At 33.4% G+C, this 62,149-nt stretch overlaps 11 protein-coding genes and 1 long non-coding RNA gene across 18 annotated transcripts in view; 3 read left to right on the plus strand and 9 right to left on the minus strand.

Moving 5' to 3' along the window:
- LOC111413337 (patatin like phospholipase domain containing sws) overlaps positions 1-8,238 on the plus strand; it is a 13,002-nt gene extending 4,764 nt beyond the window's left edge. For 3 of the 6 annotated variants that reach the window (XM_023044265.2, XM_071199273.1, XM_023044263.2), the window contains exons 14-21: positions 1-16; positions 72-191; positions 249-435; positions 3,761-3,877; positions 7,213-7,424; positions 7,486-7,748; positions 7,800-7,899; positions 7,953-8,238. The exon at positions 1-16 is cut by the window's left edge and continues 140 nt beyond it. In XM_023044265.2, the coding sequence (XP_022900033.2) occupies positions 1-16; positions 72-191; positions 249-435; positions 3,761-3,877; positions 7,213-7,424; positions 7,486-7,748; positions 7,800-7,899; positions 7,953-8,063 (1,126 nt within the window). In that variant the 3' untranslated portion in view covers positions 8,064-8,238. Of the gene's footprint in view, positions 17-71; positions 192-248; positions 436-3,760; positions 3,878-4,427; positions 4,545-7,212; positions 7,425-7,485; positions 7,749-7,799; positions 7,900-7,952 lie in introns of all 6 variants that reach the window. The other 3 variants (XM_071199275.1, XM_023044264.2, XM_071199274.1) reach the window with 3 other exon arrangements.
- An 882-nt stretch (positions 8,239-9,120) lies between these two features.
- LOC111413319 (venom protease-like) lies at positions 9,121-10,444 on the minus strand. The gene is made up of 5 exons (XM_071199349.1): positions 10,384-10,444; positions 10,125-10,319; positions 9,950-10,074; positions 9,365-9,808; positions 9,121-9,311 (listed from the first exon to the last, which is right to left on the minus strand). Exons 1-5 carry the CDS (start codon positions 10,442-10,444, stop codon positions 9,150-9,152), a joined length of 987 nt encoding a protein of 328 aa, XP_071055450.1. The 3' UTR covers positions 9,121-9,149.
- A 14,524-nt stretch (positions 10,445-24,968) lies between these two features.
- Positions 24,969-26,458, minus strand: LOC139431446 (serine protease snake-like). The gene is made up of 3 exons (XM_071199183.1): positions 26,326-26,458; positions 25,861-26,052; positions 24,969-25,800 (listed from the first exon to the last, which is right to left on the minus strand). Exons 1-3 carry the CDS (start codon positions 26,387-26,389, stop codon positions 24,986-24,988), a joined length of 1,071 nt encoding a protein of 356 aa, XP_071055284.1. The 5' UTR covers positions 26,390-26,458; the 3' UTR covers positions 24,969-24,985.
- A 3,714-nt stretch (positions 26,459-30,172) lies between these two features.
- On the minus strand, positions 30,173-30,608 carry LOC111413321 (uncharacterized). Its single transcript, XR_011641595.1, has 2 exons — positions 30,492-30,608; positions 30,173-30,440 (listed from the first exon to the last, which is right to left on the minus strand). It is a non-coding gene; the product is annotated as an uncharacterized lncRNA (long non-coding RNA).
- An 81-nt stretch (positions 30,609-30,689) lies between these two features.
- LOC111413320 (phenoloxidase-activating enzyme 1-like) lies at positions 30,690-31,677 on the minus strand. The gene is made up of 3 exons (XM_023044242.2): positions 31,385-31,677; positions 30,945-31,335; positions 30,690-30,894 (listed from the first exon to the last, which is right to left on the minus strand). Exons 1-3 carry the CDS (start codon positions 31,615-31,617, stop codon positions 30,727-30,729), a joined length of 792 nt encoding a protein of 263 aa, XP_022900010.2. The 5' UTR covers positions 31,618-31,677; the 3' UTR covers positions 30,690-30,726.
- A 95-nt stretch (positions 31,678-31,772) lies between these two features.
- On the minus strand, positions 31,773-37,756 carry LOC139431488 (serine protease snake-like). The gene is made up of 5 exons (XM_071199350.1): positions 37,611-37,756; positions 37,375-37,554; positions 37,188-37,319; positions 36,671-37,107; positions 31,773-31,978 (listed from the first exon to the last, which is right to left on the minus strand). Exons 1-5 carry the CDS (start codon positions 37,672-37,674, stop codon positions 31,820-31,822), a joined length of 972 nt encoding a protein of 323 aa, XP_071055451.1. The 5' UTR covers positions 37,675-37,756; the 3' UTR covers positions 31,773-31,819.
- A 39-nt stretch (positions 37,757-37,795) lies between these two features.
- LOC111413331 (serine protease snake-like) lies at positions 37,796-39,497 on the minus strand. 2 transcript variants are annotated; one of them, XM_071199277.1, is made up of 6 exons: positions 39,369-39,497; positions 38,967-39,236; positions 38,752-38,912; positions 38,589-38,698; positions 38,097-38,529; positions 37,796-38,045 (listed from the first exon to the last, which is right to left on the minus strand). In XM_071199277.1, exons 1-6 carry the CDS (start codon positions 39,442-39,444, stop codon positions 37,878-37,880), a joined length of 1,218 nt encoding a protein of 405 aa, XP_071055378.1. In that variant the 5' UTR covers positions 39,445-39,497; the 3' UTR covers positions 37,796-37,877. The 2 variants fall into 2 exon arrangements, with proteins under 2 accessions (XP_071055378.1, XP_071055379.1); XM_071199278.1 differs by having other exon boundaries at positions 39,319-39,395.
- Positions 39,498-40,264: 767 nt separating this feature from the next.
- Positions 40,265-43,937, minus strand: LOC111413365 (beta-1,4-glucuronyltransferase 1-like). The gene is made up of 4 exons (XM_023044302.2): positions 43,686-43,937; positions 43,272-43,607; positions 42,651-43,226; positions 40,265-42,587 (listed from the first exon to the last, which is right to left on the minus strand). Exons 1-4 carry the CDS (start codon positions 43,842-43,844, stop codon positions 42,390-42,392), a joined length of 1,269 nt encoding a protein of 422 aa, XP_022900070.1. The 5' UTR covers positions 43,845-43,937; the 3' UTR covers positions 40,265-42,389.
- A 390-nt stretch (positions 43,938-44,327) lies between these two features.
- Positions 44,328-45,392, plus strand: LOC111413362 (peroxiredoxin-6-like). Its single transcript, XM_023044298.2, has 4 exons — positions 44,328-44,595; positions 44,649-45,023; positions 45,078-45,153; positions 45,207-45,392. Exons 1-4 carry the CDS (start codon positions 44,504-44,506, stop codon positions 45,339-45,341), a joined length of 678 nt encoding a protein of 225 aa, XP_022900066.1. The 5' UTR covers positions 44,328-44,503; the 3' UTR covers positions 45,342-45,392.
- A 296-nt stretch (positions 45,393-45,688) lies between these two features.
- LOC111413350 (ras suppressor protein 1) lies at positions 45,689-47,253 on the plus strand. The gene is made up of 5 exons (XM_023044278.2): positions 45,689-45,893; positions 46,044-46,094; positions 46,152-46,474; positions 46,530-46,777; positions 46,974-47,253. The coding sequence occupies exons 1-5, from the start codon at positions 45,740-45,742 to the stop codon at positions 47,056-47,058; spliced, it is 861 nt and encodes a 286-aa protein (XP_022900046.1). The 5' UTR covers positions 45,689-45,739; the 3' UTR covers positions 47,059-47,253.
- On the minus strand, positions 47,250-48,214 carry LOC111413351 (ribosomal protein S16). Its single transcript, XM_023044279.2, has 5 exons — positions 48,115-48,214; positions 48,007-48,051; positions 47,800-47,931; positions 47,514-47,628; positions 47,250-47,461 (listed from the first exon to the last, which is right to left on the minus strand). The coding sequence occupies exons 1-5, from the start codon at positions 48,121-48,123 to the stop codon at positions 47,316-47,318; spliced, it is 447 nt and encodes a 148-aa protein (XP_022900047.1). The 5' UTR covers positions 48,124-48,214; the 3' UTR covers positions 47,250-47,315.
- A 230-nt stretch (positions 48,215-48,444) lies between these two features.
- On the minus strand, positions 48,445-56,082 carry LOC111413325 (Choline acetyltransferase). Its single transcript, XM_023044250.2, has 3 exons — positions 55,988-56,082; positions 55,320-55,520; positions 48,445-51,635 (listed from the first exon to the last, which is right to left on the minus strand). The coding sequence occupies exons 1-3, from the start codon at positions 56,045-56,047 to the stop codon at positions 49,926-49,928; spliced, it is 1,971 nt and encodes a 656-aa protein (XP_022900018.2). The 5' UTR covers positions 56,048-56,082; the 3' UTR covers positions 48,445-49,925.
- Between the last annotated feature and the right edge of the window lie 6,067 nt (positions 56,083-62,149).

Below are 62,149 nucleotides of genomic sequence, written 5' to 3' on the forward strand. Positions count from 1 at the left end.
GATTAAAGCAATACAGGTTAATTTCCAATTGATGTTTAAGTTAATTTAATTTAAAGAAATGTTGAATTCAGGAAGCTGGTATTCCTATTGATATGGTAGGTGGTGTTAGTATAGGAGCTTTCATGGGAGCTTTATGGTGCCAGGAAAGAAATATTACAACAGTTACACAAAAAGCTAGAGAATGGTCCAAGGTAATATCCATCTCAAAACAAAATATTAAATGTTACTATTATTTTTAAATTATTTAGAAAATGACTCAATGGTGGAGACAGATCTTAGATTTAACTTATCCAATGACCTCCATGTTCAGTGGAAGAGATTTCAATCAAACAATAAAGGGTACATTTAATGAAACTTACATAGAAGATTTATGGTTGCCCTATTTTACGATAACTACTGATATAACGGCTTCTTGTATGCGAATACATCAACATGGTACGTTTTTATTTTTCATTATCTTCGTTCTTTTTGGTTTGTGATTTCCTTCTAAAAATTAACTACTGGCTATACGCTTTTGTACCCATGCTTTTTCTAACATCCAAATCCCATATTGTAAAACACAAAAAGTTCGTTCTTCCTGGATTGCATATGCCCATGATTTTTTTTTTTTCATTAATATTGTGATTGGTTGACCTCTCTTTTTCTCTATCTAAATGTTTTGCACAATTCTAACCAATTTCATGGGGTTAATAATACAATAATTATTAATTTATTTATTTTGGTGAGCACTGTCCCGCATTTTTTACATGCATTGTGTTCATTTAAAAAAATTTTCGTGGGCCGTTCTTTTAATTAAATTAAAATACGTTTCATTGTCATTCAAATGGTGCTGTATCGGATTAAGATTTTCGCTAAAATAAATAGCAAAAGGTAATTATTCTCAAAAATTTAATTAGAATTTTAGAACTTTTTTTGGTTAGCAATGCTATAGCGTTTTATAAATGGGGCATGCCGATTAATAAATTAAGGTATAGTATTTTGTGCTTCATTACAAAGGAGTGTTTTTTATTGTTTTTAGATACACATTAAGTAACTTTGCTATACAGGGTGATTCAGCTAGATGACTAAATGAAGGGAGTTAAATAATTCGACTTAACCTAATTGAATCATCCTGCAATTTTTTAAATTGGTGCTTGGGATAAAATAATGTTTAATTTTAGTATAACTAACAATCTCTTGGTCATTTAACAACTAATAGTTTTCAATCTGAGATAACTTGATAATTAAAATATATACAGGCTGGTTCAAAAAACCTTGATATAAGTGTTGAAAATCTGGCCATTTTTTTCTGCTGGCCATTTCCCTTCCTATTACATTACCAACTTCAACAACCGATTTAAGATCTTTGTATGAACGAATTTTCTGATATTATATTCCATATCATGGATATTGTTGGTTTCTTTCCTGCACAGGTTTGGGATAGCAGATTTCAGTTTATTGTAAATTTCTGCTGAACGAAGATTTCTGATATCTTATCTACTCTGTGTATGATGGGACAGTTGCAGATAGTGGCTGATACTTAGGTTATGGCTAACGTTAGGTTATGGTGTGTCAAAATAAACCTTACTGGCAGAATGTACACTGACCGGCAAAAAAAACCGGCCACCAAAATGTAGCCACAATTTCAAAGCTGGCTTACTCGCGAACCACTCATTCGATTTTGATGATTCTTTTTTTGATCGAAACGTTGATTCTTCTGTAATAATCCTGCGATAGAAATTTTTATTCGGATATTAATTTGAGCATATACGGGGTGCAAGAATGAGAAAACCTTTTTTTCTCGAAATTTGTAATACCCTATGGGGTGCAGCTGCTACAGCAGAGGGTGTTAACCGGAATCAAATGGTAGCCCAATCTTTTCTGAGCATTTTGTTTTTTTATTCACTCTATTATCTCTGTTACTAACGAAGATGCAGTATTTTAAAGCGATCGCCTGTGAAAACAAGACTAGTGACAATAGTAGCTGATGACCGTTTTATTGTTCTAAGCAATCGTAGAACGACAGCTGTAGAAGCTCGGTGTCGTCTTCAAATGGTGCGTGTCGTTGATGTCAGTGAGCAATTGCGGCAAACTCTTCTTCAAAAGCAATTTGTAACTCTTGAAGGTTCTCTCAAGTTGGTCCCAAAGATATTCGATAGGGTTAAGGTCCGGGCTACACGCGAGCCACTCTATCCGTTCAATACCCTACTTCATCAAGATATTCGTTAACCACACGTGCTACGTGCGGTCGCGCATTGTCATGAATTAGCATGAATCCGTCACCAATAAAATGGGAATAGAACCTCCATGGAAAGGTGCTCTTTCCGAAATGGTGCAGGTCGCAAACCTTTCATTACGACGTCTCCACACTCACTCTCGACCATCAGGTGACCGGAGACAAAATCGGGACTCGTCAGTGAAGAGCACCTTACCCCATTGTTCCATTCCCTAATTCATACGTACGCGCCCAAATTGAAGACGTGCTCGCCGATGTCTCTGGAGCAGCCGAGGTCTTTTGGCAGGTCTTCTTGCAGTCAGATCACTTTTATCAAGTCTTCGATGAATAGTTCTTTCACTTACGTCAACCCCACGCACCATCTGAAGACGATGCCGAGTTTCTATAGCTGTCGTTCTAAAATTCCTCAGAGTGTTTAGAACAATAAATCGGTCATCAACTGCTGTTGTCAGTCGTCTTCTACCGAAACCTTGCCGCCTAGTGAAATTTCCTGTTTCCACATATTGGTTCCAGGCATCCTGAACTGTTGTTCAGGGTACACCCAACGTATGGGCAACGTATTGCTGACTTTTGCCATCCTCAATTAAAGTAACAATAGCCGCAACATCAGTTACTGACAACGGGATTGTTATTATGTTAAAAGACTGTAAAAATCTTTAACAACTGTCAATTTACTATTCGAAACAAATGACATACGCTACCTTGCGCGCCACCTTAGCTTTGTTGATGCTTGTTTGTCTTGTTTTTACAGGCGTTCGCTTTAAAACACTGCATCTTCGTTAGTAATAGAGATAATAGAGTGAATAAAAAAACAAGATGTTCAGAAAAGATTGGGCTACCGTGTGATTCCAGTTAACACTATCTGCTGTAGCAGTTGCACCCCACAGGGTATTACAAATTTCGAGAAACAAAAGTTTTTCTCGTTCTTGCAACCCGTATATGCTCAAATTAAAATCTAAATGAAAATTTCTATCGCAGGATTATTACCGAAGAATCAACCTTTCGATCAAAAAAACAATCATCAAAATCGAATGCGCGGTTCGCGAGAAAGCCAGCTTTGAAGTTTTGGCTAATTTATAGTGGCCGGTTTTTTTTGCCGGTCAGTTTATATATGTTGATTTAACGTAACAATTAATTTTTTTTAAACGGCGTTTGATAAAAATTGTACTAAAAACATAATTTTGTCTCATTTAACATGAAATCACACATAAAACAAAAAAAAATCGGTAATTAACGTTTGCACCGATTATATGTATGTTTGGTTGCATAGCTTAACAAAAAATTTTATCAAAAAAAGAAAAACAGCACTTTTGAATACAATGATAATTCTAAAACAATCTTAATCAATTTTTCATTCAAAATAAATCTATAATTTATTTTCGGTGTTAAATGTAACCCACCACAAACTCCTAATTGTTCCCAATGTAAACCGGTTGTATTTTTGTGTTTGAAATAAAACCAATAGCGGTAAATTAATTTAAAAGAATTTGTACATACATAATTCGATTTGACGGCATGTTAGCTTAGTGCGGATGTGTCTCGCAGGATCTTTATGGCGTTACGTGAGGTCTTCGATGTCCCTCTCGGGTTATATGCCACCACTCTGCGATCCATGCGACGGACATCTCTTACTCGACGGTGGATACACCAATAACTTACCAGGTAAAAATATGAGAAAAGAGTTTATTAAGGTAACAATATAATTAAGTTTAGTCAAATTCGTTCCATAAAAACTGCTTGTTTTAAGGTAAGATTTATATATTTTTTAAATTATGCAGAGTGTTTCAATTTATGGTTTATATCAATTGATGGTTTTTAAGTTTTTGAAACACGTTGTGTAATAAAATGCTACATTTTCATCGAGTAAATAATAAGGGTTCAGAAGGTAACCAATCACAATTAAAAATAATGGTTGTTGATTAATTTTCTAAGCATAATTTTTTTATTTCGTTGATGCAGTTTATTAAGTTCATTCATTTCTCCCCTTTTCTTCTTTTTTACCAATCTTTGTTTGGCTTAAAACAAATTTAGATAAAAATTAGTTTTGTTCCTTAATTCTTAGTTTCAAAAGGATAAGAATACATCTATTTCTATTAGATTAGTCGTTCGATTTGGACGATTAGATTAAATTGTAGATAATGTAGGTTTTCTTGATTTAAAAAACTGATTGAATAAAAATTTTTCGAAAAAGAGAATATTATGTGCCACACAGGTAATTTGTGGCGGTACGTCCGGGGAAGCATGTCCATTGTTGGGATTTTCCCCCCTATGTGTGACCCATTGGACGGACATATGCTGGTCGACGGATGTTACACGAATAACGTACCAGGTAAAAAAATAAAAAATCATTTCAAAACTTTCTTTTTATCTTCTCAAAGTCACAATATCCGTTATATATAAAAAAAGAGGTAGGTAAGCAATTTATTTATTTACGTAATTATACAGAATCAAAATACTATTTGTTGTTTCTTTGGTTATTGTTTGAAATTACAGGGTGAGTCAATATTATATTATAAAATTGTTAAATTATATTACAAGCAAATGAGGAGTCAAATTGATCCTCGCCCGCAAGTAACTGCTTAAGCGTTATGTTATTACAATCTATTATGCATTTATTTTGAGAGTATTTGTGAAGATTAAGTTCATAACAAAAAAAAAACAAATTAATTTTCTATTTTAGTATTTTGGAATTATTTTTTATACAGGTGTCTCAGCGAGACCGGTCATTAGACGTTTCTGGGGTTCTGGCGAAAATAAAAATTTGAGAATTCAGACTTAAGTATTATCAATTACGATCTCTTCGACTAAAATATTTTCAGATTTCTTGCACTTCCGGTTATACCGGAAGTCGCCACCTACTTTATTTTTTTAAATGGAACACCCTGTATATTTTTACATATTTGGATTTGTCTGTTTTCAAGGTTTATAAATAACTTTACTTTTTGCAATTTGATACTGCCGTTCTCGAGTTATTCGAATTTTTCTAGAAAAATCTGCTCCAGCAGACATTTGTTCAAAAAATCAGAGAACACTCGATTTTTAGGATATCAATTTAGGATTCAGAATATGCTTAAACAACATGATGGAGTATGTTTTGGTGCTGAGAACGGTTATCTAGAACGTTTGGTCACTTTACTATGGCACGTTAACTTTTCAAAATTTGGAAGTACCATAACTTCATTTTTTTAAATGGCACCCCCCATATTTTATTTTTTAGTCGTCTTCAGTGTCTCATTCTACATCTTTTATATCCCATATGGCCCATACCTAATATTAATAGTTTGGGAGATAATTAGGGTTTTTTGAAAAATGCACACATATCATATGGATATTTAGCCTAGTGTGCCATGAAAAACAAGCCTTTTCAATGAGTTCTTGTCAAAGACTCACTTGTTTACGTCACTTGATGCATGTGAGCAAATAATTATCTGTTATGTCCCTTAATATGAGTACTAAAAAGAGTTAAAATCGATAACAATAACGAAAGTAATATTTACACAAATCAAGAAATTCTTAATTTATTTTTTATTCATAAAAAGCGTGATAAAGTTCGTAGTATGATTCCCAGATCTTCTTTGGCAGCTCGAATTGAGGTGTTGGGACTGGGCTCGAAATAAGCCAAGGCATTCACCTCTTCCGTTGCATTATCTACTACATTTTTTGGTCAGTTTAACACGTGATTAACTCGTCCAACATGCAAAAAATTTGCTTCTATTCTTTTAAATTTATCTTTGTCATCGGAGGTAAATGCGGATAATTTTCATTAAACATTCTGCAAGTTCTACAAAGAACTTTGTCGCACTTTTCGTGCACAAAAAATAAATTATGTATTTCTTTATTTGTATAAACATTATTTACGTTATTAATATACATTTTATCTGGTTTTAGACTCACAAGCATCAAAAAACGTAAATCAGACTTTGACGTTTGTCAATAAGTCATTAAACATTTGTTTTCCATGGCACACTAGGTTAATATCGATATATCGATATGATATGTGATCATTTTTCAAAAAACCCTAATTATTTCTCAAACTATTAATGTTAGGCATAGGACATATGGAGTATAAAAGATGTAAAATGAGACGCCGAAGACGACTAAGTAATAAAATATGGGGGGTGCCATTTAAAAAAATGAAGTTATAGTGCTTCCAAATTTCGAAAAGTTAACGTGTCATAGTAAAGTGACCAAACGATCTAGACAGCCGTTCTTGTCACCAAAACATACTCCATCATGTTGTTTAAGCATGTTCTGAATCCTAAATTGATATCTCAAAAATCGAGTGTTCTATGATTTTTTGAACAAATGTCCGCTGGAGCAGATTTTTCTAGAAAAATTCGATTAACTCGAGAACGGCCGAATCAAATTGCAAAAAGTAAAGTTATTTATAAACCTTCAAAACAGACAAATCCAAATATGTAAAAATATACAGGGTGTTCCATTTAAATAAATAAAGTAGGTGGCGACTTCCGGTATAACCGGAATTGCTAGAAAACTGAAAATATTTTAGACGAAGAGAACGTAATTGATAATACTTAAGTTTGAATTCTCAATTTTTTATTTTGGCCAGAACCACAGAAACGTCTAATGACCGGTCTCGCTGAGACACCCTGTATTATTAGGCGCTTATTACTGCAGCTTATTATTAGCGAAATTTTAAAATCATCCAAAGTTGATGATTTCGTGTTCATAAAGCAAATCTTCAAACCCAGCGCCTCGCCCGCAAGCCGATTTGAGGCGAAATCGTTCTTTATTTATCTTCGGAAATATACAAAGTCTCGGATAAGAAGACATCAAAGACCCTCAAACCGCCAAGGTCACTTTCGCGCGAGGCTCTAGAATCATCACAGAGTTAAAAGCATTCCACACCTCAACCGTTTTATAATATGTAGAAGAATATTATGCTTATCATACTTATAATTTTGACTCACCTTCTACATTACAATTTTATATTTTATATTAAAGAAAAGAATAATAAATTAACGTTTTTTCCCCAGCGGATGTGATGCGTAGTTTAGGTGCTAACCACATCTTAGCGATTGATGTTGGTTCCGTTGACGATCAAGATCTTACAAATTATGGAGATGATCTTTCGGGATGGTGGTTACTATGGAAACGATGGTATCCCTTTACTTCATCTGTTAAAGTGCCAAATTTACCCGATATCCAATCGCGTTTAGCTTACGTTAGTTGTGTTCGTCAATTAGAGGTTAATTCAATAATTTCCGATTTTATTTCAATGAATTCGATTAATTAATTAATATCAATAGGAAGTGAAAACTAGTGGTTATTGCGAATACATCCGACCTCCAATCGATAAATACCGTACTTTACAATTTGGTAGTTTTGATGAAATCAAAGAGGTAGGTTATCAACATGGAAAATTATTCTTTGAGGAACAATTAAAATCCGGGAAATTGCCTTACGTGAAACTTCACGCTGAATATGACAATATTAATATTCAACAACATTATGCTGATCAACATCAACATAACTTCACAGATTTAGCTCAAATGGTTTGCCAAATAACAAGGTAAAAAAATCCAATAAGAAATAAAGACAAAAAAATACATTTTCTTTGTAGACCTTATGATGATGATGAAGGTTCAACAACTGATACATCTTGCGATTCTGATATGGAGGGGCATGGGTATGCTTCGGAACCTTCAGTAGGAATTTTAGATGTAAGTTGTTAATTTTAAATAGTTATTGAAATATTAAAAATTATGTTTTATAGCACGATACATCGATGATGGCACATCGTAGAACAGGTGGATCTTTATCATTGTCGGAAAATGAGTTGGAAACTGAATTAGATATAACTTTGAAAAGGAAGATGAACCCTTGAAAAGGGAAAAAATTCAATAAAATTTTGTAAATTACTATTTATTTTTCAGTTTTGATTTTTTTTCCATTAAATTATTACTTTAAGTCCTAAATTTAATTATTATTTATATTTACAGTTACCGATTTTGTGATCTCTGTATTTTTCTATAAATTAATACAAAAAAAATTTGTTATCATTTTTTTTATCATTTTGAAAAACATGAAAAAATTGATATACATAATTCTTATATTAAAAGTCGTCCTTGGTGCTACTTTATAAATAATGAAAAGAATATTTTTGAAAATACATGTTTTATGACAAATAAACATTTTACCCCATCATGTAGGCAACCAATAATACACGCATTGACAGCAGTTTAAATAACTTTCTTATAACTCGTTTCATATGAAAAATTTTGATTCTTTTATGAACACGCGATTTCTGTGGAGGCAAAATAATGACTGAAAAACAAACAAACACTTAATTCGCGTAATAAGTGATAGATACATCTTATATTTGTGCTAAATGTTGGGTGGTGGTAGTGATGTTAGTGACATTAGTGACATTAGTGATGTTGAGATCATCGGATTGCTACTTTGTGGATGCTAAAAGGTATTGTATTAATTCATTTTTTGGCACAATAGATTAATTTAACTTTTCTTTCTAGCGGAGCTAAGAAACCAAAGAAAACAACATCCACTTGGTGAGTCGTTTCAAAATTTATTAATTTCTCATTTTTACCAAAACAAATGTTGCTAATTCGGGATTTGAGCGGTGTAATATTTTCAGATAAAAAACCAGTTCGAATCCTATTCATTGTATTTGTGCTCGAAAGAAAGTTATGATAGTTTCAAATCGTAAAAATTAATTTCCATAACATTAATGTTCAAGATTATGCAAAGTTGCGTTCAAAAATTCATAAATCTAAAATTTTAAGATTTGGAGAAATGATCTTTAACGTGTTAAATACTATATAAATTTGCTATAAAATGTTGTTTATTTCATGATCATACTTCGATTTTGAGACACGATTTTTTTAAATTTTTATTTCATATCTATAACAATCAAAAATGCCAAATTATTCTTTTTTCATGGTGTTTATTATATTTAATTAGGCCATACAATACTTTCTATCCAAGGTACATAATACGACACTCTTGTATAAACTCCCGGTGCTACTCCACAAAGTTTTCCAAAAGACACCACACCAACAATTAAAAACAAAGAATCTTTGGGTGATTTATATTGAAGTGGACTCCCTGAATCACCCTAAAGTTAAAGGAATTTTAATATACATTATTTATAATTTAATTAAGATTTACCTGACAAGTATCTCCTCGATTTCCACCTCCAGCACAAATTTGCCATTCATCAACGATCCCATTTTCAAGTTCTTTTTCCGGTCGATACGTATCTTTACATTCTTGAAATGGCGAGTGTCTCAACTCAACTTTTTGCAAAAAACTAACAGGAGAACCGGCGTAAACTTGGGAACCCCATCCGGTGGCTATTAACCTCGAGGATGGGATTTCTTGGGATGTGTACAAACAAGCCGGTTTTATATAATTAGAAAATCGCACGGTTTCTATTTCAATCAAACCAACATCGTGATATCTCGAATCTAACTTGTAATCGGGATGCTCGTAAGTTCTTTTTACTTGAAATTGTTGTGGTTCGGAGTCGTCGTTGTTTGAAGCAAGATCTAAATCGCCTAATCGTACAAATTCAACATCTCCGCTAAAAAAAATAATGTTGCTGTTAAAATGCTGTTAAAATAAAAGATTCGCTTATTAAGGTCCCACCACAATTCCATTTTATTTCTTTTTCATTCCCGAAACCTAAAGCAGCCTAAAAAATACAAATATTTTTTTTTGTTAATACAAATTAATAGAAATTTTGTAGAATACCATGTGAGGAAATTCTCTTGGAAATGAGTTTTGTCCTGAAACGATTGCGTTAAAACTTCCGAAAGATCCCCATGGATTATAATCATAATAAGTTCTTGAAATTTTTGATGAATATTCTTGGCATTCTTTAGATAAATGATTTAAATTTTAATTTTTAAAATTATTAAAACCTTACTCTGTTGACTTTTTGAAGATGAGCTTCTTGAATTAACATTACCACGATTTTTTCGATTATCATTAGAGCAACAAAATAATTCCTCATAATCACCATAACCACAAAATCTAGGCCTAATTCTTTTCATGTCACATTTATTAATTGAAACACATCTTCCTAATCGCCCTTCTCTAGTTCTACAAGGAACTCCATTTTCTTTAATTAACGAAAAAAGATTTTTATAAAAAAATAAACTTTTTACTAATAAAATGATTTTTACCTTGACAATTAATCGAGTTAACCACTAATGAGACGCTGAGAAGAAATAGAAGGGCACACATTATGATGTGGACTAAGTAAAGTGTTGTTGGAGACTAAAAATATCTTGCAAGGCAAAGTTGAAAATGAATGATAAATAAATTCCTACCGGTAAATAGGTCGGGTATGAATCATTCGGACCGGAAACGTTTCGTATGTGGAATTAAGGAATCACCGCAGGATTTACGCAAATTCACAAAACAAAGGTCTTAAAACAATAATTAAGAAAGACCTAACAAAAAGATATGAATAAAATTATCTCCATAATCACCAGTTTACTTTTAATTTCCTGTTTATGTCATTGAGATTATTCAATAATGATGATTTCATTCAAGAAATAATTTATGTTTTACGTTTTTATTTTAACAATCATAAATATTAAATTTTACATTAAATTTACATTTCATTTAACATTCGGGTTTAGCCGTGCGTCTTATAAGACGACTAAAGCCGAATGATTCTAGTTCTTCACTTCAGAAATGTACCAGAAATTATAACCATAATGGCCGGATTGATTGCGAGCTGTCAGATCATGCGTTGGTGTATGTTGAATTAGACCTCACAACTCAGGTGAACCCCGTTCTTTTCAAAACATATAGAGACTTTTCAGTCTTAAATGAGCAGGTATTTTATGATCATCTAAAATCTCTGCCCTGGCGTAACATATATGACTTACATACAATTGACGAGAAAGTGACCTTTCTAATCTCTAATATATCAATACTTCTAGATTTGCACGCACCCTTAAAAACGTCACGAATAACAAAACCAAGCGCACCCTGGTTGACACCTGATTTAAAAATAGTCATGCGGGATCGGGATAGGAAGCTCAGTGTCACTCATCTCATCAACTTCTGTATTGCGGATAGTGTATTTCCGGCTGCGTGGAGGTTGGCAGCTGTCCACCCAATCCCCAAGGTTGGTAACCCTATTCTTTTTTCTGATTTACGGCCTATCAGTATTTTGACAGTGATGTCAAAGGTATTAGAAAAAGTAATTAACATGCAATTAAAGAAACACTTGGAGATAAATAAAATATTACCGGTTGTTCAGTCGGGATTTAAGGAGGGACACAGCTGCACTACTGCCTTGGTTAGTGTACTGGACGACATTCTCTGTGCTACGGATAGAGGTTTGGTGACTGTGCTGGTTCTTTTAGACTACACAAAGGCTTTCGACACCGTAAATCACAGTCTTTTGCTTTCAAGTTTGTGCCATCTGGGTCTGGAGGAGACAGCGGTGAATTTTTTTCGTTCTTACTTGTCGGATCGCATGCAGTATGTCAGGCTATCTTACACGAAATTTTAAACACTGCAAGGTTCATTTGTATGCGGATGATACTCAGGTATATATTTCCTTGTATATAGTTGGGCCGTGCCATTGCAATTTTAAATGAAGAGTTGAATAACCTGGTCTTGATGGCTAACCAGCACAGTTTGATCATCAATCCAAACAAATCAAAAGTAATGTTTTTTGGGCGACAAAAAGATACAATTGAGTTAGAATCGCATGTTAAGGTTATGGTTGATGGATTAAGGCTTCCTTTAGTAAAAGAAGCTCGGAATTTGGGTCTGATAATTGACCAGGAAATGCGATTCCGGGGACATATATCATCTATTTTACAGGCGGCATATGCAAAATTAAAAATGTTATATCCGACGAGACATCTTCTTAATATAGAGGTTAAAACCTTGCTGTGTGATTCTTTAATATTATCGAAATTTAATTACGGGGATGTGATATATGGGCCCTGTTTATTGAAAATTGATGAGCAGCGTATACAGAGGGTGCAGAACGCATGTTTACGATACATCTATGGTGTAAGAAAATTTGAAAGAATTTCTCACAGGTTAGGTGATGCTGGATGGTTAAATATGTACAGAAGGAGAATCGCGCATACATGCTTTTTTTATTATAAAATTATCAAAATGCAGAAACCTGAGTACCTCCTAAATAAGATACGATACCGTTCGGATGTTCATAATCTGAATCTAAGATTAGGATGACACATAGAACGGAGATATTTAAACGGTCGTTCAGTTATCAAATAGTCAATTTATTTAATGTCATACCGGAAAATATCAAAATATTAACAGCATACTCCTTTAGAAGACGCATGCATACGCTGTGCCCTGTACGGGGAGCAACTTCACCAAATCGATCAAAATTTGATTACTAGCAGAATAAATAGCGTGCATGATTGGGTGGCCTACCTCTAGTTCCTCTAGTTTCTCTAGTTTTAAGTTACTCCAACGTAATGAGCCTGTATTAATTTCATTAATGTTGTTAACTTTGTAATCGTTTATTTAGTTGGACGGATACGTTACATACAAACCGAGAGTTATAGACACTTTCTTTGTTTTCTTTTCTTTTTTTTTGTAAGTTTGTTATAATTATTACTATTGGTGTTTATTCATTGATTTCATGTATTATTTTTTTTTATTTTTGGGTAAAGTTTAAGCAGTGTTTGTCACTGAACTTCGCCCTTTTGTACCCTTCTCAACCCTTTTTTCCTTCTATTTTCGGGATATAACAATTAAGTTAAGGGGTGCCGAATATTCGGCTTTTTGCAAAATCATTATCCGTTCTATCACTAGTTCTATTATCACTATTCTGCGTTTGATAACACCTCATATGAATCCATAGAGAAGGCTTTAAACGCAAAAGACATACATCCGTCGACAATCAAGTGGTGTATAGCCATGTTGAAAAGTCGGCAGATCACAGCCAGTCTGGGAGGCGAGTCGCTGACTATAAAGGCGCTAAGAGGATGTCCCCAAGGGGGAGTGCTATCACCTCTATTATGGTGCCTGGTAGTTGATGACTTGATGAACATCCTAACTAAAAACGGATTTAAGATACAAGGGTATGCTGATGACCTGGTAATCACAATCCGAGGTAAATATGATTCAATCATAACTCAGCTAATGCAGAAAGCCCTACTACTCACCAGTATTTGGTGCAGAAACAATGGGCTCAGCATCAATCCCAATAAAATCGAAATAGTCCCTTTCACTCGGAGAAGGAAGCTACAAATAAAAGCATCCTCCATTGAAAGCAGAACTATTAACCTCAAAACAGAAACTAAATACCTAGGGGTAATACTTGATAGTAAACTAAACTGGAACTCACACTTAGATAATGTGAGGAAAAAGGCCATCATGGCAAACCAGATCTGCCGCAGGCTCCTAGGAAGGAACTGGGGTCTCAAACCACGAATGGCTCATTGGGCCTACGTAGCAATAATCAGACCCATGGTCGCCTACGCCTCATTGGTTTGGTGGCCAAAAACAAAACATAAGACAGCTCAACAACAGCTGGCACAAATCCAGCGGTTAGCATGTCTTAACATAACGGGTGCAATGAGATCCTGTCCGACAGCTGCTTTGGAAGCCCTACTTGGTCTCACACCGCTCCACATATATATACAAAAGGAGGCAGCCTTAAGTGCCTTATCACTGAAAACAGTTTCTTCACTCAAGTTGATGCAGGGTAATCTCAGAGGACACCTCGAGATCCTCAAAGACCCATGTCTAAATCACCTGATTGAAATTAAAACGGACCTTATACCGACGGAATACAATTTCAACCAACCGTATAAGGTCATATTTAGTAGCAGGGATGATTGGGCCTCAACTAAAAAGAGGAGCCCTAGCCTGGTACACCGATGCTGGGCAGTAAGATCTGGAGTAGGCATGGGCATCAGTGGACCAAATAGCCACATCAAATTGCCCCTCAGCTCGGACTTAACAATTTTCCAAGCAGAAGTTCTTGCTATAAACTTCTGCACCGCTTTGAACCTACAGAAGGGACAAAAAGGTGCATCCATAAACATTTTCACAGACAGTCGGGCCGCCTTAAAGGCAATTCAGGCCTACACGTGTGGCTCCGCACTGATCAGAGAGTGCACCAACAACCTGAGAGAACTCGCTAGGGGCAATGATGTTACCCTATGGTGGGTTCCAGGTCACAGCAACATTGAGGGCAATGAGAAGGCCGACAAGCTGGCCAAAGAGGCAGCAAACACGCCCTTCATTGGACCCCAACCTGGATGTGGACTACAAAAAAGTCACCTAAAACAAATAATCAATAACTGGGAGGTTTCAAAGATACGCTGGAAAAATCCAGGTCGCAGAGTATGATAACTCCGTCGCAAAACAAAACCAAAGAGGTTTTATGCCTCAGCAAAGGGGATCTAAGAACGCTCTCAGGCTACCTAACCGGCCATGTGCCCCTAAAATACCACCTCTTCCACATTGGACAAGCTGAGGATCAAACTTGTCGAGTATGCAACGACGAGTCAGAAACTGCTGAACATATACTGTTGTCACAAACTAGCTTTCGAGAACTTCTCGTTTCCCGTAGTGGGTTTCCTAGCTAGGTCCACGGAGCGGCTCGCGTACCCAACTGTCCACGCACTACCGTTTCCTTGATAGCTAGCAATGACTGAGTTAGGGTTTGGCACACTGCATTCGTTCACTTGAAAGCGAACGGCAGTAATTTGAAATTAAGAATAAAAATAGATTGAAAGAAAACGAAATTTCACTGCTAAAGAATAAGTTTGCTTTATTTTTGAAAAAGAACGTATTATATTATATAAAAAAAAAACAACTGACAAAGATTTTAAAAAGTAAAAATTACATGACATAAGCTATTCAACAACATCATTACGAAATTTGCCGAGGTGGTTAGCAGGTTCAATGAGAAATCGGAAGTTTAACATTTTAATAACGCTTACCCGTTTGTTAAAGTAAAATATTCATCGAAGAAAGAGAATCCAATTCAACGAATTTTATAACTAAATTGCTATACGTTCAAATCGCACGTTTCGACTTTAAAAACACAACAAAAACTTTAATTTCCCGGTTTCGCCCGATGCTTTTCTATTCCAATCCCGTAACCGACTCCCCGATTTTTTCTTCATTTCTCCCCTGCTCCATCTACTCTAACTGCCACCTCGGCACATTCCTGCCAGAACCGCCTACGTAGTATTTAGTCTGGACCCTCGGTTCTCAAGACGCAACTTCGTAATTAAATTACAAAGTTCTGCCTGTATTGCGTTTTATTATTTTTTTTTAATCGCTTTCGAATCCCAAAATGCGGTTTGTTACATCCCTCCCACCTTTTTAAAAGAAGGCTCCCCTAAGAGCCTTATTTATGATACCAAAATGAACAATACAAACCGCATTCTAGTATTTCCGATATCTACTTGAAATCTTAAGAATCAACAATCTCAATCGTTACAAAAAGTCTACATCTAAACACTTCTCAGTAACATAGAGTCCAATTTTCACATAATTTTAATTACGAAAACACATTTTTATTGATATTCTTTTGAAACAAAAAGTCAATTTTTTTTTTTTTTACATATGCATTTTAGTCACTTTCTTAAGAGTCTTTCACCGATTTTAACACTTAATTTATTAAAAATTATTTTAAAAGTTGTAACATAGTCCTTCACACCAAAACGTTTAAGAACTACCACGCACGCACAGTCAAGTAGTCGAAGTAGAGAAGCTGTCATCACATCTCGGGGCGACCTGACGGGTGCTACTACATTTCTTCGGTGGAAAATAAACATGTTCTCAGCTGGCTCCATTTATGTGTCGACGATAAGACATTGTTGATTTATTTAGAATGTTTTTTTTTTATTTAATGATTATTTACAAATGATAGGAATCGTATATTTCAGGATTTTTTTTGAATAAGGACAATTTCGGAGTAAGTATTCTTGGTTTAATAGGATCTGTAACAGACGAAGTTGTCTGAATCTTGGTTACCATTTATTTCCGCATCCAACTTGGAGAGGTCGGTACCTCAGAATATATATTTGAAACCATCACTTCAGGGCTTGTGGAATTGGTTGCCTCAGGAACTATGTTAGTCGGAGTTTCTGGCGAAGCAAGATCCTCACCCCTCCTCTGATTAAGAAGCCACATCGTAAAATTTTTCCACAACTGGCCAAGATGACGATACCGCATCCCAAGGTTTTATATATTGCGTAGCCATTCAATATCACGCTAGCGAGTCCCTTTACGAAACACAATAAAACAATCACTCGTGCGATAACGTGCTCTTAGCAAATTTACGCAACTCTTCCGCATGAAATAGTTGAATCCAGTTCTTATTTTTCTGTCTTCTTTCCCTGGATTTTTCTAATAATGACATTGTTTATAGCTGATCGTTCCAAGCCGACTTGTACTAGTTCTTGTGCTTGTCTGACGTCTTCGTTGTTATAAATTTCGGCCACTCCCAAATTCATAATGGTACTAAATTTTGATTTCTGAATCTTCGTAAGGTAGAAGTCCATCAGGAGGTGTCTGGGATACCTGCAGTGGAGTTAAGGCTACCCAGGGCTTTTCAATCTGATACATTGGTGAATTAATGAGGTTGCGGTCAACCTGGTCTGCATAGTCCAGGAGTACATGTGTCATTGGCGACTCAAAATAGGACCGGTTATCCGTATCAGAGACAGGAAGTTCATGGTAGCAAGTATACGTTTTTCTTACTTGCACTCTCTTTGGTACACATTTCAATATGTACAGGACTTCTCCGATTGCACGGCCGACATAACTCGTTTCATTCTTAGCGAGCAAACTAACGGTGGTTGGTGATAACGGGGCCAACAATAAGCGATTTTTATGTGTTTCTATATACGATTTGTCGGTGAATCCGGGCTCTTTGGACTATTTGCACTTGTAACATGTTTTCTACATAATTGGACCTTATTTGTGAACAATTTCCAACGTTTTTTTTTTTTAGCGATATGAGACTAATATTAACACTACGGGTGCTACAATCGTATGCGATAATAAATTGTTAATCCTATATTTATGTAGGCTCCAATCGCCAATAAAGTAGTTAAGAGCGCTGAAACAAACAAAAACAAAAATCCGATTTTCCGGTGTTTAGTAATCAACAACAGAATAGACAATAAAAGCTATTAATTATATATTTTTTTTTTATTATTTAAAAAAAAATAAATAAATTTATTTTCTTTTTAATTTTAGTATTTAACTTATTAATTTACTTATTTTAATATTAATATTTTTATTTATTTATTAGTTATTTATTTTTTTTTTCTTTTTTTTTTTACCTGTATACCTTATACTTTACCTATACCTAGCTGGAAGTTTTATGGCTCTCCTCTCCCGTCGTATTGCCAACGGTTCTTCAAGGGGTTCATCTATTAATTCTGGTGCCTTAATAATAATGCTATCGTCCTCACGTTCTCTTTCTATTTCTGAAGGGTTTTCAGAAGGTTCAGCTATTGACTCCAACAACTCCTTACTCATACATTCATTTTTCCCTTCCAGATTTTCTGCTGTACTAGTATCATCACTCTCTTCTAGAATTAATCGTCTCGGACATATATTAATTTTTGGGCAGGGGGTCTCATTTAGTAAATCTGTTACTCCTGTATTTTTTCGAAAAGTCAGATCCGGTGTATGTAAACTGATTATCGGCATATGTGGATCAACATACCGGTCTTCGTTTATTTCTTCGAGGTGTACATTCGAATCTAGGCTTTTACACTCTTTCGGGGTTGAGTCTTTATTAGTTCGAAATGATTTCAATCTATTACTATGTACAATAGATTTTAGCTTTCCGTTTACTGATGTAATTTCGTCGTTCTCTGGTCCTTTAATTTTTGTAATCATGTACGGTCCTATCCAAGGTTGGGCTAATTTTCTATTTAGACCTGGTTTTATAGATGTGTCTTTTAAGAGTACCAACTCTCCTACGTAAAAATCTCTGTGCTTACTTCTTTTATTATAATACTCAGCCTGTCTTCGAGCGGCAAGCTGCAAACTTTCAAAAACCGTCTCATACACGTGGTTCATTCGCGCTGCCAATTCCGTCACATAGTTCTCATCACAGTCGTACTTACACCTGGAGGGTCGGAGAAAAACATCCACTGGTAATTCCATTTCCCTGCCGTATAACAAAAAGTGGGGGGTATAGCCCGTACTACTATGCACCGTTGATCTGTACGCCAGAAGAACATAGGGTAGCCATTCATCCCAGGTTCTTTGGTCCTTTTTAACATAGTGAGATAGTACGTCCTTGATCACCCGATGACTTCTCTCGATAAGACCATTGCACTCGGGATGATACGGTGTGGTTTGTATTTTGTCGATATTTAATAGCTTACAAATTTCCTTCATGAGTGACGACACAAAATTTGTACCCTGATCGGTGAGCAACTGCAGAGGAGTACCGTGGCGACTTACTATTTGCGTTACAAAAGCTCGAGCCACAGTATCAGCCTTCTGATCAGGTAAGGCTACTGCCTCTAAATATTTGGTGAAATAGTCCTGGAACGTAAGTATATACTTGTTTCCTTTGTATGTTGTTGGTAACGGACCCACTATGTCCATTGAACTTCTTTCGAATGGCTTTCGAACAGTTGTAAATTTTTGCAAGGGTGCTCTAGACATATGGGGGGAAGTTTTACGTCTATTGCATGACTCACAATTCGAACAATACTTTTTAACATCACGTGTCATAGACGGCCAAAATACCCTATCCTTAAGTAAAGCTAATGTTTTCGCTTGACCGCCATGACCTGCAAATGGTAAATCGTGGTAATCATGCAAAGCCTTCTGCACAAATGATTTCGGCAACACTAGTACTTCTTTTCCTAACTCATCAGTTTTAAATAAGAGCTTATCATTATCTATGAAATAACTATCCCTAAGATCTTTGTTTGATGAAAGCGAATCCCGTATTTCAATGCAAAACTCGTCCTTATCTTGTTCTTTCAAAATAACATTTTTATCCCAAACTGGCGTTGCTATATTTTCCTGTATTTTACATAGTGTTTTATTTTTAACGAAAGGTAATTTATATACCATTATCATGGTATTCGTTCCCTCAAAACATTCTCTTAATTCTTCTTTAACTAGGCTCCACTTTAGTTTATCGAGACCACATCCTATTCTGGGTATTGCCAAATATCTCTCCCCAGATTTATTCATTTCCTCCCGTAACGTTTCTAGACACTGTCTCAACATGTGGTACGTTGGTTTATGGTAGTATTCGTCCTTTGAAATTAAATGGTATATTTTTCGTTTCTCCGCTATTTGCGGTACTATGTCACCAACTCCTTTCTCCTCGGATCTTAATTTTTCAACGGAGCCAAATCGCTTTTTAAATTCCTTTGCAATACCAGCTCCCATCGCAAAATCCGCCGAAACGCAATGAGCTAATACCCAACCTTGGGGAGCATCAAACAAATTTCCCTCTACTTCATTAATGCATAACTTATCTTTCTCATCCTTTCGGATTAGGGAAACTATACTGTTTCGGCTGAGAGCATCCACGTTTCCATGCTTTCGGCCCGGTCTGTGGATAATCTCGAAGTCATACTCCATTAGCATTAAAGCCCATCGTGCTAGTCTCGAGCTCGGGTCTTTGATATTCATCAACCATTTCAATGGTCTGTGGTCTGTTATGATAGTGAAACGGCGTCCATATAAGTAGCACCGAAATTGCTTTATCCCAAATATGACAGCAAGACACTCTTTTTCGGTAGTCGAATAGTTTAGCTCAGCCTTCTTTAGTCCTCTACTAGCGAAAGCCACAGGGCGTTCATTTCCCTCTCTCACCTGGCTAAGTATAGCACCTAATCCTGTGTTACTCGCGTCTGTAGCCAAGATGAAAGGCTCATTGAAATCTGGGAAAATTAATACCGATTCTGATGTTATCGCGGCCTTTAAGCTTTCCACCGCTTCCAATTGCTCTTTTTCGAATTTAAACGCGACATCTTTGCGCGTTAACTTCGTAATTGGGGCCGCTAATCGGGTAAAGTCCGGTATAAATTTCCTATACCATCCCACCAGCCCTAAAAATTCTCTACAATTCCTAACGTTTTTTGGAACGGGGAAATTCTGTATCGAGTTGATTTTTCCCGGATCCGGTTGAACGCCTTGGGCAGATATTATGTGACCAAGATAAGACACCTTTGGGACCGCGATCTGGCTTTTCTCCATCTTAAGTTTTAGTCCTGCATCTCGGATTCTATCAAAAATAGTTTGTAGTTTGTTCAAATGATCGTCGACACCCGTTCCATTGAAAATTATTATATCATCTAAATAGACGAGGCAATGAGTACCTAACAATCCCGAAAATGTAAAATTCATGAAGCGCTGAAACGTCGCGGGGGCATTTACTAGCCCAAACATCATTCGGTTGCTCTCATAGTGCCCGAACGGCGTGGAGAAAGCTGTTTTTTCTCGGTCATTCTTCTCCACTTCTATTTGATGGTACGCCGACGCTACATCAAACACGCTAAACAGATTAGTCTTCCCTAACACATCTACTGTCTCTTGCAGATTCGGCAACGGGTACACATCTTTCTTAGTTACCGCGTTGAGTCCTCGGTAATCTATACATACTCGGGGTTTTATCGATCCGTCTGACATCTGCCGGTTAACGATTACAACCGGCGCCGACCAGGGTGAATGAGATGGTTTAATAATATTTTTCTTTAACAGCTTATCTATTTCTTCCTGTAAGAACTCTCGTTGATGAACTGGTACTCTATATGGACGTTTACTAATTGGTGGTACATTCTTAGTAATAATTTGATGTTTGACCTTGTGAGTTTTCGTAAACCTTTCGTCACCATTGTCGAAAATATCTCGATAATCCAATAACAATTTTTCAACTTTCTCTTTGTCTGTTTCTGATAGATGAGCCAATGAGATCGATTCCAAAAATGTTGATGTCTCTCCGTTTTCTCTTATCATTGCAACCATCTCGCTTTTTACTTCTGGATTAACCTTCTTATTCGGTATTATACAACTATACGCTCTAGCTATCTCTGTATGCTTTGGGATCGTTATTGATTCTTCTCCTATGTTTGCAACCAATACTCGTGGTTTTTCCCCTCTTGGAACAGCACATCTTCCTATTAATATATTTGGATGAAAGGGCGTTTTACTTGATTCAATTACAATGTCGTTCTTTTTATTATTATTACGCACGTCAACCGCTAACACCTTCTCTGTAAACGGTTCAACGATATCTTCTTCAACGGTGATAACAGGATTACATTGACAGTTTTTATCATTGTTTATTTCGTTTTCTTTCGTATCTTTCATATTAGTTTCATCCTTAATTTCTTCTTCATTTTCGCATTCCCTTAACTCATTATTTTCTGCAACAATTCGTGACTTCTGCGTCACTAATCCACTACTTCCGCTGGGGTCTTCTTGAATTTCGCCTTCTCGGCTCTCCCTATGACTTTCTTTAGTCTTTAATTTCTCTATTTTTTTTTCTGCTTCTTCTATTCTTTTATCGTGACAATCCCTGTCCACATTTACATCGATCATTCGGCGATACCCGGTTTCATAGTCATCGTTGCTATCTGAACTTAACTCCCCAAACTCTTCTACCAAAACATTTACCTCGAGTGGCATAAACCTCGTTCGTTGATTCGTCTCCTCGGTTACGTACTTTTCTTCGACTTCACGTTTCTTTATTAGATACTCCGTCCTCGTTACTTGCGGTTCGATTAAATTTATTTCCGTTGATAATTCTGATACATAATCATTCGCGAGTTCCAAATTATCTACCTGACCTACACCCAAACCTGATGTGGTGGATTCTCTACATTCAAGGGAATCTGTAGACACAATACGCTGCGACCCCAAATTGACGTTCATGATACTTGAAAATCTAACATCAATACCTCCTACATTTAGGCTACCTTTACTAAAATCAATAATTACATTGTGAAATTCCATAAAATCGCGTCCCAATACTCCATCTGTGGTTAAAGGCAAATTGTCCAAACATACATAGCACGAGAAATCTCCTAAATTCGATTCATTCCCCAATGAAAAATTTAACTCAGTCGTACCTAGCATGTCAATTCCGTGTCCCGTTATTCCCGAAATACTAAAATCTCCTGACATAGGTTTAATTGCTTCCGAAATTACACAAGAATGTTTAATTATCGTAACAGGAGAACCGGTGTCTACTAACATCGTTATTGGTTTGTTTTTATTGAACAATTTAATAGAAAAAGGTGTTTCAAAAATGAGTCTCATATGCGGTATAATCTTATTTACAGTTGGGTCATAATTTTCGACAGACTTTATTGACCTATCGTAACCCTTTAATTCGAGTCTCCTGCGGTTCGGGTATTCACCGCAGGACGATATGCGTTTAAAGAGTTCGTCTCATTGTACCTGTTATTTGCGGGAATTTGCGGTGATCTAGTAACCTGCGGGGGCGATTGTCGGCCCGTATAATTGTTATCGTTTACATTACGTCGCGGTTCGTTTTGATAATCTCGCTGTTGGTAATAAAAATTTCTTCGGTCGCGGTTGTTTACCTTATCGGATGAATGACCCTCTTGAAAACTAACACGGCGTGGGAGGTCACGCCTTTGGTCGTAGTTCGGTTGCATTTTATTTGAAGGTAACCTACATTGTTTACTAATATGACCGGGTTTTCCGCAATTATAACAATTAAACACGGTTGTCTGTGCATTACAAAATTTCGCAAAATGACCTGACTTTCCGCATCTGTAACATAATCTAGTAGTCGTATCCACCGCTCCTATATTAATTCGATTTGGACGATTTCGGTTTGTAGCCTGATTTAATTCTTCAAATGATGCGATCTCTTCCGCTTTATCTAGAGTTAAATCCGTTTCACGCATAAGTAACGTTCCTACCATTTGGCTTAATTCACGTTTCATTCCCACTTTAAATTGACTTAGTGCTAATTCATTAATTTTTATAATAACTCCCGGTAATTCTGCTGCTGTTACTTTCGCTTTGTCCTCCTCGATAATCTCATTCGCGATAGACTTTATACTGGTTACGTAAGACGACACGGATTCATCGTGTTTTTGGAACGCGCGCATTAATTTCCCTAGTGCTTCTCCCGGTAATTTTCGCGGGGTAAACTTTTTAATTAATTTTTCCCGTAATTCTACATATGTGACCTGATTACTCTGTAAGTTTGTTTCCGCCTTATAAAATTTATAAGCCTCTCCACTCAATCGATACCTAACAATATGAAGCATTTGTGTTTCATTCCAATTATCTAAGATCGCACGTTGCTCTAACCTTTCAAAATACAGTTTAACATTTTCTCGACCTGAAAAAGATTCTACCGTTCCTGCTAACATTCCTAAAGAAATCGGTGTAACCATCATTGGTGTTGTTAGAATAGAACCTTCAGCTTCGCCCGGAATTTCTGCTACGTTATCATCGGCGTTCATAGTGATTAAGATTTTTATTATTTTTAATGATAGTCACAAAATATTCACCTACTAACCCCTGCACGACAAAATTTATTACTTTATACGTACAAACAAAAGAATGATTGACAAAACATTAAAGAAAATTAACTCGAAATCTTTAAATTTTGAAACACGAAATAGTAACAAAAACAAAATAAAAAAATAACAATTAGATTTTATTTCTACTTTTACATCAAATTGTGCCAACCCCACACCTGACACCAGTTTGTCACAAACTAGCTTTCGAGAACTTCTCGTTTCCCGTAGTGGGTTTCCTAGCTAGGTCCACGGAGCGGCTCGCGTACCCAACTGTCCACGCACTACCGTTTCCTTGATAGCTAGCAATGACTGAGTTAGGGTTTGGCACACTGCATTCGTTCACTTGAAAGCGAACGGCAGTAATTTGAAATTAAGAATAAAAATAGATTGAAAGAAAACGAAATTTCACTGCTAAAGAATAAGTTTGCTTTATTTTTGAAAAAGAACGTATTATATTATATAAAAAAAAAACAACTGACAAAGATTTTAAAAAGTAAAAATTACATGACATAAGCTATTCAACAACATCATTACGAAATTTGCCGAGGTGGTTAGCAGGTTCAATGAGAAATCGGAAGTTTAACATTTTAATAACGCTTACCCGTTTGTTAAAGTAAAATATTCATCGAAGAAAGAGAATCCAATTCAACGAATTTTATAACTAAATTGCTATACGTTCAAATCGCACGTTTCGACTTTAAAAACACAACAAAAACTTTAATTTCCCGGTTTCGCCCGATGCTTTTCTATTCCAATCCCGTAACCGACTCCCCGATTTTTTCTTCATTTCTCCCCTGCTCCATCTACTCTAACTGCCACCTCGGCACATTCCTGCCAGAACCGCCTACGTAGTATTTAGTCTGGACCCTCGGTTCTCAAGACGCAACTTCGTAATTAAATTACAAAGTTCTGCCTGTATTGCGTTTTATTATTTTTTTTTAATCGCTTTCGAATCCCAAAATGCGGTTTGTTACACTGTGCAATTGCGTCGCCAGAGGACGTCTAAGGTAAAACTCCCCTGTTACCTACCGACATAAAGGTTCAAGACCTTAGGACAATACTAAGGTTCATTAAGGACCTACATTTGCCCTAAACCTTTGGAGGGCTAAAGTTACAATAGATCTTATATGTCGCGGTAACGAGAGGGGCCGCCCTCCTCAGCCCGGCAGCAATAATAATAATAATCACTAGTTCTAATGTTTAAGAAGATTAAGGAAGATATTATGCATCATTAATACTTTGAATTAATTTATTGAAAAAATTATTTATTTTTTCCTGACCATACAACACTTTCAATCCAAGGTATATAATAAGAAACTTTAGTATAAACACCAGGAGCAACAGCACAAAGTTTTCCAAACGATGTAATCCCAACAATTTTATAAACCAAAGGATCTTCTTGTACTTTAACCTGAAGTGGTCCCCCAGAATCACCTTGACAAGTATCCTTTTTCTCAACGCCTCCCCCAACACAAATTTGCCAATCTTGAACAATTCCGCTTTTTAATTTCGGCTCGGGGCGATAAGTTTCTCCACATCTCCTATATGAAATATATGATAAACTAACTTTTTGTAAAACATCACTATTTCTTCCTCCATATTCCGTAGCACCCCATCCCGTTGCAATTGGGGTTCCATCCGGTAAAAAGTTATCGAAATTAACGCAAGCTGGTCGAACATATTGATTACATTTAACGAATTTGTTTAATTCGATTAAAGCTATGTCGTGATACTGGGAAAATGGGACGTAATCTGGATATTCAAAAACTTTCTCTACGAGGAATTGTTGAGCAAAACGATCGTTATTGATGGTTCCACCTAAATTAACATCCCCCAATCGAACGTGCTTTAATGGACCGCTTTGTCTTGAAATTAAACAATGAGCCGCTGTTAAAACGAATTTTTCACTTATTAAACTACCACCGCATTCCCATTGAATATTGGGAGAGTCTCCATAACCTAACGCAGCCATATGAGGAAATTCGGTTGGATTTGCGTCTGTCCCCCCGACGATAATTGAGCCAGGAAATTTTAGATCCGAATCTAAACATGTTGTACGCTTATAATCTTCACATTCTAAAAGAAAAAGAAGAGTTTTAGAAAAAAGATTAACGATTTTTAATTAATTAAGAATACTTTCTTTTGCGATTTCCGTCGATATTTTCGTTTCGTTTGAATCAAATTCTTCCGGGCAACAAACAACCGGATCAACGCCTGCAAAATAGCATACATTCGGAGAATTTCTTTTTTTTAATTGTTGTATTGCCCACGGACATTTGTTAATAATTTTACAAGAACCGCCAACTCCTTCTTTAGTTTGACAAGGCTCTAGAAATAATAAAAATATTACAAATATTAAAAATGAGAATGATTAAAAAAGATTAAAATGTTCAAAAACGATGTACAAAGATCGTTTGACCTCCATCAAGGTGAGAATACGATTAAAATGGGAATTACCCACAACAGCTGATTTCGAAGCGGTTATATTCAAAAAAAACTTTCGTTTATTTTAATTTATGCAACAATGTCTTCACTTATTTATGTTTACTTAATATATGTATTACGATTTTAAACAAATAATATTAACATTTTTAATTTTACCTTTCGTGAAAACCTCCTCCAGCCGAAACGCTACTAAAATCACAAATAAAACATCAACAAACATAACTTTTAATTTATTTCAATTTATTGAATGAACCGTTTCGCGTCAACAACATCAACCTTTGGTACCAACTGATCGTGTTTTGCAATTGGTTTACGAATCCATCACGTCTATACGATCGTGACACGTCATCAAGTGGACAGGAAGTTTTAAATGTCTTGGGTTTCTTGTTAAATATATCGCGATAATTAGTTAATAACACATAAATAAATATTTATGTATTCATTTTTTATTTATTATCAAATTATTTTTATTTCTTACAACGCATTATATGGTTTAAAAGATCTAAAAGAATCTTGTTTAGGTTTTATCATCATTTTAGCAGCTTTTAAAGAAATATATTTTAATCAAGCATACCAAACAATTCCTTTACCATCATCTGTAGACTTTTTAGAATGAAATCCGTTTAAATTCGAATAAAAACAGTCATCGAACCACCTATCCGCTTCAACGAAGTTGCCCCCTAATATGGGAGATTCTCGATGTTGTGCAGAAAACGGGTTTATTTTTATGCTAAACGAATTTGAATTCTTGATAAAAAAATATTAATAAATTTTAAATCAGATGGATTTACATATATGGTGGTAATTACACTGTGCTGCAAACTTTAACCTTTTTTTGTATACAGTAGATCCGAATTATCGCAGCCGTGAGAAACCTGAATAAAAAAAACGTGGCGTGTTACAAAAAAATGGAAGGCATATTTGAAATCAGCAACCCAAAATTAACTAAAAACACTCAACTCATCAACTGTACAGGGTGGGCAAATTTGGGTGTTATTATAGGCTATCTCAGAAACTATAAGAGATACGAAAAAAGTAGGTGCCACGTCCCGGTCTCTTTTTCCGAGACTAATCCAATCCCGCAAAGACCAAACCTCTATCTTCTTTTGTTTTTAAGTTATAGCCAAAAAGTCAAATCTTCGTGATTTCAAAAAATGCTTATATTTAATTTATTTTTGAAATTGGAGAAATAGGGTTGATACGTTCTTAAGACACTTTTTTCAGTAGAATATACTGCCGTTGAAAAATTTTAAATATACTTGTTGGTTTTTGAGATACAACACAAAGTTGTGTTTTTTTAAATACAAACTATACTTGATTATGATGTTACTGAAAAGAGCATACTTTTAGCTTTCCAATAATGTATCGCATGTATGGTGTATTTGCAGAAAATAAGCGTTATTTTTCAATTCTAAAATTGAAAGATTATGGTTCAAAATTTTAATTGTAGTAGGCGAGGAAAACGTTAAATGCCACTTAGTTACTATGGTAACGTCAGTTTACTTGTCATTTCATTCATAAATTTTTCGAAACGACTTTCCCGATTAAGAAGTTCCACATTATCTTTAAATAAAACAATAAAATTAGTAAAAGTCTTTAGACTTTTATAATGTTTTTTATTGTTCAAAATGGTTTAGTAAGAGATAATTTAAAAATAGGGAAGAAATTTTAACGCTTTTTAGTTGTCAAAAATAATAATGGTATACTCGGTATACTATAATTTTTTTAATAAGTTAATGGTTTTTCTTTAATACTGTAAAATTTAACGGATAAAGCTAGTTATGTGATGGAGCTCTTCAAACATTAAACAAAAATTTAACCATCAAAGTAAATTACATCAAATTTTCAAATTGTCCCCCATTATTTTGGATACATAAATTGCACCTCGTTGCTAAAGTATTGACGGCATTTAAAATATGTATGTTCGAAAGTGACGTTAAACACTCTTCAAAATTTTCTCTTAGCTGAACAATATTCCTATTACGTTTTTTTGTAAAGTTCGTTTTTGATGTGGCCTTAGAGAAAAAAATCTAACGGGGTCAAATCTGGGGAACGAGGTGGCCATCTTATGGGTCCATTTGTGGCAATCACCTTATTCCCAAAATTTATACTTAAAAGCACCGAAACATCTCTAGTGCTGTGAGGTGGAGCTCCATCTTGTTGGAAATAATATTTGTTTGCTTCCATTAATGGGATTTGGTCCATATAATTGTTTATAATATTGTCAGATATGATTTGGTTGTACCTCTGGCCATTTAATTTTCCATCGTAAATTTTATACACTAACATACCATTTCCAAGAAGTGCGCACCAAACGCTGAAGCCAAATCGTCCCTGACTCTGAATATCAATAGTTTGATGAGGATTTACATCGGACCAGTAATGGTTATTATGACGATTAAAGATACCATTGCTAGATATATAGCATTCATCAGTCCAAATAATTTTTCTTGGGAACGATGGATCTTCTAAACATTGTTGTTCGAATCATATACAAAATTGTAGACGCCTTTGAGAATCCCCTTCTACAAGCTGTTGACGTTTCCGTATTAAATATGGCTTAAATTTATTGTTTTTCAAAACAGTTAGAGCACGGCGTCTAGAAATTCCTGAAACCGCTTCAATGTGTCGACTGGAGATGGATGGATCTGCAATGACGGCTCCAATTACATCAATTGCGACATTTTCAGCACCTTGAATTTTATACTTTTGTGCTCTTGATTTTTTAAAACATCCATAGTTGATTAAATTTTCTTTCAGGCGGTTAAAAATTGACTTATGTGGTTGTTTCCGTTCTGGGTAGCGATTTAGATATGTTTCACACGCAGCATCAGCGTTGTCATTATTGTGAATAAAACATTCCAACATATCATACTTTTCATAGTTACTGAATTCCATTTTCGAATTGAATGTTATTAGTTTAAAAAAAAACTTAAAACGCTAAGACTACCTATCACAATTTCTGACTTAAGTTTTTTAACTAGATGATAAATAAACACACGTTACTATAGCAACTAGGTAGTATTTACTGTTCGAACCCGCCTACTATAATCAAAATTTTGAATATTAGCCTTTATTATTTTGGAATTGAAAAATAACGCTTATTTTCCGCACATACACCATGCATGCGATACATCATTGGAAAGCTAAAAATATCCTCTTTTCAGTAACATCATAATCAAGTATAGTTTGTATTTAAAAAAATACAACTTTGTGTTGTATCTTAAAAACCAACAAGTATATTTAAAATCTTTTAACGGCAGTGTATTCTACTCAAAAAAGTGTCTTAAGAACGTATCAACCCCATTTCTCCAATTTCAAAAATAAATGAAATATGAGCATTTTTTGAAGTTGCGAAAATTTGACTTTTTGGCTATAACTTAAAAACAAAAGAAGGTAGAGGTTTGGTCTTTGCGGGATTGGATTAGTCTCGGAAAAAGAGACCGGGATATGGCACCTACTTTTTTCGTATCTCTTATAGTTTCTGAGATAGCCTATGGTAACACCCAAATTTGCCCACCCTGTACAAACATTTTGCAGCACAATGCAATCAAAGATTTGATTAAGTTTTAAAAATTCGTATAAAATGCACTTCCTGGAATATGATTATGAAAATTCCCCAAAGTGTTAATAAAAGTGTCCTCTTTCCAATGAACTAGTTTTTAAACTTGATGAACAACTTTTAGTTTTTGAGAAAACAATATTTGAAGTTTTGATAAAATTTTCGATGTTGCAATTTTCATCGATAACTTTCAAAATTCGCTATAAAATTAATTTCTTGAAGCATCCTTCTGGAAATATCATATAAAAAAAGTTCATTTTGTATCTTGGATCCAAATAAGTTGACATATCTTATCAGCTTTCTTATTAATTTCATTTTTATTCAAATATCGCAATAATGTGGGAATATAGGGTATCATTTCAGAAATGCACCAGAAATTATAACCATAATGGCCGGATACGTACCATCACTAATTAAAACTATTGAGTTGTATTAATCTCATTAATTTACGGATAAAATTTTATTTATTTAAAATTTTTATAATAAAATATCAATTAATTTGAAGTAAATTTTTGAATATGCACCTCCATTTCTGGTTTTCCTTGTGTTGGTGGTGATGTTGACGGAATTTTTTGAACACAACAAATCAAAGGTTTCAATCCTTCTAAACCACAAAAATGGGGCTTCTTAAGAAACGTATAAAAAGCTGGACAATCTGACGATAAAGTACAAAGTCCGTATTCGCCGAAAGTTGTTATGCAATATTTCCCTTAAATAAAATAAGTTTTATATTTAAAAAAAATGATTAAAAAAAAAGTACCTTTTAGACTGTTAGGAAGAATCTTATCAAAACACAAAGTAAATCCCATCGAAATTATAAACAGAAACGAAATACTCGGCGAAAGGGTCATTATGTTTGCGATCTACAACTTACTGACGAGAACTAGCGTAAGGTTATTGCATTTAGAGGAGGACAGGAACCTTTCAAGAACAGGTTAGGAAAATAAATACAACAAAATTGTAACTTGGAGTATAATTTATTAAGAGAAAAAAATTTATTCCTCATCATTTTCCATATTTTCTCTTATCCATTTTATATAATGAGAAATCCGAATGTAAATATTAGGATAAGTTTCAGTTGGTGGATAACCACTTCCCCCCGCCATTATTCCAACGGGTTGAAGATGCCCATTTTTCATCAAATGAATAATTCCCAACGAATCCTAAAAATAATGTTTTAATGATATCTTTATCAATGTTTTTTTTAATTTACTTGTGGTTCTTCTATAGGATAAGCGCAAACTTCCGATTTCTTTCTTATTTCAATCGAAGGAGTCCTAGTATGATAATTTTCAGAACATTTTGGAAATGGGAGGATTTTTAAAATAAATTTAACGACAATTAATTGATCTTCATTATCGGGTAATCGAACCCAAGCGGCTTCAATTGGTTTTTGTTTATCAAAAATTTTCGTTTTATACAATTTCGTCGGATTTACAAAATCAGTTGATTCAGCTGGCGTTTCTAATTTTACCAAAGCTACACTTCTAGTAGCATTTTCAAAAGAATCGGGATCAAATTCAGGATGAGCTGAAATATTTGAGATGTTGTGGTATTGAAAGTGTTCGCAAGATATTCCTAATCGGACACTAATTGGAGCACCACTAAAAGAAATAAAATTAATTTTAAATCTAATTGGATAATAATAATTACATCGTTTCCTTTCGACTACATTCCGCGGTTGTTAAAACATGATTTTGATCGATTAAAATTCCAACACAACCGTAAATTATTCTCGATCCAATATCATAACCTAACATAGCCATGTGCTTAAATTCTTTAGCAATTTCTTCATCTTGAGGTAAATTTTTGTCGCAATCTTCACTAATTACCCAGGAAATTAACGAAAACAAGAATAGTGAAAATATAACCGTTTTAGAGAACATTTTAACAGAATACAAAGTATGTGGCACTAAACAAGTTATAAATACCTAAAATTCACATTTTTATCGTTGTTTTATCTCGTCTTGAAGACCTTCGTTTAGTTCAAAAAAACAAGGGGTTATGTTTAGGATTAAATTTAGTTGATAATAAAAAAATGTTGTAATAATTAAATAATGTATTTATTTCAATAACAAAAAGTACGATTTAAGCCCAAACGATGTTTTCAATCCATTCAATATAATTTGAAATTTTTGTATAAACTCCCGGTATGTTCTGTACACCGCAAATTTTTCCGAAGGAGGTGATACCAATTAATGTATGATGCCTAGATGTTGTAATTTGAAGAGGTCCACCTGAATCACCCTAAAAAAGTTAAAAATTTAATTATTAATTTATAGATTGTGAAACATTTACAATATTTAACTTGTACATATTAAATGATAACCGGAAATAGCTTAACCCTTTGTGTCCCGACGGTACTTTAAAGTACCAGTAGCTTTAAACACTCATTTTAAACTGTAGTAATCTATTCAGCCCATTTAGAGCTGTCGGTACTTTCTACTATACAAGAAAGAATCTGTATAAAAAATGACGCAATCCGCACTGTAGGGTTTTTAGGTATATTTAAACTTATTCATTCAGATGTGAGGTTAGAAGTTTAGTGAAAAGTGGTGTTGAATTTTGTTGTTCAAAAAGTCAAAAATTTATCTCTTTGATAAATGGTTATTAGGTGTGATAATTACAGATCATTATAAAAAGAAAGCATTCAGCTTTAGTTTAAAATAAGTCTCATTCCTTAATTTCAATAAATACGGTTTCCAGGAATTTTTAAATTAGCATCTTTTTTGACACTCTAAGGTTATACGAAAATGTAAGTTTTATTTCAACATTTTTTTTCCTAATATTTTTCCAATACAACCCATCAATTATCATACATTATTTTAAAGAGAAAGCTTTGAGCTTTAATTTAGAATAAGTCTCATTCCTTAATTTCAATAAATACGACTTCCAGGAATTTTTAAATTAGCATCTTTTTTGACACTTTTAGGTTATACGAAAATGTAAGTTTTGTTTCAACATTTTTTTTCTCAATATTTTTCCAATCCAACCCATCAATTATCATACATTATTTTAAAGAGAAAGCTGCGAGCTTTAATTTAGAATAAGTCTCATTCCTTAATTTGAATAAAAACGGCTTCCAGGAATTTTTAAATTAGCATCTTTTTTGACACTCTTAGGTTATACGAAAATGTAAGTTTTATTTCAACATTTTTTTTCCTAATATTTTTCCAATACAACCCATCAATTATCATACATTATTTTAAAGAGAAAGCTTTGAGCTTTAATTTAGAATAAGTTTCATTCCTTAATTTCAATAAACACGGCTTCCAGGAATTTTTAAATTAGCATCTTTTTTGACACTCTTAGGTTATACGAAAATGTAAGTTTTATTTCAACATTTTTTTTCCTAATATTTTTCCAATCCAACCCATCAATTATCATACATTATTTTAAAGAGAAAGCTTTGAGCTTTAATTTAGAATAAGTCTCATTCCTTAATTTCAATAAATACGACTTCCAGGAATTTTTAAATTAGCATCTTTTTTGACACTTTTAGGTTATACGAAAATGTAAGTTTTGTTTCAACATTTTTTTTCTCAATATTTTTCCAATCCAACCCATCAATTATCATACATTATTTTAAAGAGAAAGCTGCGAGCTTTAATTTAGAATAAGTCTCATTCCTTAATTTCAATAAAAACGGCTTCCAGGAATTTTTAAATTAGCATCTTTTTTGACACTCTTAGGTTATACGAAAATGTAAGTTTTATTTCAACATTTTTTTTCCTAATATTTTTCCAATACAACCCATCAATTATCATACATTATTTTAAAGAGAAAGCTTTGAGCTTTAATTTAGAATAAGTCTCATTCCTTAATTTCAATAAATACGACTTCCAGGAATTTTTAAATTAGCATCTTTTTTGACACTTTTAGGTTATACGAAAATGTAAGTTTTATTTCAACACTTTTTTTCCTAATATTTTTCCAATCCAACCCATCAATTATCATACATTATTTTAAAGAGAAAGCTTTGAGCTTTAATTTAGAATAAGTCTTATTCCTTAATTTCAATAAATACGACTTCCAGGAATTTTTAAATTAGCATCTTTTTTGACACTTTTAGGTTATACGAAAATGTAAGTTTTGTTTCAACATTTTTTTTCTCGATATTTTTCCAATCCAACCCATCAATTATCATACATTATTTTAAAGAGAAAGCTGCGAGCTTTAATTTAGAATAAGTCTCATTCCTTAATTTCAATAAAAACGGCTTCCAGGAATTTTTAAATTAGCATCTTTTTTGACACTCTTAGGTTATACGAAAATGTAAGTTTTATTTCAACATTTTTTTTCTCAATATTTTTCCAATCCAACCCAACAATTATTATACATCATTTTAAAGAGAAAGCTTTAAGCTTTAATTTAGAATAAGTCTCATTCCTTAATTTCAATAAATACGGCTTGCAGGAATTTTTAAATTAGCATCTTTTTTGACACTTTCAGGTTATACGAAAATGTTAGTTTTAAATCAATACTCTTTTTCTCAATATTTTTCTAATTCAACCCAACGATTATAATACATCGATTTAAACAGAAAGCTTTAAGCTTCAATTTACAATAAGTTTCATTTCTAAATTTCAATAAACACGGCTTCCAGGAATTTTTGAATTAGCATCATTTTTGACACTTAGATTATGCGAAAATAGGGGGATTACATATTTTGCTAAAATTGATTCCAAAGGCCTTTAATGAGTGTATTTTGATAGCGTTTTAATTCTGTCTGATTCTGTCACAAAGTTTCAAAATTTTTCACTTCTTGGGACACAAAGGGTTAAATTATTCAACATACTAGTTCATAGAGTGCGTAATATAAGATTGTTACTCTCATGACCATGACATTAAAAGTGTTAAGCTTAACAAATAATGTCTCATTAAATAAGCTGACCTTCATAACTAGGAAATGATTTTCACAATGATGATATCTCAATTCGTTCTTCAGATACAGTATAATAAAATTGGATTTTTTTATCATTAAATACAAAGTTGAATTATAAAAATTTAAAAGGGAATATCTCAAGAACGACTGAAAATCCGACAAAATGTTACTCTTTCTTTTTTTTGTCAGAAAAAAAAATTTAAATGTTCTAGAAAAAGTCATTTTAACAACTTAGGAAATGAAAAAATGGATGGAAAATAAAAAACATATACAGGGTGTCTCAGCGAGACCGGTCATTAGACGTTTCTGTGGTTCTGGCAAAAATAAAAAATTGAGAATTCAGACTTAAGTATTATCAATTACGTTCTCTTCGTCTAAAATATTTTCAGATTTCTAGCACTTCCGGTTATACCGGAAGTCGCCACCTACTTTATTTTTTTAAATGGAACACCCTGTATATTTTCACATATTTGGATTTACCTGTTTTGAAGGTTTATAAATAACTTTACTTTTTGCAATTTGATTCGGCCGTTCTCGAGTTATTCGATTTTTTCTGCTCCAGCGGACATTTGTTCAAAAAATCATAGAACACTCGATTTTTGAGATATCAATTTAGGATTTAGAACATGCTTAAACAACATGATGGAGTATGTTTTGGTGCCGAGAACGACTGTCTAGATCGTTTGGTCACTTTACAATGACACGTTAACTTTTCGAAATTTGGAACTATCATAACTTCATTTTTCTAAATGGCACCCCCCATATTTTATTACTTAGTCGTCTTCGGCGTCTCATTTTACATCTTTTATACTCCATATGTCCTATGCCTAACATTAATAGTTTGAGAAATAATTAGGGTTTTTTGAAAAATGCTCACATATCATATCGATATTAACCTAGTGTGCTATGGAAAACAAATGTTTAATGACTTATTGACAAACGTCAAAGTCTGATTTACGTTGTTTGATGCTTGTGAGTCTGAAACCAGATAAAATGGATATTAATAACGTAAATAATGTTTATATAAATAAAGAAATCCATAATTTATTTTTTGTGCACGAAAAGTGCGACAAAGTTCTTAGTAGAACTTGCAGAATGTTTAATGAAAATTATCCGCATTTACCTCCGATGACAAAAGATACATTTAGAAGAATAGAAGCAAGTTTTTTGCATTTTGGACGAATTAATCAGGTGTTAAACTGACCAAAAAATGTAGTAGATAATGCAACGGAAGAGGTGAATGCCTTGGCTTATTTCGAGCCCAGTCCCAACACCTCAATTCGAGCTGCCAAAGAAGATCTAGGAATCATACTACGAACTTTGTCGCGTTTTTATGCATAAAAAATAAATTCAGAATTTCTTGATTTGTGTAAATATTACTTTCGTTATTGTTATCGATTTTAACTCTTTTCAGTACTAATATTAAGGGACATAACAGATAATTATTTGCTCACATGCATCAAGTGAGGTAAACAAGTGAGTCTTTGACAAGAACTCATTGAGAAGGCTTGTTTTTCATGGCACACTAGGCTAAATATCCATATGATATGTGTGCATTTTTCAAAAAACCCTAATTATCTCCCAAACTATTAATGTTAGGTATGGGACATATGGGATATAAAAGATATAGAATGAGACGCCGAAGACGACTAAGTAATAAAATATGGGGGGTGCCATTTAAAAAAATGAAGTTATGGTACTTTCAAATTTTGAAAAGTTAACGTGCCATAGTAAAGTGACCAAACGTTCTAGACAGCCGTTCTCGGCACCAAAACATACTCCATCATGTTGTTTAAGCATATTCTGAATCCTAAATTGATATCCCAAAAATTGAGTGTTCTCTGATTTTTTGAACAAATGTCTGCTGGAGCAGATTTTTCTAGAAAAATTCGAATAACTCGAGAACGGCCGAATCAAATTGCAAAAAGTAAACTTATTTATAAACCATGAAAACAGACAAATCCAAATATGTAAAAATATACAGGGTGTTCCATTTAAAAAAATTAAGTAGGTGGCGACTTCCGGTATAACCGGAACCCTGTATAAATTCTTACATGGCATGTATCTTTTTCTTCATCCTCTTTCCCTCCAGCACATATCATTGAATCCTCTTGAATTCCCTTTGGTAAAGTTCTAAAATCTCTTGAATAAGTTAAGTTACATTGACCATAAGGATATTGAACTAAATCAACTGCCATTAAATGATTACTTGGTAATCCTCCATTATAAAGAAAACCCCATCCGATTGCCGAAAACGTTTTCATTACATTTGAAGAAGTTTGAAGACACGCTGGTCTAACACTAATAGTCATTTCAATTGATGCATTTAGTTTTATTAAAGCAATATCATCATAGTGGATTGGAGGGGTGTAACTGGGATGTGGAATTGATTGGATTACTTTAAAATCGTTATGTGTTGTGTCCGGTGGGTTTAAAGTTATTGTTCCTGCTCTTATGTATTTAACATCACCACTAAAAAGATTAAATAATGATTAAATAACGAAATAAAATAACTAAAATTAAATACAAATCTCTCGAATAAAGACGATTAAAACGAAATTTTCACTTATAAGTGATTCCATTGAATATTTGTTTCTTGTCCATAACCTAAAGCGACCATATGAGAAAATTGTGATGGTGAAGATCGGACACCGCCAACAATTTCTCGTACAACAAATTTTTTGTTGCTATACTCATCGCATTCTAAGATGTGTTAAAGAAAATTATGCTTAAAATTAATTTTTAATGAAAATCTTACTTTCTTTAGCGATATCTCCAATTTTGTACGATGTTAACCCGCAACAAACAAGAGATTGTTTCTCAATAAAACCACAAAGAGTAGGCGAAACACCTCGTTTTAAATCTAATAACGCTTGTTCGCAGTCTTCAACACTTCTACAAATTCCCTTTTTATCTTGATCTGTTTTGCAAGGTTCTCCTTTATTAAAAAATATAAAAATATTATTTTAAAACAATTTTTTCAAAATTGTTTACCGACTTCGCATGAAACACAATTAAAGATAGCACCGAATGCAACTAAAACCAACGCAAGTTTCATTTTTACCAGATAAAACCGAAATGAACTTTAACTTTTAATGCGAGTGATTTTATACCATTTTGAAATGATGTCATTCCTTTTTGTGGTTGTTTGATTACAAGATGATTTATAACTAAAAACGTTTGTTTAAAATTAAATTAAGATTTATTGTAAATAAAAGAAGTACAAAAAATATTATGCTATTATATGGAATAAAATACTTTTTAGGGCCAAACGATATCTTCAATCCATTTTAAATGTGGATAGACTTTTGCGTAAACGGCAGGAATTGTCTTGTAACCGCATTGTTTCCCAAATGACGTTACACCTAATATGTAATAAGAACAATGATATTCTGAACTGCGGATTTGAATTGGTCCACCAGAATCTCCCTAACAAAAAGGTGATTAATTCCTTATTAATTTGTAATTAAAGATTTTTACCTGACAAGTATCTTTGTTGTCAGTGAATGATCCAGCGCACATTTGTAACTCATCATCGATTCCTCTAGGTAATTTAACGGTGTCTCTACTATAGGTTTTGTTGCATCGAGATCCTGTAAAAACATCTAACGCAGCTTTCATTAACAAATCACTTTTAGACGCTTCATTTGCATATTCAGTGTGACCCCAACCAGTTACAATAACCTTATCTACATCGCTTGTTTTGGGATTAGTCCATAAACAAATTGGTTTTAAAAATTCATTCATTTGTACTGGTCTAACTAATTTTAAAAGAGCAATATCGTTGTAGTCAGTGGGTGGAAGATAACCTGGGTTTTCATAGAATCTATCCACAGGAATTTCTTGCGCGTATTGATTATCATTGGGATCTGTGTAATTTAAATCGCCGACTCTTACAACTGTTGGGGAACCGCTAAAAATTTGATATCAAATTAGATCTGCTTGGTGGACTATGACTTTGATTTTAATTACAAGTTACGCGAATAAAGACAATGAGCAGCGGTTAAAACGAAGTTTTCGCTGATTAAACTTCCGCCACAATCCCACGTGATACCATTTCCGGTGTCGTAACCTAAAAGAGCCTATTAAAAAATTATTAGTAAACAATCTCAAAAATTATTAAGAAATGTTTCACCATATGAGAAAATTCCCCTAATTTTGCTGGTTCTCCATCGATGATAACAGGAGTTACTAGAGGACTCCAAGGACATTTACTTCGTTTTAAAAATTGCTGTCCAGGTATTAACGTTGGTGGCCTTTCAAAATGATAAGCCAAATTTTCATATTCTTTACATTCTAAAAAATAAAAATTTAGATATTGACTGAATATTTTATTGATTAAGTATTTACTTTCTCGACTCTTATCTCCAGCAACTCTGTTTAAAATGGGTTTTGTTTTAATTGTGGTCGTTGTTCTCGTGGTTGTTGATGTGGTCGTTGTTGTTATCGTTACAGGTTTTTGTGAGTCAGCGGACGCGCAACAAACCAAAGATATGTCACCGATAAATCCGCATATTTGAGGATGAATATTACTCATTAAATCACTAATAGCTTGAGGACAATCTGCTACTGTTATACATTTTCCTGAAGCTTTTTTTATTTTATGATAACAAATATCTCCTTTAAAAAGAAATTAATAAAAAATACACTTCATAACAATTCTTAGAAAAGTATGTAAGCAAACCGGTTTATTAAAACTTGCCTTAAAAACTTAATTTGAAATAAATCGACTTTATAACAAGATTTTCTCACCTACATAATCTGCATACAATTGGGAGATACCCAATAAAAACACTAAGGTAAGGACAATTTTTTCCGGAGTTTGCATTCTGGCCGGCTCCGAATTGTGAACTACAACGTCAAAGCGATTACGTTGATTAAAGAACAACGTAGCAGGATAATAAGTGGGGAATCCGTTGAAAAAAAAACTTGGGATTTCGGTTGCATATACCAAAACACACAGAACGAAAAAAATAACCAATTTTTTTCTCGAAAACTAAGGTTTTCTCCCCTAAAGTTCCATCCGCGATTTATAATGTTAATTTTTTTTCTCTTAAACCGTTAAGAGTTACAGCGTTTTGAAAATTGATAAAAATTCTAGAACTGTTTTAATCTGTCCTTACGGGTAAGAGTGTGCCGGATGTGAAATTTGGTGACCCAAATCGTGTTGGTTACGGAATTATGAATTTTTTAAGTTTATGGCTGGGATTTATGGATAACAACATTTTTTCAAAAACTGCGTATTCTAAAGTTATAAATTAATAAAAAGACCAAATTCAGAATAATGACATTTAGAATTCATTTAATGTTATGTCAAAAACTTAACGTCACATCGATTTAACCTCACATATTGAACAAATGTACTATAGTTCGTTTTTTTTCTATAATACTTGTCAATGTAAATTATTTAGGGTTTCTGTTGGTATTATCTAGGACCCTTATAAAATTTATGTTGTTTTCATGGTTTTTAGTAACATTTTCAGTAACTATTTAGTTGAGGTTAAAATACTGATACATTTTTAGGTAAATACGATTTTCACGAAGTACATATTTGTTGTAAAAACGTGCTACAAAGTAATTAATAGAATAAAATACCTTTTCTAGGTAAATAAATGGCAAATAAACACCCCACAATACTTTTTATGCACCTTTTCTTTTTGAATAACGAAAGCTCAAACGTCAATGTGACATATTTACTTCAAAACATGATAAAACAAAACTCCCTGTTAATTTTGCCAACTTTATAACAATTTAACAGGTATTATAGAAAAAAAATGAACTATATTATAAATTTGCATTTAAACATGAAATGAAATGATAAAACAATTAAATGTTGATTATTTTGTGTTTATAATTTGTTCATAACAATAAATTAACAATTAATAGTATCAAATTCTTTGATTGTCGTAGCTGGACGTAAAAGACTTTTTTGTAATTCGCGACGCTAATGAAAGCTATAACAGTACTCAAACGGGTGCTGTAATGAGACTCCTTACAGCATCCGATGCTGTAATGAGATTTTAGTAACATTTTATGGAACCAGTTCATGTATGTGTATGTAGGAAAGCGGAGGGTATGCTACGCACACAGCACCTAGGCCCCAACGGGCCCCTTGTACATCCTCCTACACTGTCTCCGGCTACATCAACCAGCCTAAGGAATTTCCGAAGGCTAGGATACAGCTCAGAGGTGTGTTCCTGATGCCATCTGTGGTCGGCCATTCCTCTCCGAAGTCTCTCATTCTGAGGTCTTGCAGAGTGGGGCATTCACACAAGATGTGTCGGACCGTCTCCTCGCTCTCTTTACAGAGGCAACAGAGAGGACTAATAGCAAACTTAAGGTTATAAAGATGCTTGTTTACCTTACAGTGACGAGTCCCGTTACAGTTCGTAGAGCGTTTCTACCAAGCCTTACGAAAGACAAGGCTGCCTCTGCTGAAGGATAATGTAATACTTCCTTAGACAGATGGCAACCCTTAACCCTATCCCACCAGTTCATGAACTTTTTGTGGGTAAAATCTTTAATTATCTCAATCTGAGTTGATAAGGACGGAGCGATTATCGGTTCAGGCGAACATGGCGCTCGCTTGGCAGCCCTTTTGGCAAGCCTATCAGCGTGCTTGTTACCTGAACAAGTCGAGTGTCCTTTTATCCATTGAAGTATGACACAGTTATGCACTGCGGCCTTCTCCAATGTCAGATGACAACCCATAACAAGTCCTGAGGTAATTGTTATTCTACTCAGGGCTAAAATAGCTTGTCTACTGTCAGTATAAATTGTAAAAGTCTTACCTACCAAGTTGGATCTGACAATAACGTCAGCGGCAAGTTGTATGGCGATTAACTCCGCCTGTATGATGGTGGTATGATGGTGGAGTCGGAGATCGTACGAGAAGACTCCGGCTCCAGCTCCTTCTTTCTTTGAACCATCAGTGTAGATTTTAAGGCTGTTTTTACCTCTACTTCTGTGGAGCTTGGGTGGGTGAGATATTTCTTCGTAAAAATGTGTTGTAGGGGTGTAAAGTCCGTTACACACTCCAGAATTGGTGAGTAATCCACCATTTCATTCCAGAGATTGGCATTTTTACTATTTCTCTCACCCATTAGAATTCCTGCTGCTCGCAGTCGAGTCATGGTCACCAATGCCACCTCTTGGATGAACAAATGAAGTGGCGTTAGGTTTAACATGTTTTCCATGGCTGCAGTGGGGGTAGTCCGCAGCGCACCTGTAACATACAAACACGCAAGTCTCTGTACTTTAACCAGTTCATGTTGGTGACATTGGGTCATTAATTTTTCTAGTTTTTTTGTCCATGGATGTTTAAATACGTTCTAAGCATCGAATACAAGGTCCACAATGATGAGGACATTGAACTCTGAGCAATTTCTCTTATTTTGGGAGGTGTACATGAAACATGTTTGTCAGGTGAATACATTTTGTGTTTTGACAGTTTCTAATTGTCAATTCAAAGTTTCTATTTTCAAGTGTTCCGGTGTTACCAACTGCTACATACCTATTTCCTTACATTGCCAAAATTTACTTTATTTTTGAGAAAAAAAAGGATAGAAACGCGAATTACAAAAAATAGCATAAAAAACACGTTTCATAAGACTTAAAGCACTCATTCATTCAACATGAATTCGTGCATTTCAAGCGTGTCTTACGAAACTTGTTTTTTAATATACTATTAGATTTTACTTGCTTATGCAACCAAAATAACACCTACATAATTCTTTTAATAATTTATTTACAAATATTTTTCTAAGTTCTTAATTATATTATACAACCTTCTTTAACACCGAATAAAATCTCAAGTTCTTTCTTAATAACATTGTTAATCAAATTTGCCGTGTTATATACATGAACATTTCGACCTGGATCGTTTTTAAAGACTTTAATACCTGGCTTATGAACCAAGAAAGCGTTATCTAAAATCATCATGTCATAATCTTTAACACACAAAATGTACCCCTACAAAAAAAAAACATTACTTAATTGTTTCTTCTTATCTTATTCGTACCTTTGTCAACATACTTGTGTCATTTTATCACTTTTTCCTTCCCAGCTTAATCTTTCATCATAAATCGGATCATCTTTTGTTCCAATATAAATTGGTTCCCATTTTGCAAATGGACCGAATCTTTTGCCTACATGAAATACGTTTAAACCTTCAGTTTCTTTGGTATCAATCCATTCACTATATTTCGGTGTGTTATGGCATGCAGCGCACACGTATTGATGAAAGTTAATCGCCTTTTTATCCTTTAACATGATTAATAATTCTGTTTTTGTTCCAGGAATATTAGCATCTTTTTCCACCTCAAATAAATTTAATGGAAACACCATTGGATTTTTATTTGAAAAGATTATTTGGCTTTTATTAATCATTTCTAAAAAATTTTCAATTATATTTAAGCTTGGATAAAGCTCGATATCTGAAGCTAAAACAAAATATGTTTGGGATGATTCTTTTGCAATGTTTCTTGCTACATTGACCGGATATGTTAGGTTGTTCAATGCTTTGTAGGTTTTTTCCGAATTTATTGTTTTAAAACTTGGATCAATGCTACAGTTGTATGCAGAACTAAAGACTTCATTCAAATTTGGAATCTAAAATGAAGAGATTAGGAGATATAACAAAAAAAAATTATTTACCTCTTTCGGATGGTGCTCTCCTTTAAAGAAAACGTGAAACGTAACATATTCCTCGATTAAATACGTTGTACAGTCTCTTAAATAATGAATCGAGTCAACGGAGCTTTTAAAATCATCTCCAGGGGCGTATAAAGCGACTCCAATGGGACCTCTCCATCGTTCTAACAATGGTGGTAAATTGTCCAAGAATGTAAAATCTCCATGAGTGGTGTATGTAATACTTTCAAATTGCGCGAAAGTTCTTTTTGAAGTTAATAAGTTATAAAAAACCCAGTATTCACCTCGTTGTTGAATCCTTAATAACGGATTATGCAAATACCGATTTGTAACATTTTCCTAAAACATTAATTTGATTTAACTTATGCAACCAATTCAATACAATTAATTTTAATTAAATTGTTAATTACTAATTACACTTTCATTTTTTTCTTTCATATTAAGTTTTTCCAATAGCCAATAATTATAAGGGTCCACTTTTTCTACACATTTAGGTTGAAAGAATATATAAATAAACACTACGAGGGCGCAACAACATAAAATCACCATGAAACGATTCGAATTCGAAAAATTCATTTTTTACATATAATAACCATCAAGATTCATAATGAAATGGATAAATTTTTTTTTAAACTGTTATTTCATTTAATATTAAAGCGAAATAACGTGACAGGAAAATCTATCTTATCTTTTACTAGGCAAACATATCCGAAACACAATCTTAAACTTTGTTTGTGATAAAAATATTAAATTAATTAAACATTTAAATTTTAGCGGGAATTTTTTTATCGACATCTTTAAAGTGTCAAAAAAATGTCAAAAATAAAAAGTAAAGGTTATAAGGGGTTGTTAAATTTCAATTTGCAAAAAGCGTGGTTACGTTTGGTGTTAAATTGAATAATAAATGTGTTTTATTTATTAAGTCTGAATTGTTTATCATTTTATTACTTGATAATGTACAATTTATGACTCAATAACCTTGATGAATTATAACTTGAAACAATTTCCTATCAAATAACGTAATGCATTAAAATTTATGTTAATAAAAAAACCTATTGATTGTTATTAATGAGGTTTATCTGAATTAACTTATCATACTAATCCGTACTTAATAGATAAGATTTTCAAAAACACTTCTAAAATTCTAATCGCGTAAAATGGTTAGAATGACTCCTTTAAATAAAACGGACTACGTGGTGATTTTCTAGTAACTCGTCCAATTCTCTACGTTTAAAATGCCCACTTTACGACTTGGAAACGTTGTACCGAATTTTGAAGCACCCAGTACTCAAGGGGTAATCGATTTTTATGAATACCAAGGAAATTCGTGAGTATAAAACAAAATTAAATAAAAAATGTTTATTTTAAAAACGATTTTAGTTGGGTCATTTTATTTTCACACCCAGCCGATTTTACCCCTGTTTGCACGACTGAATTAGGTAGAATTGCTGTTCATCAGCCGGAATTTTCCAAAAGAAACGTTAAATTATTGGCGCATTCTTGTGATAAATTGAAATCTCACGTCGATTGGGTTAACGATATCAAAAGTTATTGTCAGGATATTCCCGGGGAATTTCCCTATCCAATAATCGCGGATGAAAATCGAGAATTGGCTGTTAAATTAGATTTGATCGACGAGTATAATCGTGATAATGAAGATATGGCGTTAACTGTACGTGGACTTTATGTTATCGATCCTAAGCATAAACTACGATTATCGATGCATTATCCGGCTTCAACCGGAAGAAACGTTGAGTAAGATTTATTTTTTATTGAAATTATTAGAAATAATCTTTTATTTTTTTTTAGTGAAATGTTGAGGGTTATCGATTCGTTACAATTGGTTGATAAAATTCCTCAAATTGCCACACCGGCCAATTGGATGGTAAAATTTAAAAATTTATTTATTTTTTTGATTTATACCATCAAATTTTTTAGCCTGGTGATAAAGTCATGATTGTACCCTCGATTAAAGATGAAGAAGCCGAAAAATTATTTCCGGGCAGCGTTGATAAAGTCGATATGCCATCTGGTGTTTGTTATGTCAGAACAACCACAAAATATAACAAATAATAACGAATTTTGTTAGAATTTACATAATAAATAAAAAATATTAATAAATAACTGTCAGTTTGACATAAGTTTGAGAGGTTTCAAAACATGATATAACAAAATTCCCTGTAAACATTGCCAACTTTACAACAATGTGACAATCAAGAATGCACTCGTAAATCTAACCTAAAAAATTGTTCTTATTTAATGTAATTTGTCGATTTAAATATCTAAAAATGTATAAAATCAAATTCTATATTAAAATTCTGTTTGTAACAATAAATAATTTTGATTTTTTAAAAACAACGTTTAACTCTGTTCAATTCCACATTCCTTCTTCTCATTTCCTTTTACATTTAAATTTGACGCCAACGTGCGCGGTTGCTTTATCTGATCGCATCATAAACGAATACTTTGAAATGAATCAACAACAGTCCGTAGTTTCCTGTATCCCGAATTCGAGTAGGATGTCGAAGGCTAAGCGAGTACTTGAAGAAGCTCGGGAAATCCAAAATCCCGAGCTGGATTTAAGTGATAAAGGCATTTCAACGTTCGAGGAGATGCCCGGGATACGTAAGTAAACGTTAAAAACGTAGCCGGTTTTACCAAATTTGGAAAATCGGGGTCGAAGTGTTAAAAAAGAGAAATGGAATCGTAGTGGGCGTGGTTTTTTAAGCGGGAAATTCAAATACTTTAATTTTTAATTTAATGTTTTTTTTTTAGTAAATATGCTGAATATAACCAGGTTGACTTTGAGCCATAATAAAATTAAAGGTTAGTTGTATAAATTGATAATAAGTAAAATAAAATTTGATTTATTTATCTTTTTAGCAATCCCACCTGGTTTGGCTAATTTAACAAATTTGGAGATATTAAATCTAGCTAATAACCATTTAGAAGAACTTCCCTTGTCTTTATCTTCAATGCCAAAGTTAAGAATTTTAAATTTATCGATAAATAAACTTTATTCCCTTCCCAGAGGGTTTGGTGCTTTTCCAGTTCTTGAAGTTTTAGACTTAACTTATAATAATTTAAGTGAGAAAACATTGCCAGGAAATTTCTTTATGATTGAGACTTTACGTGCATTATATTTGGGTGATAATGACTTTACCGAACTTTCATCTGACATAAAAAATTTAAAAAATCTTCAAATCGTAAGTACATAATTGAAATCTTTCGCAAATCTTATTAAAGTGTTAATTTTTGAAGCTTGTTTTGCGCGAAAACGATTTAATATCGCTTCCAAAGGAAATCGGGGAATTAATTCGCCTCCGGGAACTTCACCTCCAAGGAAATCGTTTGACGATTCTTCCACCAGAAATCTCCAATTTAGATATGACCAGTAATAAGTCGTGCTTTAAGTTTGAAGGAAATGTTTGGGTCACTCCAATTGCGGATCAATTAAAATTGGGTGTTAATCATTTAATGGATTATCTAAAAAGTGAAACATACAGAATGTAAGTATTAAAATATGTTTAATAAATCAACTTGTTTATTATATTTAGCTTTATTTGAGGTACAAGGTTAAATACTAGGTTCTCTTACATAACCTCAACTCCTTCATGTTTTTTTATTCTATTGTTAGATGGCGTTACTTTGATTTTTTCATCACAAAATATTTTTGAATAAATAATTTCATTTTATATTTTTCAGTATGTACAATCGTTATACAAGTGAAAGACATGAAATTCCACCACCTTGTATTGATAAGGAAAAGAAAGTTTCTCGAGTCCATTAGAAAAAAAGCAACTTTGAATACATGGTGCTAAAACTGCCATTTTCTTTAATATTATTAAAGTATTAATTATAATTAATCAAGCTTTGAATCTAATAATTAACCAAAATGTGCCTTTTATTTATTATTATGTGCTTTATTAAAATAAGAACTTAAATAATAAACTTTTTTTAATAGAAAATAAAAACAATAAATTAATTCTTGTAGTATGATTTTATTTATAAATACATACAACAAAACATTTTTTTATAATAAATGTCTTAACGGTAAGATTTTTGATAACGTGCACGAGCACCTGGACCTCCAAACTTCTTGGGTTCGCATCTACGTGGATCGGCAACCAATAAAGTCCTATCGTATTGAATCAAAATATCTTTTAATTCTTTTTTGGAGGCTTCATCAACATCTAAACAAAGATATTTAGTTAATAATTAAATTAATAAACAACAAGAACTTACATTTTTGATAATAAGCCACCAACGCTTTTGAAATAGCTTGTCTGATGGCATAAATTTGTGAAACATGTCCACCACCGTTTACTCTTACTCTGATATCAACAGCAGCGAACTTTTCCTACAAAAAAATAAATTAGAAGAAACATATTTGACATAACCTCAAAATGCAAAATTTACCCATAATCAGTAATTTTTGAATTTTAATCAAAAAAAAATCATATTCGGGATAATTAAATTCATCATAATATTAAAATAGAAGAATTGAAGATATAAAAACAATAATAGTTACCTTTCCCAATAATAAAATGGGTTCATGTAATTTATCTTGAAGCATTTTTGGTTCAACTTGATTTAACGGGCGTCCATTTACCCTCAAAATACCACGTCCTCGTTTACAATAAGCGACCGCGGTGGCGGATTTCTATGTAAATGAACAAGAAAATAATGCACAAAACACGCGACATGTAAAAGTGAGGTTATGTTTGTTAAAACTCACCTTTCTACCAAAAACTTGCACTGAGTGCAACGGTTCACGTTTTTGCTGCAAGAAAAACGAAAAATTAGTAAAACAGTAATTAAATGAGTACATTTATTTCATATTTACCTTCTGCATGTTTAATTCACTTTGACAGCGTCAAATGCGGAAAGAAAAGGAAATATGGCCGATAGTACAGGAAGTATAACATGAAGTTGGAATACTACATGTGTCAATTGATGGTTTGAAATTTATTTAACAGTCGCGTTTAATTTAAAAAATTTAATTAATATGTGTTGAATAAACTAAATGATTATTTTAAAGGTTTGGATGTAATTAACGATGTATATTTATTTTTAAATAAATGTTATCGTTGCTGTTTTGACTTAATTTGTTATATTGCGCCATCTGGGTAACTTTCAAATACAGTTTTAAAACTTACAAAAAAGTATCTTTTTTATTTTTTTAAGTATCTTTATTTTTTTTTAGCCTTTTACATAGTACAACACGATAAAATATCACAATGAGCTACATTTAAACAATGGCGTTGTAAGATTTGATATGTATTGGTTTTCTTCCTCAACTTTTATCTTTTCTTGTGATATGTGTGCGTTTACGATTACTAAAATAAGCACAAAAAACGAACCAACGAAGAACGAGTCGACCCAACGAAACTACTAGTAGTTGGACTACACTTTAACAACACCGATAAAAAGCTTCTTATTAATAATACTACCCAAAATTGCAGTATCTTTTTTTAAAATTCTTTGTTTAATTTATTACTAATTGGGTGGACAAGATTATACTGTTACGGGCCGTTCCGTGACGAGTTTCAACAAATTCTAAAGAAAAAACAACAATAAATAAGTAATCTAACAAGGTAACATTCAATAAGCTTTTTTTTCTAATAATAATTTGACTTTTTCACATTTATAAATATCTTGTAAATATTGGGTTGTTTTTAACAATTAAGTAAGACAATCCTTTTACTTAATTTAATTAATTTTTATTTAATATTTGCGACTATCGGGGTTAAAAATATATTTTTACTGATAACGCACCGGTTTTATTTAGCATTTCCTGCTTTCTTCTTCGACTTTTTAAGTAGATATTGCTAATACACGATTATTTTGTTATTAAAAACTTTATTTACAAAAGAAAATATCATCGAATTCAAAATATAAAAATTAGATAGGATATTTTAATCTACTAGAAGCAGTGGATTCTATTAGAAAATGTTTTTTTAAAAATGAGAAGTTTTAAATAAAGTTTTTTTACAATAGGATGTCTTTACTTATATAGTTTTTCTTACATTAAGTGATTATTATTTCTAAATGCGACACGTTTGTGCAAAAGTTAGGCTTTTAACATGAATATAATAAAAATAAATTATGAATAAAATGATTTTTGGTAGAATCTAAGACGATTGCTCCTAGAGATGTTATAAATTTGTATTTTAGGGGAACAATATGTTCCTAAAAAGTGATTAAAAAGTACAACTATTTCTCTGTTCCTTTGTTCCCCCTTAGTTTATTTTTAGCTTTATTCTAAAACAACAAGAAATAGACCTATCTAATCCCATATTTTTGTAATCAGAAAAAAATAACGAATAACGATTACAAAAGAACACTCATTTCAGATTCTACCGTCCTTAGACTTTTCGTATATAAGGCATATAATACTGGTTAACTATCTAAGATAACTTGCTTCAGTCTATTTTGGAATAATAACAACAATAACGGAAAAGGAAAGTCTTAATCGAATTTTTAAAATAATTTCTTATTTTTACTCTGATATGTATATAATTTTCTATAGATATGTATACGTTTTTAATAATTTGATATGTATACGTTTACATTGTTGATAATTGACCCAAATACGAATCAAAAAACTAATACAATTAGTTTTTGTTTTTTATTTTTACACAAATTGATATTAATTTAATTTTCTCTTTTAGTGGCTAACAGATTTTGCATAGAAATCAAACTTTCCTCTAAACTAAAAACGAATTTTTCAGTATCGGTTTTATCCGAACTGTGAAACGATGAAATACAAAAAATAATGAAATCATTTTTAGGGTTGTAAGAGGCTCCGTAACCATCCGGTTCCACAGCCCCGTAACCCATAAAGCTATTTTCTAAACTAGTCGCAACTTGACTAGTACTCAATAAAAATTTATTAGCCAATTGATAAGATTGATCGGTAAAAATTTCGGGCAGCGGGCTAGAATACACAGGGCTAGTTTCTTTGGCGGCTTCTCGTAAACCTAATAAATGTACATCGATTCCTTGTCCTAAAATATTATCGATCATCTCTTCCGTTTGGGCTTTAATTGCATCTCGGAATAACATTAACTTTTGTTCTTCCGAAATTAAATCGAAACTAACTTTTTTATTAGTTATATCATCGTATTTCGATGGTTGTTGGGCCATAGCTTGGACCCATTTTAAAGCTTCCGGCGTCGCTGAACGTATACAATCAACTCGGCCGTTCAAAAAGCGCCGTGTTGAAGCGCTTTCATAAGTTGCTGTTAATTTTGAATAAATTTTATAATAAGCAAGTTGCAAAGCAAGTTGAATATACGCATCCGGACTAACTTTAAATGATTTTATTAAATTTTTTCCATAATTATTAAATTTATAAACATAAAAATCTAAGTCTTTAATTAAAGAGTCTATAAACCGCGTTGCTTCTTCGATTTTAACGTGAACGTCTTGTTCAACGTTCCAAGTTAATTTCTCTGGATTTGGTAAATAAGAATTAGATTTTGGCATTTCGGGGTTATGGGGGAGGTCGTTTACGATTCCAATGGATTTTTCAATCATTTGAATTAAAGATACCGCTTCGGCAAAGCTGTGTTCATAACACAACCCCAAAGACCCATCGCCCGAAACAATAATCTGTAACGTTTTATCGAACCAACGATTGGCCGTGTTAAAAGTACTTCCCCCACCGTGAAGCATTTGAAGAGTTAAATTGGTTTCATCACGTTTTAATTCTTCGACATTGGAATTTCTTTTCTTCATTATTGTACTGTTAAAATTTGGTGGGAGAGGTTCATCTAGACAAATTAAAAACAAAGATTTCTCAATCATTTCTAAATTTCTCGAATTCTGTTGATCTTGTTTCAAGATTTCGCGAACTTCCGCCCAAAGATTTCGTTTCCATCCAGTTAACAACCCGATGGGGCACGTTTCTTTTAAACACGGGGCGTCATCAAGTATATACAACAATTGCGAACACAATTCGTCTTCGTTTAAACGTCCTCTATCAGTCGCTTGAATGGGAATACAATAAAATTGATTTCGGCATAAAACAATAACATGTTGTTGTTCGTTTTTAAGCGGGTTTGAAATGTATTGCTGATCGATTTGGTTTCCGGGAATTCGACATGAACCTAAAATACGATAATATTGGGCCATACAAAGAGGTTGACCTGGTTCTCGTGACGTGGCTTTTTCCGTTTCAAGTAGTCCTTGATCTAAGGTTACTTTATAATCCATAATTGCTTGAATTAATCTTGATGTAAATCTGGCTAAATCTAAGATTGTTGTAAACCTTCTTGAAGGTAAAACCATTCCCGGATTTGAATTGATTGGTAAAGATGCTTGGTTGCCTAAGTACATGTCTTTTAACCAGTATTTGTAGGCCTGAAAAATAACAAAAAATTATTACTTATTTTTTTTTGCGTTTCTTTGAATTTCTTGAATTACTATGATATTTAGAGTACCTACTGGGGCATAAATCACATTAGGTCTACACTTAGTAGGAAGATATGTCCCTAACAGTGTAAACTACCAGAGTTATTATTTTAGCCTTGCTCAGGTTAAACTCGCTTATTAATGGAGTCACTGTTGCAGCATCATCTCTGGGAATTCCAAATAGATTGGGTAAGGTTCGTTTTGTTTACTGGATTGATGGTTCAAGTAAAAAAAGGCAGTTTTGTTTACAGGGTTAATGAGCTCCAGCTAAAAGATGTTATATACGACCAGTTTTTTCTGCAAAAAGGCATAGAAGCCTGCTCCCAGTAATAATATCCCTATATACAGGGTGTCTCAGCGAGACCGGTCATTAGACGTTTCTGGGTTCTGGCGAAAATAAAAATTTGAGAATTCAGACTTAAGTATTATCAATTACGTTCTCTTCATCTAAAATATTTTCATATTTCTAGCACTTCCGGTTACACCGGAAGTCGCCACCAACTTTATTTTTTTAAATGGAACACTCTGTATATTTTTACATATTTGGATTTGTCTGTTGTCAAGGTTTATAAATAACTTTACTTTTTGCAATTTGATTCGGTCGTTCTCGAGTTATTCGAATTTTTCTAGAATAATCTGCTCCAGCAGACATTTCTTCAAAAAATCAGAAAACACTCAATTTTTGGGATATCAATTTAGGATTGAGAACATGCTTAAGCAACATGATGGAGTATGTTTTGGTGCCAAGAACTGCGGTCTAGAACGTTTGATCACTTTACTATGACACGTTAACTTTTCAAAATTTGGAAGTACCATAACTTCATTTTTTTAAATGGCACCCCCCATATTTTATTTTTTAGTCGTCTTCGGTGTCTCATTCTACATCTTTTATATCCCATATGGCCCATACCTAATATTAATAGTTTGGGAGATAATTAGGGTTTTTTGAAAAATGCACACATATCATATGGATATTTAGCCTAGTGTGCCATGAAAAACAAGCCTTCTCAATGAGTTCTTGTCAGAAACTCACTTGTTTACGTCACTTGATGCATGTGAGCTAATAATTATCTGTTATGTCCCTTAATATTAGTACTGAAACGAGTTAAAATCGATAACAATAACGAAAGTGATATTTATACAAATCAAGAAATTCTTAATTTATTTTTTTTGCATGAAAAGCGCGACAAAGTTCGTAGTATGATTCCCAGATCTTCTTTGGCAGCTCGAATTGAGGTGTTGGGACTGGGCTCGAAATAAGCCAAGGTATTCACCTCTTCCGTTGCATTATCTACTACATTTTTTGGTCAGTTTAACAAGTGATTAATTCGTTCAAAATGCAAAAATTTGCTTCTATTCCTCTAAATTTACCTTTTGTCATCGGAGATAAATGTGGATAATTTTCATTAAACATTCTGCAAGTTCTACTAAGAACTTTGTCGCACTTTTCGTGCACAAAAAATAAATTATGGATTTTTTCATTTGTATAAACATTATTTACGTTATTAATACCCATTTTAACTGGTTTTAGACTCACAAGCATCAAACAACCTAAATTAGACTTTGACGTTTATCAATAAGTCATTAAACATTTGTTTTCCATGGCACACTAGGTTAATATCCATATGATATGTGAGCATTTTTCAAAAAACCCTAATTATTTCTCAAACTATTAATGTTAGGCATAGGATATATGGAATATAAAAGATGTAAAATGAGACGCCGAAGACGACTAAGTAATAAAATATGGGGGGTGCCATTTAAAAAAAATGAAGTTATGGTGCTTCCAAATTTCGAAAAGTTAACGTATCATAGTAAAGTGACCAAACGAACTAGACAGCCGTTCTCGGCACCAAAACATACTCCATCATGTTGTTTAAGCATGTTCTGAATCCTAAATTGATATCTCAAAAATTGAGTGTTCTATGACTTTTTGAACAAATGTCTGCTGGAGCAAATTTTTCTAGAAAAATTCGAATAACTCGAGAATTGCTGGTTCAAATTGCAAAAAGTAAAGTTATTTATAAACCTTCAAAACAGACAAATCTAAATATGTAAAAATATACAGGGTGTTCCATTTAAAAAAATAAAGTAGGTGGCGACTTCCGGTATAACCGGAAGTGCTAGAAATCTGAAAATATTTTAGATGAAGAGAACGTAATGGATAATACTTAAGTCTGCATTCTCAAATTTTTTGTCCAGAAACGTCTAATGACCGGTCTCGCTGAGACACCCTGTATAGCAAGCTATAGCTTTAACTATATACCTACATTATGGAGGAAAGCAAAGGTGGTCTACCTAAAGGTGGTAAGCGATTCCTAAAGAACTAAAGGTTCCTCAAAGATAGTGATGGAACGGATAGTGATTTTGCGTCTATACCGGCTATTCGTATAGGCGCAAATATATCATGTTTCCATTTAAAAAAGCGAAAATTGTCATATCTCAACATCTAAAACCGACAAAACAATTCTCTGTAAAAAAGTGTCCATATAATGTCTTAGTTATAATACTCCACCTATAATAATAACCAAGATAATTGCACTTGCTTGTTTTACGATATATTCAATTGAGGTTTGAGCGCTTTGAGGTTTTCGGTATTGGAATTCATTTAAATAAATAGATCGAGATATGTAAGCTACTTTTTTGTAATTCGCGACGGTAATGAAAGCTCTAACAGTACCCAAACAGGTGTTGTAATGAGACTCCTTACAGCATCCGATGCTGTAATGAGATTTTAGTAACATTTTATAGAACCAGTTCAAGTTGGTGACATTGGGTCATTAATTTTTCTAGTTGTCAATGTGACAACTTTTGTCTATGGATGTTTAAACATGTTCTTAGCATCGAATACAAGGTCCACAATGATGAGGATATTGAACACTGAGCAATTTCTCTTATTTTGGGAGGTGTACGTGAAACATTTTTTTCAGATGAATGCATTTTGTGTTTTGACAGTTTCTAATTGTCACTTCAAATTGTCATTTTCAAGTGTTACGGTGTTACCAACTGCTGCATACCTATTTCCCTACATTGTCAAAATTTATTTTATTTTTGTTAAAAAAAAGGATAAAAACGCGAATTACAAAAAATAGCATAAAAAACACGTTTCATACTCATTCATTCAACATGAATTCGTGCATTTCAAGCGTGTCTTACGAAACTTGTTTTTTAATATACTATACTGTACTTGAATGCTACTTTCTCTTGTATTTATAGGAGAGTGTAAGTTGGATTGGATTGAGTACATCGGTTTGTATTCGTTGCATCGAATGTTTGACTTTGGTGGTGTATTTGTGCTTTTAATTTATTGTATTTACCAACTAATTTATTATTTTGTTCATTTGGAAATATGTCTTAAGCACCCTATTTGTTTATTTTGTCAACCCCTGAAAAGTTTTCGGTTGGATGCATCGTTGAGGTATGCTGTTTGAGTTACGCTACAATCCAATTATAATTTTTAATCTCCCCCGGGAACCGCCGTACCCCCGTGTTTGTCCCGAGACTTAGGGATCTCGAGCGAATTTACTTTCAGTCATCTGAAGCGTATCGGAACGTCCGTCGTCAAATTTTTTCTATTAAATTTTTTATTCATCCAAAAAAATGAAAAAGAATTATTGAATCAAATTTTTTTACCCAATTATCCATTTTTTCTTTCCGATCTTCCAAATACAGCTGTAGCTTTGCTCCCAGACCATTCGGATTTCCGAATTTCTCGATAATTTCATAAACCCGTTGTTTTTCCTCGTCGTCATTTAAGAGCGGTTGAAGTGTTTTTTCGTATTTTCTTAGCGTTTGGGCCAAGGGTGGAATTGGAAGTTTTGGTAATTGGGACACCTGAAATCAAAAACAATTTTTTTAATTGGTGATTGAACCGAATCAAAGGGTAATTCGCGTGATCAAACACGTTAATTGGGTGCGGATCCTTCGTAGACGAATGATTCATGGTTTGTTAATTTGAGGCAGCCCCACGCATGATTGCCCTACACCCCCTAAAAGTTACCCCAGATATTTATCCCTCACACCCTTATGTTTCATGAATTTATACATAAATTATAGATATGTCAAATTTCTTTTTTGGTAAATGTTGAATTTTTTGTGAATTTTATTTTAAGTTAATTTTTTAGATTCAATTCAATCGATTCCAATTTGGTTTTTTCCCTATATAGTACTTAGGATAAGTACGTAGTTAGTCACGATTACGACACGTGCCTCGACGTTTCGACACGTGTCCCCACTTGTTCCTTTCATTTAAATTGAAAAAAGCAAAAAAAACTATCCTGATATAATAATTGTTAACATACCAAGTTCAGCAGGAGATCTTCCTGCAATTTTTTGAATCGTTTGAGGTGTGAGAATTTCATTTTAACCGAGAACAGTACGTTTTCGCCTGAAATGTTCTTCCTAAAGCCCGATTTTCCCGGCTTATCTACGCGGGGTCGCTACTGTACCTACCTCAGGTATTGATCGCGGCAAATATAGAACTTGCTTTTGGGGTCGTTATATGTTCGTGTCGAAAGTTCAAAGCTAAAATAATTTAAACAGTTTCAAATAAACGACAGAGAAGAAATTTAAATTCTATATTTTTCATTCTACATCATTTTAAATTGTCCTATTCGAAATGGTATTCTCTGGAGACGTTCCCTAAGAACACAATTTACATGTTTAATGTCTCATGGGGTTTCTCCCTTCAAAATCGGACTCAAATTTAATTCCAACACCCTTCAAGGTTTCGCATTTTATACCCAACACCTTCAAATCGACTGATTTGGACGTGTACAATTTCGGGGAAACGGACGTAAATCACCAGAAACGTCTATGACGAAACGAAAAACGAAGAAAAAGCGGTGGAGGAGCTGGGGATGGAGGTGCTCCCCGTCAATGGAATTATCTGCTTGCTTGCGAACTGCTCTTTTGAACGGAGTCCTGTTTCCTGCCGGTTCTTTTGTCGAAACCGAAGTGCCGGGCTTCACTTTATTAGATCTACCGGTTCAAAAAAAAATCGAAAAGAATGAATGGACCGACGAAAATAGAAGGAGAACAACCAAAAAGAAAGAGATTAAAAAGGATAGAGACTAAAAACGAAATAGTCTAATCTTTTTTTTTAATGGAAAAAGGGGTTTTTGCCTTGATGATTCATTCTTTATAAAAAATTTATGCTCTTTGTTCTTTAATTATTTATTAAGTGGGGTTGGGTTGTTTATATAGCGAGTGTTCACCCTAAATAAGACATGAAAAAAAAAAAAGAAGAGGGTTGGGTCTTTTACCTTGGGGTTTCTTTTAAATTAATATTTAATGAATCAGTTTCTCTTTTAACAGCAAGTTAGCAAGTATTTTCTTTGTAAAACGTAACCTATGGTTTGGAATCTCAAATTAACCCTTTGTGTCCCAAGAGGTCAAACATTTTGAAACTTTGTGACAGAATTAAAACGCTATCAAAATGCACTCAGTAAAGGCCTTTGGAATAAAATTTTAGCAAAATATGCAATCCCCCTATTTTAGCATAGTCTAATTGTAAGTGTCAAAAAAGATGCTAATTCAAAAATTCCTGAAAAGCGTGTTTATTGAAATTAAGAAATAAAACTTATTTTAAATTGAAGCTTAAAGCTTTCTGTTTAAATCGATGTATAACAATCGATAGGTTGAATTAGAAAAATATTGAGAAGTGTCAAAAAAGATGCTAATTTAAAAATTCCTGGAAGCCGTATTTATTGAAATTAAAGAATGAGACTTATTCTATATTAAAGCTCAAAGCTTTCTTTTTAAAATGATGTATAATAATTGTTGGGTTGGATTGGAAAAATATTGACAAAAAACATGTTGAAACAAAACTTACATTTTCGTATAACCTAAGAGTGCCAAAAAAGATACTAATTTAAAAATTCCTGGAAGCCGTATTTATTGAAATTAAGGAATGAGACTTATTCTATATTAAAGCTCAAAGCTTTCTCTTTAAAATGATGTATAATAATTGTTGGGTTGGATTGGAAAAATATTAAAAAAAAACATGTTGAAACAAAACTAACATTTTCGTATAACCTAAATGTGTCAAAAAAGATGCTAATTTAAAAATTCCTGGAAGCCGTATTTATTGAAATTAAGGAATGAGACTTATTCTATATTAAAGCTCAAAGCTTTCTCTTTAAAATGATGTATAATAATTGTTGGGTTGGGTTGCAAAAATATTAAAAAAAACATGTTGAAACAAAACTAACATTTTCGTATAACCTAAATGTGTCAAAAAAGATGTTAATTTAAAAATTCCTGTAAGCCGTATTTATTGAAATTAAGGAATGAAACTTATTTTAAATTTAAGCTCAAAGCTTTCTCTTTAAAATGATGTATAATAATTGTTGGGTTGGATTGGAAAAATATAGAGAAAAAAAAAGTTGAAATAAAACTTACATTTTCGTATAACCTAAGAGTGTCAAAAAAGATGCTAATTTAAAAATTCCTGGAAGCCGTATTTATTGAAATTAAGGAATGAAACTTATTTTAAATTAAAGCTCAAAGCTTTCTCTTTAAAATGATGTATAATAATTGTTGGGTTGGATTGGAAAAATATTTAAAAAAAAACATGTTGAAACAAAACTAACATTTTCGTATAACCTAAATGTGTCAAAAAAGATACTAATTTAAAAATTTCTGTAAGCCGTATTTATTGAAATTAAGGAATGAAACTTATTTTAAATTTAAGCTCAAAGCTTTCTCTTTAAAATGATGTATAATAATTGTTGGGTTGGATTGGAAAAATATTAAGAAAAAAAAAATGTTGAAACAACACTTACATTTAAAAGAGTCAAAAAAGATGCTAATTTAAAAATTCTTGGAAGCCATGTTTATTGAAATTAAGACACAAAGGGTTAAGAACTATAGCTTTAATTTTATGTTTCAGTTTATTTTAAAGTTTGAGTTAATTATTGATTCCCAAGTTGTAGTTTGCAAGAATGGTTCTAAAGCAGAAAAAGCAGCTGTTCTACATCCCACATCTACTGGAATTCACCGTGCGTGTCACTCTTCGCATATTTATATAGTTCTACCAGGTCCAATGCTTCTATAGAGTTTGGTGAGTTATAAGCAAAGATATGTTAAAATTCTTATGGATCATGATTCCTAAGACACCTTACAATATTTTTTGTCCATAACAAATTGTTCCATTATTCCCACATCGTGAGTTGTAACCCATTCATTATGCATTGTCTTTCATTTAACAGCTAGAAGTTTTTCCATTCTCTCCTACTGCCTCCAAGGAGTAGTCAGCAATCGCTCGAAGTTTCAAATGATTTCAATAACTGTACTTTGTTAAGTAGCCTTCTTTTTAAATGTAACAACTTTCAGGTTATCTTTGTATCATCATTGTTTTCATTCAAGTATTGTCCTCTTCTCGAAAACCCGATCGCGTTACAAATGGCGTTTACGCTTGTCTGAGGGTAAATAAACGAAGGGTAGCTTCGAACCCCCGTTTATTTTAACCGCCCCCCATGTGAAAATACCAGGCTTAGCAGGTGTTTCGGTGTTATTATAAGAACCGTGATGATGACACATCATCAAACAGAAATATTTCGTTATTTATTTCTTATTAATGAAAATAATTTAGGAAAAAGAAACTAATTTTGTTTAAAGGGGGCCGATTTGGTGAATGCGGAGATCAAAGGCCGGTCAAGTTGTAAAAGGACGTGATTAAATCGTAGGTGGAAATGGGAGTCGGAAAAATGAAATAGGGGGCTCTGTCGGGGTAAGTTCTTCTAGTAGGTGAAGGGAAGCGTCCCCACAATCGACACGTGTCCTTGTTACGGGGCCCCCTTATTCAACTTAGAGGATTATGCACGCCGGCCTTTATACGGACCTCGGTTTTATTCATTAATTAACCTTTGTACCAAGAGGGTATTTTGACACCATTTCATTGAGTATAGGGTGTTCAATAGCAGTCTGATAATAAAATTTAAGTATATAATATATTTAGTATATTAAAAATGATTTATTATTAATATTAATTTAATTTAAATTATTTATGGCTTACTAAATCATTATTAAATTTGCTTTAAAATGTTGGTTATTTCATCACGCTATCTCAATTCGTTCTTGAGATATGATCTTTTTTGTTTCGTAAAATTCTAAAAATCTGTAACAATCAAATATGTCATGTTGGATTTAAAAAATCATAACAACGAAGTTTATGGAAAATAAGAAATTATTTATGGCCTACTAAATCATTATTAAATTTGCTTTAAAATGTTGGTTATTTCATAACGCTATCTCAATTCGTTCTTGAGATATGATCTTTTTTGTTTCGTAAAATTCTAAAAATCTGTAACAATCAAATATGTCATGTCGGATTTAAAAAATCATAACAACGAAGTTTATGGAAAATAAGAAATTATTTATGGCCAACTAAATCTTAATTAAATTTGCTTTAAAATGTTGGTTATTTCATCTCGCTATCTCAATTCGTTCTTGAGATATGATTTTTTTTGTTTCGTAAAATTCTAAAAATCTGTAACAATCAAATATGTCATGTTGGATTTAAAAAATTATAACAACGAAGTTTATGGAAAATAAGAAATTATTTATGGCCTACTAAATCTTAATTAAATTTGCTTTAAAATGTTGGTTATTTCATCACGCTATCTCAATTCGTTCTTGAGATATGATTTTTTTTGTTTCGTAAAATTCTAAAAATCTGTAACAATCATATATGTCATGTTGGATTTAAAAAATCATAACAACGAAGTTTATGGAAAATAAGAAATTATTTATGGCCAACTAAATCTTAATTAAATTTGCTTTAAAATGTTGGTTATTTCATCTCGCTATCTCAATTCGTTCTTGAGATACGATTTTCTTAGTTTATGTTTGTAAAATCGATAAAAATCAAATATGGAAAGTTGGGTTTCAAAAATTATAACAACGAAGTTTATGGAAAATAAGAAATTATTTATGGCACTCTAAATCTCTGAAATGAGGCAGTTTGTTGTGATTTTTGTTGAAACAAAGTTATTACGTTGTTGTCAACAAAGCAAGCAAAAAAAAACTTTTTCCAACTGCCCATTTCCACTTGACCCCCACATTGGGGTTCGTATTGATCCACCTCGACTCCGCCTGCTCCAGGCACCTGCCAGGATTTGACTTGCACACTAATTCTCATCCTTGGGTTATATTTTAAAAGAACTCATTTCTCTTCTTCAACAATTCTTTACTAACCACGAATCCAAATCGATTCTACTTAATTGGAATTGAATGGAAAAAAATAATAATCTTACCTCGTCAGTAGCAGCCGAATTGTTGTAATTTGCAAAAGGAGCCGCCGAAAGGATTTTCTTTGGTAAAGAAAGAATCGATTCCTTCCATCCTGAAATAACAAAATAAATATTTTAAGATTTCGATAGAAATTGTTAATTTGAATTTGTTTTCAAAAGGAAATTCGGTTTCTTGGTCGTTATCCGAGATCCGAAAAGCAATTAGTGACGAGGAGTTCGTACTCTTCTCTTCTCTTTCTATACATTTTAGTCCTTTTCGTAACAACACAACCGTAGATCGTTTTGTTACGCCCGAAGCTCGACTCGGGGGGGTACCAAAACCGAAAAAGGTACGGCCCCGAGGGACTTCTTTCCCCTTCGCTACCGGCCCCCTTTTACTCTTCTCGTCGACGACCATCGAAACCATCTCTTCGAGTACGCGTCGCGTATAAAAACATCAAACTGTTATTGTTTTTATTACTATCTAGCTTTTATCTGAAACGGAAATGGACAAGGGTGTTGGTTAAGGATAAGGTTTCTCTTTATTTTACTTTATTTTTTAAGACAATATGTTTGAGTAGGAAATATTTATTATCGGATTTTCAACGAGAAGGTTGTTTTTCATGGGTATGATGAGGTCCCGACGCGGTCGTAATCAAGTAATAGGTTGTAATAACATTATATTTGGTCGTCCCGGGCCCCTTTTAATGTCAATTAAGGGCGACGAGGTAAGTCTCTCGTCTGGCAAACGAAGCGGTTACAGTTACGATCCGTCCGCAAACGTGATTAAATTTCGAAGCGAGAAAGAAAACTCTTCAATAATAGAGACTAACTAACATTATCAACAAAAATCTTTATAGAAATTAAAGAAAATTGTTGAAATTGTCGATGAGTTGGTTTAATGGAGCTTACATGACGTGACGTATCTAGCTAATCTTTCTTTTTGTTCCCCTAGGAGGGAACAGAACCTACTTGATTGCTTTTTGTCAGGTCAGTTTATTGTCCTTCGGGTTAGATTGGGTGAGAGAATTTTAGGTGGTGTAAGCAATTTCTTGTAGGGAAAAGATTCTAGAGTCTTTGCTAACAAGTAATGATGTTTATATTTAGTATTAATGAGAATTTTTTCTTTGTCATATGGATTACAAGTAAGAAACCCCAGCTTTGTTAGTACAACCACTAACAAAGCCAATATAGAAAATTCACCCCCGTTCGTCCTTCTCGCCCCCATTA

Source organism: Onthophagus taurus, chromosome 10 (genome assembly GCF_036711975.1).
Source record: "Onthophagus taurus isolate NC chromosome 10, IU_Otau_3.0, whole genome shotgun sequence".
NCBI lineage: Eukaryota > Metazoa > Arthropoda > Insecta > Coleoptera > Scarabaeidae > Onthophagus > Onthophagus taurus.

Coding starts and splice junctions, on each gene's coding strand:
- LOC111413320 (XM_023044242.2), bottom strand. CDS start 31,617: ATGTTCTCTAAAACGGTTATATTTTCACTATTCTTGTTTTCGTTAATT. Junction 31,336..31,384: donor TGTAGTCGAAAGGAAACGAT/GTAATTATTATT, acceptor TATTTCTTTTAG/TGGTGCTCCAATTAGTGTCC. Junction 30,895..30,944: donor ATCCTATAGAAGAACCACAA/GTAAATTAAAAA, acceptor CATTATTTTTAG/GATTCGTTGGGAATTATTCA.
- LOC111413365 (XM_023044302.2), bottom strand. CDS start 43,844: ATGAATTTTTCGAATTCGAATCGTTTCATGGTGATTTTATGTTGTTGC. Junction 43,608..43,685: donor TGAAAGAAAAAAATGAAAGT/GTAATTAGTAAT, acceptor TTAATGTTTTAG/GAAAATGTTACAAATCGGTA. Junction 43,227..43,271: donor GAGAGCACCATCCGAAAGAG/GTAAATAATTTT, acceptor TCTTCATTTTAG/ATTCCAAATTTGAATGAAGT.
- LOC139431488 (XM_071199350.1), bottom strand. CDS start 37,674: ATGAAACTTGCGTTGGTTTTAGTTGCATTCGGTGCTATCTTTAATTGT. Junction 37,555..37,610: donor TTGTGTTTCATGCGAAGTCG/GTAAACAATTTT, acceptor TTTTTAATAAAG/GAGAACCTTGCAAAACAGAT. Junction 31,979..36,670: donor AAGAAAAAGATACATGCCAT/GTAAGAATTTAT, acceptor TAACTTTTTTAG/GGTGATTCAGGTGGACCTCT.
- LOC111413325 (XM_023044250.2), bottom strand. CDS start 56,047: ATGAAATTCTCACACCTCAAACGATTCAAAAAATTGCAGGAAGATCTC. Junction 55,521..55,987: donor AAGATCTCCTGCTGAACTTG/GTATGTTAACAA, acceptor TTTTGATTTCAG/GTGTCCCAATTACCAAAACT. Junction 51,636..55,319: donor AAGAAAAAATGGATAATTGG/GTAAAAAAATTT, acceptor GTTATTTTTCAG/GCCTACAAATACTGGTTAAA.
- LOC111413331 (XM_071199277.1), bottom strand. CDS start 39,444: ATGCAAACTCCGGAAAAAATTGTCCTTACCTTAGTGTTTTTATTGGGT. Junction 38,913..38,966: donor TGGAGATAAGAGTCGAGAAA/GTAAATACTTAA, acceptor TTTATTTTTTAG/AATGTAAAGAATATGAAAAT. Junction 38,046..38,096: donor ACAACAAAGATACTTGTCAG/GTAAAAATCTTT, acceptor CCTTTTTGTTAG/GGAGATTCTGGTGGACCAAT.
- LOC139431446 (XM_071199183.1), bottom strand. CDS start 26,389: ATGTTTGTTGATGTTTTATTTGTGATTTTAGTAGCGTTTCGGCTGGAG. Junction 26,053..26,325: donor GGAGGAGGTTTTCACGAAAG/GTAAAATTAAAA, acceptor TATTATTTCTAG/AGCCTTGTCAAACTAAAGAA. Junction 25,801..25,860: donor GACGGAAATCGCAAAAGAAA/GTATTCTTAATT, acceptor TTTTTCTTTTAG/AATGTGAAGATTATAAGCGT.
- LOC111413362 (XM_023044298.2), top strand. CDS start 44,504: ATGCCCACTTTACGACTTGGAAACGTTGTACCGAATTTTGAAGCACCC. Junction 44,596..44,648: donor TATGAATACCAAGGAAATTC/GTGAGTATAAAA, acceptor AAACGATTTTAG/TTGGGTCATTTTATTTTCAC. Junction 45,154..45,206: donor CCACACCGGCCAATTGGATG/GTAAAATTTAAA, acceptor CAAATTTTTTAG/CCTGGTGATAAAGTCATGAT.
- LOC111413319 (XM_071199349.1), bottom strand. CDS start 10,444: ATGTGTGCCCTTCTATTTCTTCTCAGCGTCTCATTAGTGGTTAACTCG. Junction 10,320..10,383: donor TAACTCGATTAATTGTCAAG/GTAAAAATCATT, acceptor CGTTAATTAAAG/AAAATGGAGTTCCTTGTAGA. Junction 9,809..9,949: donor CAAGAGAATTTCCTCACATG/GTATTCTACAAA, acceptor TTATTTTAACAG/CATTTTAACAGCAACATTAT.
- LOC111413350 (XM_023044278.2), top strand. CDS start 45,740: ATGAATCAACAACAGTCCGTAGTTTCCTGTATCCCGAATTCGAGTAGG. Junction 46,095..46,151: donor GAGCCATAATAAAATTAAAG/GTTAGTTGTATA, acceptor TTATCTTTTTAG/CAATCCCACCTGGTTTGGCT. Junction 46,778..46,973: donor AAAAGTGAAACATACAGAAT/GTAAGTATTAAA, acceptor TATATTTTTCAG/TATGTACAATCGTTATACAA.
- LOC111413351 (XM_023044279.2), bottom strand. Junction 47,629..47,799: donor CCATTTTATTATTGGGAAAG/GTAACTATTATT, acceptor ATTTTTTTGTAG/GAAAAGTTCGCTGCTGTTGA. Junction 47,462..47,513: donor GGTGGCTTATTATCAAAAAT/GTAAGTTCTTGT, acceptor ATCTTTGTTTAG/ATGTTGATGAAGCCTCCAAA.